Source organism: Malus domestica, chromosome 15, assembly GCF_042453785.1.
Source record: "Malus domestica chromosome 15, GDT2T_hap1".
Taxonomy (NCBI): Eukaryota; Viridiplantae; Streptophyta; class Magnoliopsida; order Rosales; family Rosaceae; genus Malus; species Malus domestica.
The window spans coordinates 37,138,838-37,210,926 of record NC_091675.1 but is presented as its reverse complement, the minus strand read 5'-3'; the positions used below and the strand labels follow the sequence as shown (position 1 = coordinate 37,210,926).

At 37.5% G+C, this 72,089-nt stretch overlaps 2 protein-coding genes and 1 non-coding gene across 3 annotated transcripts; 1 reads left to right on the top strand and 2 right to left on the bottom strand.

Annotated features, from left to right (window-relative positions):
• Window positions 1-27,445: 27,445 nt before the first annotated feature.
• Window positions 27,446-28,213, bottom strand: LOC139191896 (uncharacterized). Its single transcript, XM_070812927.1, has one exon. The coding sequence runs from the start codon at window positions 28,211-28,213 to the stop codon at window positions 27,446-27,448; it is 768 nt and encodes a 255-aa protein (XP_070669028.1).
• A 9,587-nt stretch (window positions 28,214-37,800) lies between these two features.
• On the bottom strand, window positions 37,801-39,675 carry LOC139191895 (uncharacterized). The gene has a single exon (XM_070812926.1). The coding sequence runs from the start codon at window positions 39,673-39,675 to the stop codon at window positions 37,801-37,803; it is 1,875 nt and encodes a 624-aa protein (XP_070669027.1).
• LOC114821867 (small nucleolar RNA R71) lies at window positions 39,181-39,288 on the top strand. Its single transcript, XR_003769704.2, has one exon. It is a non-coding gene; the product is annotated as a small nucleolar RNA R71 (small nucleolar RNA).
• Window positions 39,676-72,089: the final 32,414 nt, after the last annotated feature.

The window sequence follows — 72,089 nt, the reverse complement described above, 5'->3', positions numbered from 1 at the left end:
GTTCAAAGCACTTTCACGCTTATCAACTTAATAATGGTTTGGTTGAGGGTTTTAGGTCTCATCACATATAAGCATGCATTTTAATCTTATTAAAACAATTTGATCCTATTACAACTATTGGCCCATGTGATTGATTTAGTTGTACATGATACTCCCACTATGCTTGTAAAATGGTTTTTAAAGCAAGAGTATATGGTACTACTAACATAAGGTTTGCATTCATTGATGGACTATATAGTTGCCTTAGGGCCTTAGGATGACTATGAACCTTTGATTTGATCCAACACGAGCCTAGTGTTGAATCTCGGTCTAGGGATGGTGATTGATTTTAGTTACGCGTTTAATCACATTAAGGCATGTTTTTCCTATTGGGCCTACTCCAATTTCATGCATATCAAATAAAACAAGAAAGGAGTACTTAAAAGTAAAGAAGAGCTTATGCTCTTTTACAACATTTGATCAAAACAAATTACTTTAAAGTAAAGAAGAGTTTATGCTCTTTTACAACATTTGATCATATCAAATTACAACCAAAATCTAATCTACACATTCCCATGGTTCAAACAAATTTGAGACGGGCCTTTCACATAGCTCAATTATCATAGGCTTAGGTTCATAATCACCATTTCTTTAATTAATTAACGCTTTAACTAATTAAACTTGAATGCAACATTTTCATTTGGTTTTTGTTTCCATAGAATTGATTTAAATGGAGCTAAATGAAATGAAAATCCAATTCTCATTTAAAGATACAAAACTATTTTGTTCTCAACTAATTTGGGCCGAAAAGCAATAACCTCAACCATTGGGCTATTTTGCAAAACACAAACTTTTGAGGTCCCTTTGTAAAAACACAAAAGTCCATTACTTCATGTAATTACAACTAGAACCCAAAAATTTCAACAAATGCAAAAACTTCATTAAAGGAGCAAAACAATTTGTCCTTTAGTGATTTTGGGCCTTTACGTAAAAACGTAAACCTTCGGGTCAAAGTACAAATACAAAAAAGTATCAAAACTTTATGTAATTGCATAAAAGCCCCAAAAGTACCCTATTTAATAGGGTGACCTATTTTGGATGAGAGATGGTGTCATAAAACTTTTGAATTTTTCAACAAAAGTGAAAGGTGATGGGTAGGTTTGAAAAAGTGATTTCCATAAAACATGGTTCCTTGAAACAAGGAAAATGTGTAAGTGATTGATATGGTGTTGATTGAAAAAAGACAAATCATGTCATACCATTTATTACAATAAAGTCACACCAACCACCATAAACAAAACTTTATGAAAAACATCAAACACTTTGAATCAAAACACCAAACCTTTTTGTTCTTGGTTAGAACATAACAAGAACAATGAAGAACATCCATGAAAACCCATAAGAGCTTCATGAACATTTTTCACCAAAGACACCCCAAAAACTCTCAAACTTATGGGAAAAAACATATTACCATACTAGGGTACTTAGGGGTTCCTAATGTCACTTTAAAACACTTTTAACAAGACAAACATGAACCCAACAATCCACCCGTTGGATTTGGCCGAATTTCCCCAAAAACATGGCACCAAATTTTAGCTCCAAAATTCATGCTCATATGAACTACATCTACAACATTTGAGATGACAAATTTTTTAACAAAATTTACATTCAAAGAAGCAAGAATAAAGCTTGTAACAATTACAACATTCAAATCATAAACTATGAAAATACAAAACCCAAAAGGGTACCACTTGAAGGAAATTTTGTGAAAAACATGTTCATTTGAGCAACATCTATGATATGCAATTAACAATTAAAGGCGGAATCATGCTTGTATGCACTTAAAAACAAAACATTACCCATGAAATTCAAAGCCTAGTAGAAGGGTGAACCAAGACTCAACTCAAAACAAAGTGAGTTGAGAAACTTTATACCTTTGTTGATTCCTCTTTGCATAAGCAAATGCTAATCACCCAAGGAGAGGGCCTTCATTCTTGCTTCTTAGCTCCATGGATTTCTTGGATGAGGATGGTTGAAAGGATTCTCCAAGTTCCCAAAGTTGAGAACCTCTAAGTCTCCACACCAAGGTAGGACTTGAAGAAGAGATGAGTGACCTAGAGGAAGTAAGATTGCTAGCTAAAATCCTCTAGGTTGGCCGGCCTCTTAGAGAGAAAAATGGAGCTTGTGTTCTCCTCTTTTCTCTAAAAGAAACCCCAAGGATGAAATGTCTATAAAGTTGCCTTTATACCACCTCACAATGGAGTGGCAAACTTGCAATTAAGCCAAGTTCACTACCCCTCTCTATATGGCCGGTTTTCCCAAGCCTTTGGGCTGTTTTGGGCTTCTTGAATTTATTTTGTTAAGTTGTCATACAACTTAAGCTAATGGGCTTGACGATTCGAATCCCAATTTGGGCTTTAAGGCCCAAAACTAACTCAAGGTTTAAAACGAACTTATTCGTTTGATTAATTAACATATTAATTAATTCTTGCCATAAACAATTAAACCATTTAATTGTCCTTACTCATCTCCGTTGTTTCTTCAATCTCTACCTTACACGGTGTACGATCCATTAGGTTCCTTTTAGCGAGGCAGTAGGCGATTAGAACTCTTTCAAATCGATTATGAATTGAAACTTACTTTCAATTCTCCCTTTAGTGATTATACACATTTAGGGCTCCACAAACCATGAGTGACACCTAGCAGCATGTCATGGTTACCCAAGTTAATCAGAAGAGGTGGAGAACCTATTCAGTTTAGGATTACAATGCAATACGGTCTTTCTCTAATACAATACTCTTGACCACATTGTTTGGTTTAATAGTTTATTCATGTCTACTATCCAATGTGATTCTCTTACTTATATGATTACCTTGAATGTGATTTGGAACGACTTCCTAAATCTTATTCATACTCTGGCCAAAGATTCTTAATCATATCATAGAGTATTCTCCCTCAAACAGTTTAAAGGTTAGAGATCCCTTGTTGCGCATTCACTTGCCTCCATGGCTAAGTGGCTTAACCCCAACTATGTTATGGACACCCTCTGACGGAGTGACTTTGACATAGTCAAAGATCAAGGACCTAACCACAAGACAACTATGATGCCTTAGGTCAAAGGACTACTTTGCATTATCCCAACCATGAGTTCTCATGTGACATGAGTATTAAGAACTCCTTGTTTATCGTGTTCAGTGGACTCATTCGCTATTTAGCACCTACATGCTTTTCTTGGTGTCAATCACACCAATGACTCGAGACCAGTCACTCTTCCTAAGAGAAGACATAACACGTACTGATCTTAACGGACTGTCAATGCCCAATTGGTAATCCTATGATCAGGAATGTTTAGGATTTGTTTACGAAAGAGAATGGTCTCATGAATCTAACTTCTTTAGATCGCATTCTCCCAATTACATATTCCTTGGACTTATCGTTTAAGCGTATAACATTTATATGAGATTGCTTCAAACAATAATCTTTGCCCTTTAAATTAAACTATATTAGTTTAACATGTGAAATATCCATAAAGTATCATCATATGATTGGTTTTAGGGCACATTTCCAACAAGTCTTCCATTTCAAGCACGTAGAAGTCTGCCGGAAAGACTAGGTGATTCACCTGCACTAAAACATCATCCAAAACACCTTTTGGATATGCATTAGATCTATCGGCCAGTTGAATGATCACTCCATCATTTTTTAATTCTCCCAAGTTCATAGATGCATATATTGAATGAGGCATGACATTTATTGATGCATCTAGATCTAACATGGCAGATTCAAAGCGAGTATTTCCTATAACACAAGGAATTGTAAAACTGCCTGGATCTTTGCACTTAGGAGGTAATTTTCATTGCAACACAGCTGAGACATTCTCACTTACCCTTACCACCTCTTTGTTCGAAGCCCTCTTCCTTGTAGTGCACAACTGCTTCAGGAACTTAGCATACTTGGGGACTTGTTTAATTGCATCTAGAAGTGGAATGTTGACTTGCACCTTTCTGAATGTGTCAAGGATGTCTTTGTCACTCTCATCCTTCTTTGATTGCATAAACCTGCGAGGAAAGGGTGCATTGGTTGGAATGGAATTAGAAGTCATGGAATTTGAACCCAACTTACCTTTAATGGTCGAATTAGGGTGTGTAGGTGGCTATGGAAAAGATTGCTCAATCCTTGCCGAGGGTAGGCCTTGTTCCTTCTCCTCAGATTGCATCTTTTCGTCATCCTTTTGATTGGATTTAGATGGGCTGGGATCAGATCTAGCTTCTTTTCCATTTCGCAAGGTGATGGCTTTGGCAGATTCAAAGCCTCCCTTTGGATTCACATCCGTTGAACTAGGTAACTTACCTGGTTCTCTACTAAATTGCCCCATGAACTCAGCCATTTGTCCCATTTGTCTCTTCAATTCAGTCACCTCTCGAGCTTGATTTTGCACTTCCTTGGCGTAATTGTGCATATCTTTGGTTTGATTTTCTTAACCCTTCGCCAACGTAGTTAGTAGCTGAATAACTTGAGCATTATCAAAAGACGAACCTGAGTTATTTTGGGCAGGTTGTGTTTGGGGTTGTGCGGGTGCATACGGCCTTTGATAGAATCCCGGAGGTTGCTGTCTGAATGCACTTTGTTGTTGGGTTTGTTGGGGCTCCATCAATTTGAAATTTGGATGATCTCTCCAACCTGGATTGTATGTATTCGAGAATGGATCATTCCTTGATTGGTTTTGACTCCCAAAACCCACGGCGTTGGCAAATTCCCACCCTCCGTTCTCGATCAATTGAGGGCACTTATCCGTGAGATGTCCATTCATTAAGCACACGCCACAAGCAGCTACACTTTGTTCTTTTGGTTTTTCAATCATCTGTGAAAGAAGAGTAGTAAGATTGGCCATTTGATTTTGAAGTTTGGAAATAGCACTTACCTCATTAACTTGTTGCTGTCGTGGGTTGTCTCTTTGACCGACACCTTCATGGGCATTCAATGCTCGGTTAGCAATTAAGGTCTTGGTAACCATGGGTGTTTTGTCCACCAAAGCTCCTTCCGCTGAGGCGTCTAACATTTGGCGTTCAATTGGTAGAAGCCCTTCGTAGAAATATTGAAAAAGAAGCTCCTCCTTCATCTGATGATGTGGACATGAAGCAACAAGGGTTTTAAAACGCTCATAATAAGTGGGAAAGGATTCACCTTGGTTTTCCTGAATGCCACCAATCCTTTTGTGTAGTAGAATGACTTGAGAAGTTGGGAAAAACTTCTCCAAAAATGCCCGTTTCATACTCTCCCATGATGTGACAGTTCCTGGGGCTAGCTCATACAACCAATCTTTAGCCTTTTCCAAGAGAGAAAAGGGAAAAGCCTTCATTTTCAGAATGCTCCTATCAACATTCACAGGGGTCATGCTCGAACAAACAACCTCGAACTCCTTCAAATGTTTATTAGGATCTTCCATGGACAACCCATGGAACTGAGGAATATGATGCAATAAACTGGACTTTAATTCGAACTTGTCGGTCTTGTTTTGGGCCGCCCTTGGATATTGAATGCATAAAGGCAGAGCATTGTCCAATCCCGAAGCGGAAAGCTCCTTGATTGTTCGATTGTCTATTGCCATATCTTGGACTTCTTCAAAAATCCTTGCCGTGGCATCCTCTTGCTCTTCTAATTTGTCTTCTTCAAGATCTGGTGTAGGTTGAGATGGTTGGGGATCTTGTTGATTCCTTGCTAGTCTCAAAGTTCGTTCAAAATCGTCGTCAAAGTCAAAGATGTGCTTATGCAACAGGTTGAGAACTTCGAGTCATAAACCATCTAAAACAAGAAAACAAGTAAACTCATCAACTAGGAACAAAAACACATGAAAATAAACAAAAAGAAATAATAAGGGATTAGTAAAGTTGCTAATCCCCAGCAATGGCGCCAAAAACTTGATGCGAAAATTAACTTAACACACAAATTTAACCCTCTTTTGACAATTGTAGTACAAGTATAAGTAGGGATCGTTCTGGACCGGGGATTAGGAGGGCTTGCTAATAACCTCTAAACTGACTCAAAAACATAAAACTAAACTTAAAAACACTTAACAAGACTCACAAGACTCAAAGCAAACTTAAAATACTCAAAACAGCTTAAAATAACCAAATAAACTTAAACTAGACACTACGAATGACTTTGGACGAAAATTGACTTTTACTTGAATCAAAACACTTAAAAACACAAACTAAAACAGATTTGAAACACTTTGAAACAAGAAACTAAAAGGGGGGTTTTGATTTGGATGAAGTTGAAACAAACAAACAAGTATGAAAAATTAGACAGATTGTAAAACAAATTTGAGAAATAAGACGATGGATGGGATAGCTAAAGGCTTTTTCACCACACATGACATGTATGCAAATAACTTGATTTCCAGTTACTACTTCATTGAATTATGAATGGCAATGCTTCAAATTAACCGTGACATCACTAGTTAACTCTTAGATTTTCCTTGTTTTATTGGATTGGATGACATCATTCGACAACCCAAAACATTCTTCAAAAGTTCCTTACATGACATCATAATAAAGATACAATCAAAGATCATTATGTTTAATGAAAATCATAAGCATTGACAAAACACTTGCAACTATGACATCATGTCACTTATGCTAGGAATTGAACTTAACGCGATCGTTGATAAGCGACCTTCACTACATGTGAATATAAGTTTGTAACGATTATGTGAAACTTCCTTATATTCTAGCAACGGATTTATGCATGCCAATTAAGTGTCGACCCTGAATTAACAAATACAAATAAGTTATCAATCAAATAGTTAAGCCAATTGCATTCACGATTCAAGAGTTCATATTTGGAATTTGTCAAATCATAATACACACATAATCATGGCTTTGAAATCACCCCTAGCTAAGAGGGGTTTAGCCACTCATATTCATAACAAAACGAAAGAAAATGAATTTAAACATTGGAAACAAAAGAAAGAAAACACCTAAACGCTCCAATGATCCAAGTTGGACAGCAAGCACATCCAAGCACTTTCCTTCCTTCCTTTGCTATGGATCAAGGTGTTGGTGAGTGTTTGAAGGTTTGTTTGTATGGAGGAATGGGTGTGAAGATGAATGGATGTGTTTGGATGAAGGTTGTCTTGAAATGGGGATGAATGAACAAGCAAAAACTAAACTATATGGCTGCCACACACACTTCCTTTTATAGAGGAAGTGCAGGGCAATGGAGGGAATTTGGTGGTGTTTGCAATGATTCAAGGGTAAAAATGAAGTAATGATGCAAAGCATGGGGGGTAAAATGGAGTGGTGTTGCAGCAATGAGTGCATTGAGTGGTGTTTGAAATGATTCAAAGGTGAAAGTGAAGTGATGATGCAAAGCATGGGGGGTAAAATGGAGTGGTGTTGCAACTAGGGAACATGAATGATTGTGCACATGGTAGAGAAAGGAAATGGAGGTGGAATGGTGCAGAAATGAGTCAAAGGTGCAGCACGACTCATGATGCACGACATGGGATTCCAAATGTGATGGATGGTGCATTAATGAGTGCATGTAGTGGAGGTAAAAGTTGTATGAAATCTGATGGGTGAAGGGGACAAGAAATGTGCAGCAATTGAGTGCAATGATTCAATGTTTTGATGCATGAAATTAGAAATAATGAAGGAGACAAGGGTGGTGCACGACATGGGTGGATAATGAGTGTAATGGTGCATGAAATGAGTGCAAGAAATCTGGTGCATGAGGGGGACAAGGGTGATTATGCATGGCATGGGTGGAAAGGTGAGTAAGTGGTGAATCAATGAGTGCAAGGAGGTGAAAGGATATTGTGCACATGGTAGACAAAGGAAAGGAAGTGGAATGATGCAACAAATGAGTCAATGGAGGGAACATGGATGATGATGCACGGCATAGAAATCCAAAGGGAATGCAATGGTGGTGCACGGCAATGATGGAAAAGTGAATGGTGGAGTGACACCCCTTTGTGGCTGAGCTCTTTGTCCTTTTTACACTAATTCTTCTTTCTCTTTAACACATTCCTAGCCTCTTTAGCCTTCAATTTCGCCCATCCACCTTACTCCATGCATGTGCTATCAATTCCAAGCCCAAAACTGCTCCAAAATGCATCTTATTGCTTTATAAGGCCTATGGACCTACAAACACACGAAAATAGCTTAAAATACATAATTAACTAAGAAATAACAACATAAATGCATGAGAACAAGCTAACTCAGTCGCATAAATATGCTCCTATCACTACCTAAAGTAACTTTGTTGTGTTACAAGTGGGAAAGAAAGCGTAATGAGATGAATGAAATAGCGTGATGTAATGGACACCTTATAGCGCAAGGTTTCTCTTAAATGCCCTGTGAATGATTTCAGCATTATGAATGTGGTTAGCGTTTCTCCATAGGGATATTGATATAGAGATTTCATGTAAGTTCCCAAAGAATTACATGGACTGATTCGAATAGTTCTAGACCGCAAAACACCTTTTCAATTCAAATAAAGCGTTCTGTTTACGGATTGAAGCAATTGATTAGTCAGATATGTAAGACTAAACTATGCCCTTGAGTGTTAACCAAGAATTATTTCGAATTGCTAGAGTTGCAGTTAATGTTATGACATAAATCTCAGTAAGACTCTGAAAGAGCTTGAGAAAACTGCCTTGCACTTGAAAACGAAATTTGAGATGGAGGATCTTAGAAAAACTTGTTTATGCCTTAACGTGAAGTTCAAGCATTATTTTGATGATCTCTTGGTCCACCAGTCGAACTACACTCCGAATGTGTTACATTTTGAGTATACCTGTAATTATCTATTTGCTAGATGCAAATAAGTCCCTTGAAGAGGTTGAAGAACCTGAAGTTCTATATCTAAATTCAACTTTGCACTTTATTGTACTTAAGCTTTCTCGACAATGCCCAGTGAGTATTTCTAACTATGCATGTGTTTGACTCTGCATTCCTTTGAAATCTGATGAATGTGGACGAATGATGAATGTATGAATGTTGCTGAATGCATGATTTTGTCGAATGTGTTTGCTTAGTGGTTTTTAGGGATGAATCAACATTGTATGCAACCTGCAAACATCACAAAAATTAAAAACGAGTTAGATAAAGAATAAAGAAAGATGAACTGAAATTGTTATTTTTTGGTTTTTCAAATTTTCTAAAATTTTGTTGTTGTGTGATTTTGTGATTTTTTTTGTTTTGTTTTTTTATTTTTTATTTTATAAAAGCATGAAAGCAAATAAACAAAAAAAAAGAGTTAAAAAAGTTGGGTTGCCTCCCAATTAGGACCTTACTTAATGTATATAACTAGAGAAAGAGGTTGGTAATCACGTCAGTTGGTCTTTTAGAGTCAAACACTCCTTAGCAGCATCATGGGGCGACAGTAGGTACATAATAAGTCGATGTTTATCAAATGTGCATTTAAATTCAGTGGGTGAATATTTCATACCAACCCTTCTATGATAATGAATCTTTATAATCAAATAGGGTCGTTTCCAGCGAGGCTTATGTCTTCGTCGAATTGACTTCAATCTTGTATTTAATACCCACAACCTCTACACTAGCATAATTTCTTGATGAAGAATTTGGTTGCCATTAAGCTTTTTTCTTCTTTTTTCTTTTCTTTTTTTTCCATGTAGATCTTAGCCTGCTTGTAAGACCTACACCGAATTTCTTCAAGTATGATCGATTGTGCTAGTGCATTGTCCAATACAGCAACTATTTGCCATGTGTCCAAATCGTTCAGCTTGTTAAAGAGTTGACTATGTGACAGACTTGATGCTGAATTTGTGTGAACCTCCCCTAACACATTCACTTTCAAGCCTTCCTACCTTTTATGGGAAATGTTTGGTGGCACATAAACTTAAGTAGCCATATATTATGGGAGGATTTCATGATCAGCATGTGCCGTTTCCTCCCTTGGGCATGAATAGCTGGAAGATTGCTTCTCAATTCCTGCACCAATCTCATTTTGATCATCAGAGCTTTTCCCCCAGTTAATGCTTGAAAATGAAATCCTTCATTGGTTATTTCAATGTATAACTCAGTTGATTCCAACAATTTAGAGATTTTATCTTCCACCGAAAGCTCTAATGGCACAGTAGGCTGCTCAAAATACTGATGATTATTTGCCCACATAAATAAAGATGCTTTTTCAAACCTGGAGTGTAGAACTCTAAATAAGGATCATTCCAATGCCTTTTTGGGTTGTTTCTCACATTGATATGCTTTTGGACAAACTCTGGAAGATATTCCCTTTCGGGGCACTGCAAAATATCATGGGTCTTCAAACAGCAAGGGCATAAACTGTATGTTTAAATCCATAAAAACCCTTTTCTACTAATGAAACCTATAAAGGTAGTCTTTCTAGTGGTAGCTCCATCATTGAACTGCTTTCAAAATTAACAGATCATAACCTACACAAATAAAAATAAAATCAACAAGTAAATAAAAAGATATATAAAAAAATAATTAACTAAGAATATGATAAACATAAGTTATTTAAAACAATCCCTTGCAGTGGCACCAATTTCTTGATGGGATTTTTATCACCTGCAAAAGTAGGGATAAAAACACTTAAAAATACTTGCAAGAGTATAAGGTAATTGTAGTATAAACGGCTCAAGTAGGGTCGTTCGATTATTTAAAACAATTTATGTAAAACCAAATCTTAATTAATTATTTAAAACAAAGTTTGAGAAAAGGTTGATTTTGTGACTTAAAATATTACAAATGAATTTAAAATAAAAACAATTAAATAAATTGAAAAAGTAAGGAAAACAAAATAAAACAGTTTTTTAAAATCAATTTGTAAATGCACTAGGGTTCCATTGTTACCTTAACAATCCTATATAGTGCTCCCATTTACTTATGAATTACCCATGCATATTTTGAAGGTTAGGTTTTCCTAAAGTATGATCTGCTTGGATCTCCAACCTAGAACGTATATCAAACATGCAGCCCGTCTCTACTTCTGATCGAATGTGAATATGAAAGACTCATTAAGCTTTATGAAAAACCCTTTGAAAAACCATTGATAGGAGCATATTTATGCGACTTAGTTATCTTATTTCTTTGCATTTACTTCGTTAATTTCTATTTATTTTTGGTAATTTATGTTATTTTCGTATTATTGTAGGTCCAGTTGGTAAAGATGACAATAAATAGCAAAATGGAGCAATTTGGAGCAGTTTTGGACTTCTATTGGACAGCAGGCTTGGATAGCATATGGGCTGACGTTTTTGGTGTTTAAATGGTGATAGATATGTGCTAAAATCTGGTGAAATTAAAGTTGAGGCTTGGAAGACAAGGAATTACACAAGAAAGAGGAATCCTAGCTGGAAAGGAACCTTATCTTATCCTATCTTATCAAATCTTACCTTATCTTATCTCCAGCTGCAAGGAGGAATCCTAATCACATTCCAACACTTCCTATATGATTCAAGGAGTCCTAAAATAATTCAAACAACCTAATCTTTTTCCTCTTGGGATTTAGCTATGCCTTTACCCTATATATACATTATTGCCGCAAATTAGAGAGGGGAGGGAGTGTGTGGTAGCCTGCAATCATCCATTGAAGTCATTGGAGTTTTCTAGGTTCTTTCTATCTTTATTTTAAGTTTCAATGTTTATTTTAGATTATTTTTCAGTTATGATGAACATGTGCAACTAAGTTTCTTTTTAACTAGAGGTGAATTCGAAGCCATGATCTTATGTTTTATATAAATTGATTACATCCAGTTATTGTTTCATAAAACATGAATGCGATTTACTTATCTGCTTTGGAAACTATATGGGTTTTACAGCGAGAAGTTACTATGTTACAAAAGGCAAATGATTTAATTAATCCTTATTTTTTCCCTACTCACACTTTCTATTTTGTGTCCTTCCAGGATTTAGTAGCTAGATTTTGTGGCGAGCAGGACCTTTGGCTAATTTTGACATCCACTTCTAACAATGTAGGAAATTTATTTCTTGTTAGATATGTAATATCCATCCTACCCAAGATGAGAATATTCTTACTTTTACTGCAATTTTATCTGTGCTCTAACACTGCATGCATTTGTAATAAGAGTTCTTCCCACATTGAGCATTCTCATTCCTTGATTAAATTAGTTTTAGACAAGATTTTAATTTCCTCGTACTTTTTACACAACAATCGCATATTATAGCTTCGTCACATTCCAGTTATTGACCAACATGCCTCATCCAAAACCAATCAAATAGCTTATAAATACCATTGCTGAGGAAGGAAGACAACATACAATGCACACAATGCCATTTTTAAGTCCAAACAGACTCGTGTCGTCCAATTAAAGGTCTTAGAAGTTCTTTTATTTAAAAAAATATAGTTCTCCAAGCAACCCTAAACCTTCACAAAAATACAGCTTTTTATCAATTCTATTGATAAATTTTCTTTTTCTTTTTTGTTTAATTTCCAAGGTAATGTACATTTTCAACAATTCCTTTTGTGACAATTTCCAAACTAAGGTTCATTCTTCAGTCTTCATATTTTTCGTAGAAAAGAAAGCTGGCTTCTGCAGCAAGAACATCTTCCATTGAAACAGCACACACTTTGTGAATCTGAAATAGAAAACCAGCACAATGCAGCAGCGTCAAACTCAGATCCATCACTAGGTTCTTTGTCACATAAATCAGCTCTCACGCTTCTGTAAACGGTGTAGTGCCCACTTCCAGCTCTTCCAAAGTTCTTCACTACGGCAACATGGTACAGGCTAGTATTTGAAGGAACCACTTCGCAACTCTCAGTCAACTGCACTAGGTACGCGCACATCAATAATCAACCTAAAAGCTAGTTATTCATCAAGCACCATAAAAAATATTTTAAAAATGAAAAACAAATACAAGTTTTAAGATGCAAAAATTGTTCTTTTATGAGGAAAAGCAAAGGCTAAACAATTCTCAAGTCAACTGATATACAATAGCAGCAAATTTCAACTACCTGATCTTCTGAGTGCAAGTTCATGTCTGCATGCATGGATTTTGAAATCCCTGCAGCTTGGGAAAAGCTGGATTCTCCCGAAAAATCTTGTGCATTTGCAGTGAATCAAGATACATCTGAAGCTAATTCTTCTGGGTAGATACTTCCTCTCGTTGATCCATAGATATGATTCCGCTTTATCTGATCATGCTGCATATTGGATTGATTGCGGAAAGTTCCTGGGTTTCTACATTGTCGCTGAACTTCCCACTCTTTTCATGTTTTCTTCCCAACTCTTTATTCCGACCTCAGTTGTCCTGAATTGCAACAGATCCAAAACCAACGGAAAAGAAATATGGCCCTGCAATCATCAATACAAAACCCCACGCCATGACAAATATTTTAAACCATTTTATCCTGGAAATATGTTCTCATGAACTGAACAAAGTACAACAAGAAATTTCAAATACCTGAAGTTTTACTAGTTCCCCAAATATATTGACTGAAACACGTTTTAGATCAATGCATAGAATCTGCAAGACACGATCAGATCACTAGAAATTCGTAGAGATTTACATGTATACCTACTTCTCAGGAAAATCAAGATGTCAGAAAACGTTAATAAAATGCAGAAAGTCTGAAACAACTAGAGTGAAATACCCAAAATATGAGCGAAAAGTACAAGAAACCACTAGATTCTTTGCAAACAGATTTAGTGATGTTAGTAGTATAAAGGAAAGAAGACAACCAGAGATATAAATGAACGTGGCTTGTTGAACAATTTTTAGCTTTCTTCTGATTTGTACTTCACATAACCAACCATCAGTTCAATTCCCAGTTGGGGCTTATTTTTTCCAAAACAACCAAATCCACTCTAGAAATTGCATCTTTTGTCTAACTATTTTCAGTGGATATTTAAATATAATGGCAAATGATATCAAACAATAATAACTATAAATCACTTCTCCAGTTTTTCTCTTATGCTGGGTCACCAAGTAAATTGAGATTTCCTTGTTTTTCTACCATCGTTTTCCAAGTGAATATAATAAAGACAAACAATATAACAGAATAATGGATCCTGTTACAAGAACTGAAGAACCAAATAAACCAGTTAATCCACTTTGGGTGTATCCAAATTTGACAGTTAATTTTGCAGACTTCCCCAAAACTAACCTTTCTTGGTTAGGTTAGAAAATTTTTCCAAATACAACATGAAAATTGCCTTGACCGTAATTTGTTAGTTACGTTGGGCTTACTTTCGTATTATGGACATACCTACATCTCTTGTCCGTACAACGTTTTCCTTTGTTTACTTATAACCATAATAAGCAGGCTCCAAGAGCTTTTGAGATGCCTATTGCCACATATTCCCTTATTCATTCTTATATGATGCCAAAGCAGCTGAGGTACATGGGCTTCCACATGATAATCAAATAAACCCAAGTGTTCAAGAGCAAAATCGTGTCATGCCAAATAGTTCCAAAATCCCATTTATCTTTCTTCCTGTCGGTCTAGTTGACACCTGGAAGTACCTCAGGTTTTATGTAATAACAGAAGAAAAAAGGAACAAACCATTGGGCAACGAGCAATACTTATTTGTTTTAGAGTATATGAAAATCTATTTGACCACGGTAGCTTATGCAGATGAAAAAGGCTTCGACAGTCACAGGAATCTTGCTCAAGGCACCTCTTAATCTTTTCAATCTCTTCCTGAAAAACAATCACATTAAAGGAGCAAAAGGTATTATGTTTGCAGAAGTCAATAGCTCTTCTTGAAAGGAATAAGAACCTCGAGGGCCACAGAAGGAGAAATGTGACAATTTTTATTTGGCTTAAATGTCAAAATGGTCCATGTGTTCTAGTCATTGGGTCAATTTAGTCATCATGTTTTTTATTTGACTTAAATGTCAAAATGGTCCATGTGTTCTAATCATTGGGTCAATTTAGTCTTCGTGTTTTTAATTTGGCAAATTTGGTCCTTGTGTTTATCTTCGTCAGCCAATTGAGGACATTCCATCCAATCTATTTTAAAAATTCATAAATTAATATAAACGTATTTATAAAATTATCTATTTGGTTCAAAATATTTAAAAATGAAATAAAATTAAAAATTAAAAGAAAAATTACTTAAGTCACAACTCCCCAACCTCCTTCCAAACGTTCTCTCATCCCCAAATTTTCTTGCACCCTCCTCTCTTTTCTATGTTACAACCTTAACAATTTTTCAGATTGGAAGTTTTATCTTTTATATATCTTATTTCTCATTGATTTGCATTTTTCTGCAAATTTAAATTTAAATAAAGAGAAAGGGATATGGCTCTCTACGGTCAATTTCTCAATTACACAGTTAAGGATGAGGTGGTCAAGGTTAATTTTCTTGGGACTACCATGATGGAATTCGCGTGTTGACAGGTGGATGTAGAGACTCGTTCGTTGGGTTGCCTATGTATGTGGCTAGGGTTGGGGTTTGGATCAAGGACAAGGCGGATGGCAGGGTGGGTTTGTTTAATTTTTTTTTTCATTGGCAAGGTGGGTTTGTTAAAATATTTTTCATTTTTAAATTATATTTCTTTCTATTTTAATTGAAAAATATTTTTCTATAATAGGGTGTGATAATTTTATGATTTTTTATAGAGATTGAATGGAATGTCCTTAATTGGCTAACATAGATAAACACAAGGACTAAATTGGCTAAATTGGAACACAGGGACTAAGTTGACCAAATGGCTACAACACAGGGATCATTTTGACATTTAATGGCGTGAGTCAACCCTATTAATTAGGAGATTGTTTGTGAACAGGAATACAATTGTGTTTCTTAGTTTAGTTAGTAGTCCTTTAATATTCCTTGTATCACAAGATGTGTTTTATATATAATGCCTCTTATAGGGAGAAGAATACATAACAATTAAACCCTATGTCTTATAGTTTTATCTTGGCATCAGAACAAGTTTGGCCTGTCTCTTCCCCTAAACCCTAAGTTCACCCACTATGGACTTGAGGATTCCATTTTTGGATGCCGTCTGCAACCAGCAACCAGAATTCAATTTTAAAAGGTTTCAAAGCAAGAAACCTCACTTTATCCCAATCTAAAAGAGAAAAAAAAAAACCGCTAGATTCACAGGTTTCGAAGCAAGAAACCTTTCCGGCAATCCAAGTCCTAAACCCAGAATATCAAAACAGAAACCAACAACTTGCTGCTTTAATGACAGACAGCCAAGTCATGCTCTCCCATGTGGGATCAATGCCCGCCTCATACACGTCTGACAGGAGCTTTGTTGCACCGCATGGAGGAAAATTAGGAAGTGGGTTGTACTTGACTGACAATCCACCCATTACGCCGAATAGAGGAAATTCGGAAAATGGGCTGCTGAGTTTTGAAGCCAGAACAATTCAAATCCACCAGCAGGTGCTGGCGTTAGCAACATTGATGTAACCGGCTTGCTTGGCCCACTAGCAGGGACAACCCAGGTAAACAACTTTGACCTAGATAATCCGGACCGTCAGTTTTCCTTTTTAAATTTGATTGCTTCAAGAAAGCAATTTGACGACCCAGGTAACACAGGCATGTCTTAATTGCATCTGATGATCATGATATAGGTTGGATTATTGATTCTGAGGCCACTGATCATATGACTTACGATCATACTCTTTTTAACTCAATGACACCACCACCACAAGACAATATTATTACTGCCAATGGAGGTGTTGCCCCGGTTACTGGGGTGGGTTCAATAGCACTGACTCCTACCCTCTCTTTACATAACTGTTTACTTGTTCCCATACTTTCTAGCCACTTATTATTTGTGGGGCAAGTAACCGAGCAATTAGACCGTATAGTGCAAATGTTTCCATCTTTCTATCAACTTCAAGATATTTGGACTAGGCGATCATTGGATGTGGTACTAAGAGAAGGGGGTTGTACTATGTCGACGATGTTACACAAGGTCGGGTTCACCAAGTTCGAAGCCGTGATAGTGGAAAGGTGAAAGACTATTCAATTGTGGCACCGTCGCCTAGGTTATGCCTCCTTTGGTTACTTGTGGAAATTACTTCCATAATTATTTAATAATATTTCAAATTCTTCTCTAAAGTGTAATGTGTGCACATTAGCTAAAAGTCAAGCTTCGTATCCTCCGAGTTTTAATAGAAGAACAATTCCTTTTGAGTTGGTTTACTTTGATGTATGGGGGTCATCTCCAGTTACTACTCAGCATGGTGTGCATTGGTTTATAACGTTTGTTGATGACTACACTAGAACGACTTGGTTATATCTCATGAAACATAAGAGCGATTTAAGTGAAATTGTCAAAAAGTTTTGTCATCTGGTCCACACATAATATTCGTTTCCTGTTAAAGTACTTAGATCTGATAATAGTGGTGAATACATTAATTAGGACCTTTCTCAGTTTTTCGAAGACAAAATGGAATAGCCGAACAGAAAAATCGACACATACTTGAGATTACTAGTGCCCTTCTCATTTGCGCTTGCACGCCCAAGCTATACTAGGCTGATGTGGTGACCTACGCCATATACCTTATGCACCGAATGCCATCGCGTGTTCTCTTTTCGGAATCCATTAGCCAAACTTGGTGACCACGTCTTGCTTTCCTCAACGCTTCATCTCGAACCACGGATTTTTGATTGTGTGGCCTATGTCCATCTTCACAAAAACCAAAAGAAGCAAACTTGATCCATGTGCAATATGGTGCGCTTTCCTTGGATTTAGTCCTCAACAGAAAGGTTACCGGTCTTATCATCCACCTACCAGACATGTCTACGTCACCATGGACGTTACATTCTCCGAAGATGAATTATTTTTTCTTCCCAGCCATACTCCTCAAGGGGAGACAACCGTAGGTGAAGATTATGGCTGGTTCGATATACCTACTGGTTTAAGTGCTGACTACCCAAATAATGGGTCAAGTGAGCAAACACATCTGGAGGATAATGAAGGCCCAAGGCACAGGCTAATTGAGGAAAAGCATCTGGAGGATAATGAAGGCCCAAGGCACGAGCCAATTGAGCAAAATGAACACGGGCCTGCTGACAGCCTACAAGACTGTGATGGATGGACAACACCCAGTGGGCCACTTGCTGCTGACAGCCCACATGGGCCACCTCTTGCGCCAACTGACAATCAAAATAGGCTTAGACCTTCTCTTGCGTCTGCCAACAACCTAAATGGGTTTCCCGCTGCTCCATTTACTATCTGTCCAAGTAACAACTCCAGTAACAACCCCTCTCAAGCGCCTCCAATATTGGTCCATGATCCAACGAATACTCTCGAAGTAAGTACTCACTCAGAAATTACTAAACCATCATGTGTTGCCTCCTAGATAGAATCGAGGAAAGCAGCCAGACAGGTACTTTCCAGAAGGGAAGGTACGGTACTCTATTGCAAACTATGTCTCCACTCATCGATTCTTGCCAGGATATTGTGCACTTGTTCATCAAATGGACACTACCAAAATACCTACCAAAGTGGAAGAAGCCTTGAAAGACCCGAAATGGACAGAGGCGATGCAGATTGAGATGGAGGCGTTACAGAAAAATAATACATGGAACGTGGTTACACTTCCTAAAGGAAAAAAATCAATGGGATTCAAATGGGTGTTTACCAACAAACATAAGGTTGACGGAACAATCGATAGGTACAAGGCAAGGCTAGTAGCCAAAGGGTACACACAGACCTTTGGTATCGACTATCAGGAAACATTTGCTTCGGTTGCAAAAATGAATACCATCAGAGTTTTATTATCTTTTGCGACTAATCTTATTGGCCCTTGAGACAATTTGATGTGAAAAATGCATTCCTACATGGGGATTTAGAGAAGGTCTACCTGGATTTTCCACCAGGGTAAGACATTGAAAACTCCAGTGGGAAAATGAGTAGATTTCGAAAGGCATTGTATGGTTTCAAGCAGTCACCAAGAACATGATTTGAGATTCACTCAAGCTATGAAAAAGTACGGATACCGACAGGGGAACTCAAATAATACTTTATTCATCAAACGCATGGATGGTAAAATTACTTTGCTCATTATATATGTGGATGATATGATTGTCACAGGTGATGATACGAACGAAATTGAATGGTTACAAGGATACTTGGCCTCCGAGTTCGAGATGAAAGATCTAGGGGGACTAAAGTACTTTCTGGGTATTGAGGTTGCTAGGTCTCAAGAAAGGATCTACTTGTCACAACGTACATACGTGCTGGACTTGTTATCCGAGACCGGTATGTTGGCATGTAAACCGGTGGACACTCCAATGTGCAAATCATCATCTTGCAATCTATCAAGATCAAGTTCCAACAAATAAGGAGAGGTATCAAAGGTTAGTGGGAAGATTAATTTACTTGTCACTTACTAGACCATATATTGCTTATGCAGTAAGTGTAGTGAGTCAATTTATGCATGCACCAAGTGAAGGTCACATGACGGCCGTAATGAGGATTTTGAGCTATTTAAAGGGAGCTCCATGAAAAGGCCTAATGTACAAAAAGCATAGGCATATGGAGGTGACATGATATACTGATGCAAATTAGGATGGGAACATCACATATAGGCAGGCTACATCAGGTTACTTTACATTTGTGGCTGGTAATTTGGTGACCTAGAGAAGTAAGAAACAGAATGTGGTGGCTAGATCGTCAGCTGAAGCCGAATATAGGGGGATGGCACATGGTATTTGTGAACTTTTGTGGCTTCGAATACTTTTTACTGAGATAGGTTTTAAGCCAAAGGGGTATATGCTACTATGAGATAGGTTTTAAGCCAAAGGGGTATATGCTACTATACTGTGATAATCAAGCAGCTTGGGAAATAGCTAACAATCAGATGCAGGATGATCGGACAAACATGTTAAGGTGGATAGATACTTCATAAAGGAGAAGCTTGATGTTAGGCTTGTTGACATTCCATTTGTGAAAACAAAAGAACAGCCGGCAGATATTCTAACACATGCAGTATCTCCTGGGAGATTTTGGGACTCACTCTAGAGGTTGGCCTTAGGAGAAATCTACACACCAACTTGAGGGGGAGTGTTGCCGTGAGTCAACCGTATTAAGTAGGAGATTTTTTGTGATCAGGAATACAATTGTGTTTCCTAGTTTAGTTAGTAGTCCTTTAATATTCCTTGTATCACAAGATATGTTTTATATATAATGCCTCCTATGAGTAAGAATACATAACGATTAAATCCTATTTCTTCTAGTTCTATCTTTTAAACCTTTTTATTTTTTCGAATTGAATATCAAACTCCCTAAAAGAGCATCTGGTGACACATCCAAGCACAAGTGATTTAGTTTTAGTTTCCCGGTGATGCAAAGCATTTATGGAATTTAATAAACAGTCAATGAGTGTTTTTATTTTTCCATTTAGTAATAAGTTTATGCCTTATAAAAGATTATTAATGCATAGCCAAAATTCGTAAGTTTATTTAAGGAGGAGTATGAGTTAATAATCATGTATTCAATAAATGGGACACAACATTTTGTCTGCAGTAGCAAACCTGGTTCAATATAATTGGAGGTGATGTCAGTTTCTGAAGTACCCTACCAGCTTCCCTTTGTTTTTCTTTTAGGAATCTAGGATTTGGAAGGTGTTGGAGTATCATCATTTCTTCACTTAATGTGAAAGAGAACTGTCTTTCTTTTCCTCGTCGCATCAGACAAGAAAATAGAAGGAGAAACAGGAAGATGAAGGGGTAACAGGAACCTTATTCTGCTGCAGTCGTCATATGCAAAATAAGGCTATAAAGTTACATATTTTCATAATATGGGAATAAAGGATTTACCTCATTTACTCCTAGAGAAAATAAATACTTGACTGCTGATAGGATTTTTACCACCTACGCAAAAGGATTAAAAACACCTAAAATACTTGCAAGAGAAACAAGATTGTCGTAGTATAGTTGGCTCAAGCAAGGTTGTTCTCCACAAGGATTAATTTATATAGATTAACACCAAAACAATTCTCAACGAATTATTTAGAACAAAATTTTGGAAAAGGGTGATTTAATGACCTAAATTAAGAAAAACGAATTTAATTAAAAATATTACTTAACACTGTAATTTTAAAGAAAGAGAAAGAAACAATTTTTAGAATCAAAGTGACAAAGTACTAGGGTTCCGCCATCACCCTAACAATCCTATGTAACACTTCTAATTACTTATGAACCATGCATGCATAATTTGAAGGTTAGGTTTTCCTAAAATATATCCTACTTGGAACCTCCAACATAGAACGTATATCTAACATGCAACCCGTCCGTGGTGTCCAGATCGAATGTGAACATGCAAGACTCATTAAGTTTTATGAAAACCTTTTGAAAAACCATATAACCCTTAAAACGTGTCGTCCATCCTAAGAGATTACACATATTAATCACAAGAAGCCTTAGTCAATTTTAGGGACAGCCCTCCGCCAAAATTGCATCAAATTACTTTTCTAAATATCCTAATGGTCGCGAATCACTAAGACAAATAGATAGTTTAAATCGGTGATTAACAATTCAAAACTTGCTTGCATGAATTCATAAGCAAATTAAGAAGAAACTACATATTCTTGCTAAAGATCATGGCCTCACCCTAGCAAAAAAAATCAATTACGCATATTCATAATTAAAATCATAGAAAAATATTATTAAGAAAAGGAATGAAATCACCTTCAAGTAGAAAATCTCCAAAACCCTAGCAATTCTCTCTGTCTCCAAAATTGCATAATATAAAACGTTCTGAAAAATGGTAGATGGCCAAGCAATAAATCTGCTAAGGCCATCTCCAACCGAAGGCTGGCCAGAGGGCTCATTTGAGCCCTCTGGCCCTCCAAGATTCCCCAAGATATTAATATTTTAATGAACAGTACAGGGCCATATTTGCCTCCGTCTCCAACCGAGGGCCAGAGGGCCAAAGGGCTCGTTTTAGCCCTGTCACAAAAAACCGTCTCCAACCGAGGGCCAAAGGGCCATAGGGCCAAACATAATTTATTATTTAAATTTAAAAACTAAACAACTTAAATTTAAAAACAACAACTTATATTTAAACACTACAAATTAAATTTAAAAACAACATTAACTTAAATTTAAAAATTACAACGACTTAAATTTAATATCCATAATCAATATCATCTTCATCATCCGCCATTGTAGGAGTATAGTCAGAGGTAAACAATTGCCGCCGAGCCATAATTTCTTTTTTTTTTCCTATCAAAATAGGCCTTACTCATTGGAGTGTAATTCGAAGTGTTCCTTTCCATATTCTTATCATCCATCTCTTCTTGTATTTGTTTGGCTCGCTCTTCATGTCTACACTTCCTTTCTTCCGCCTCACGGGCATTTTGCTCCGCCAGTAATCGAAATGAGGCCGCCACTTCATGTTGAGCGGCGTAATCAGCATTTGCCTTGCCCTTTTCCCTCAACCTTCGGGCCTTGTTTCGTCCCATAGCCCTAGGTAAAGAAATTTCGGACGGAGTCGGATTTTCTACCCTTGTTTGTTGAATGGTAGGAGATCCATCTTCATTCATATCTACAGATGGGGATGCAGCTTCCAAAGAATCCACTCTATGTTGAGGTGGATCTTCAAATAACACCCACCCTTTACAAATTTCCCAACAACCGTGAAACTGAAAGGGTTTTGAGCTGCCCTCCATATACAATTCCTCCGCTTGGCGTACCTAGAAAATATAATTAAAAAAATTTTAGGAAATTAATTCACGAAATTAATGTAATATAATTAAACATTTAAAATAAATTGTAAAAACACTAACTTCGTCATAGTAATTGGCACCGCTTTCATGTCTACTTGCTGCTGCTAATAGTGCTTGATGCAATTTATTCAAACTTGGATGAAGATGTTTCTTCCATCTTGAAGAACAACTTCCGTGGTTTCGGGTATTCGGTGGAATGGTGCCTTCGTAGAACTCTAAGTATTTTTTGGACACACGAGTCCAAACACCTTCACTTGTTTAAGAAATCCCCCTCACACTATCTTCTGAGATCCATCTATAAGCCTTGCAAAGAGCTTCATCTTCTTTTCGGGTCCAAGCCCTACCTTTCATTGTAGATGAGGCCATTTTTTTTGAAAAAAAATGAAGGAAATATTGAAGGAAATATTGCAAATGAAATGAAGAAATATTGAAGGAAATATTGCAAATGAAATGAAGAAATATTATAGATGAAGGAAATATTGAAACAAATATTATAGATGAAGGAAATATTGGAAAATATATTGAAATAAATATTGAAAAATTGAAACAAATATTATAGATGAAGGAAATATTAGAAAATATATTGAAGGAAATATTGAAGGAAATATTGAGAAATATATTGAAGGAAATATTGAAAAATATTGAAGAAGGAAATATTGCAAATGAAGTGAAGAATTGAAAGAACTTCACCATATTTATAGAAGAAAAAAATGTTTAAAATAAATTTAAAAAAAAAAAAAACCAATGGCTAGTTGCAACGGCTAGCTGACTCAGCTAGCCGTTACATCCAAAACCATTTCAAACTATTAAAAAAAAAAAGCTCTTTAATGCTGTCGGTTTTAACCGACAGCAATAGGAAACATTAAAAAAAAAATAGCCAGCCAGCCAGCCCTCCAGCCCTCTCCGATCCCGTGGGGCCCTCGCAGATTCCAGAGCCCTCTGGCCTAGCCCTCGGTTGGAGACGGTTTTAGGGCTATTTTCAGCCCTCTGGCCCTCTGGACCCTTCGGTTGGAGATGGCCTAAGCCCCCCTCACACAAACCCTAGGAAACTAAAATTAATAAAAACCAATAAAATAGGAAACATAAGCCTAAATTAAATGGTAAAATTCGCCTAAAATCTGAACAGCCTGGTTTTGGACCCATAAGCTGCTCCAAAACTGGCCCAATATAGCTGGACTTAATGTTTGGAATATTCTGAACACTTCTCCAGAAGGCCACGAACCCATCCGAGGTCATATTGGGCTCCAAAAACGCAATTTAAGCTCATAAACGTCATTTTCCAGCACTGCGCATCGCTCCTTTATTTTATTGCCAGAAAATAACCGCTTGGTGGAAAAATCCCAAATTTTGATACGATCAAGCTAATTGACTCACGAACGTCGTCCAACTGGAATTACTCCAAAATTCGTCCATTTGGTCCTGTTTTGCTCCAGAGGAAGTCGAAAATCCTATATTGAAAATACAATTCAAAGTATCAAAATTCTTTCAAAATATTAACCAAAATATACTAAGATTAGGGTAAAATATATAATATAAAATCTACTCATCAAAATACTCCCAAACTTAGCTTTTTGCTTATCCTCAAGCAAAACAAGACTCGAACAAAAATAAAAACTTAACAAACTAGACAACTAGCTAAAACTTAACCAAGACAAAATTTCCATCTTCAAGTTGCAATCCATAGCAAATTTTAAAAACTAGAACAACTTTTCAAAAGTTCCAACCAATCCCACCACAAAGTCTAAGCCATTTAGAATCAATTAGAAAAGAATTCACAAACTTCCTTTGGTGTAAAGTGAACCAACATAGTTAAAGAGACTCGACTAAAACCCTTACCTCTCGTCCTTCTTTATTTCACACATACTAACTTTGAATATAGTTTTTTTCTTTTTCGTTTTAATTAATTTTTTTTTCTCTTTTTTTTTCTTTTCATATATAACAATTTTTTTTTTCAGTAACAGTAGTGGTCGTGCAATGTCGGTTCACTTAAGCTTTCGATCCAACCCATGTAGCGAGCTTTAGGTCAATGATTTCCAAACCACTAGGGCTTAAGGGCACTAGGTGTAGAACACCCCTAAGGACTTATTAACCCGAGCTGAAAAGGCTACAAAACCAACTAACCACCCTGCCCCATGCCAAAACTCTACCGTTTGACGCGAGAATCACTGCTGATTAGGCAGGACTGGCTCGGTTACTAGGCAAAACCTCGGGTGAGACAATTATTACTTTATTCACAATAATAACTGACTTTACTTAAAACAAAAATTAAAAATAAACTTAGACTAAAAGTAAGTGTTTCAATCTCACTCCCCACAAAACATGTTGGTGTGATGTGCAAAGTTCAAAGTATAATTCATGAATTAGTGTCTAAGCAACGATAAATAGAAAAGACTCTACTGTGGGATTAATCTTCACCATGTCTATTTGTTCTAATGTTTAAAATAATCTGTGGATATTAACTTAAGAAGAATGAAAATTTTAACCTGACACAAAAATTTAAAACCTAAAATGTTATTTCCCACCCCCAAACTTATTGCACACTTTGTCCTCAAGGTGTGGAAAATAGACTAAAAATAAATAAAAATAAACTAACACAACAAAATAAAAATAAATAACCTCCTTAAATAACTAGAGAAAGACGAAAAATAAAATGAGAAAATAAAACAAAAGACAAGCAAACAATAAAATGATACACTACAAAAAAAAAATGAAAGAAAAGGAAGTGGACACACCTAGAGTCGAACCTGTGACCTGGAATTGGCACTATATAGGCTGACTGAGCATCTTGGGTTGGTATGTGAAACCATTGGGCGTTGGAAAAACGTTGGGCAATGGAATGATGACACAAGGGCCCATGGAAAAACATGTGGGTGTAAACCCCATTGTGCAGGACAAACGTGATGGGCCATAAAAGAATACGAAAGGATTGGAGACACACGGAATGCATCCATACACCTTACACGCGTACCGGCATGTGAAAAACTTTGGATTCCCCTCCCATGCCTGCACTTATAAACTCGAGCATAGAACCAAACGGCTTGCTACTTTTCTCGAGCCCAGTGCTTACCATTTCGAAACTTCTCCTCTCTCTCATTTCTGATTATATTGAGGAATCATAAGCCTTTCTCTCTCTAGTAACTGAGAGAGGTCTTACATTTCTCTCAGCCTTCTTTTCTTTAAAACAATTCTCATTTCTCTACACTGGAAAACATTAGCCGCTCCTCCATATTCTCGAAATCCACAACAAATGAAATTGCAAATAGGCATCTCTCTCTAGGAACTGCGAAATATCTCCCATGTCTCTCGGTCCCAGTCAGAAAGTTCCTCACCATTGCTAGACTACAGTTGCGAAACTGAAATCCCCAAAGGTACAAATCTCTCCTTGCTGCCATTGAGTTATATTTCTGGTGCGTTTCATGGAAAAGCAAAAGAATTAACACATGCAACCATTTTTCCTGCGAGGGTTCTCGGATGCGACTGTGCTATTCTTGCATGTTGAAGATCTACTGGTTTACATGAATGATGACAGTCGGAGAGAAAATGTGTGTAGGATGCTCACGAATTCGTCATCTGTAGGGAGAAAAACAAAAGAAACCTCTCGGACCGCACAGATCCGAGCATGCAAAAGGTATAAACGCGTGTTTTGAAATGTTCTTACTACGTACCGCAAAGATAAGGTGAAATGTCAGTTCATATCTCAAATTTCTATCTCTCTGTGTGTAGATAGCTTGGATCCAGTTGATACCCGAGAGAAAAGAACACCCAAGTTGCAGATTCAGCGGCTCAAAATGGAAAAACAAGTGTCTAAGTGGCAGCGACTTCGGAGTTGAAAGGTAGAACCCTTATCTCTGCTAGCCTTCATGTTGAATGTGAAAACTTATGTAGATGAGTATAGCATGCATGTATTATCTATGAGATCCCCCCATACTGAATATAAGGAATAACTGGAGATTGTTGTTACTGGACAAAATAAATAACACTAAGATCTGAATAGGGACCGTGTATGCGGACCATTTGGACTGATAACACTGTTTCTCCCCCATAATATTTGGGAATGACAACCTGGATCACCCCTGAACATATGTACGAACCTTTTGGGCTTGACCCGTTCTGAGGATGGATAAAGAATTCACCCCCAAACTTAAATAACAAAACACTCGGCTTCTTCGAAACTAAAAGGTGTAGATCTGCATAAAAATAATGATAGCTCCTCATTATTTATCAACTTGATTTGTTTTGTTGCAGGAACATTGGATATCCACAAAAGCAGCTCAATGGCGTCTAAGGCTTGCATTGAAGAATGGCCGCATAGTAAAACAAAGGTATAATGTTCTATCCTTTTGTGGCTGGAACTGAGATTCTGTAAGAGCTTTGTAACTTCTGCATTATATGTCAGCATAGTCTAAGAATGTGGTTGATGGTAATGTAGACTTGCTGCTGGGTGCATGATTCCAGCCTAGAATAATCTCTGTACATAAATTCGTGGTTGCTTTGGTTGCTGTTTGCAAAAACCCACATTATGAAATTAGAGATAGAATATAGAAAATAGTAACTGTAAATTAAAAATTAAACAAGTAAAAACTTTTTTTTTAATTTTTAATTTTTTAATTTTTATTTCTTTTGTTTTGTTTTTTTTTGTTTTTTTTTATTATTGTTAAAACTAAATGACAGCCTAGGAATTTAGATGCATCTAGACTGAAAATAATGAAATAAAAGAGACAGAAAGTAGAGAAAGCGTTGGAAAATTGGGTTGCCTCCCAATAAGCGCTTTATTTAACGTCTGTAGCTAGATTGAACAGAAACCCGGTGGTTAAATCGCTGGATCCTTCAGAGTCACTGACTCGGTTGCATTATTGAATGGTGACTCCAAATATGGTTTCAGCCTGTGACCATTCACCTTGAATGTGTTGCCATTAAACTCGCTTGTTAGATCAACTGCTCCATGTGGATAAACCTTAGTAACCAAGTAGGGCCCATTCCAACGGGATTTCAATTTCCCTAGAAATAACTTTAATCTGGAACTGAATAATAACACTTTCTGCCCTGGCTGGAACTCTTTCCTAAGAATTTGTTTGTCATGGAATGCTTTTGTTTTGTCTTTGTATATGCATGCATTTTCATAAGCATCATGACGAATTTCATCAAGCTTATTGAGCTGTAACTTACGTTTTTTCCCTACTGAATCGTAAGCAAAATTTAACTCCTTAATAGCCCAAAACGCCTTATGTTCTAACTCCATAAGTAAATGACAAGCCTTGCCATACACAAGCCGAAACGGGGACATCCCAATCGGTGTTTTAAATGCTGTTCTGTATGCCCAAAGTGCATCATTTAATTTCAAACTCCAATCTTTATGAGTGAAGCCAACTGTTTTCTCCAAAATACGCTTTATTTCCCTGTTTGAAACCTCAACTTGTCCTGATGTTTGTGGATGGTAAGGAGTGGCAACACGATGAGTTATCCCATATTTTGCAAGTAATGTAGCAAACTGTTTATTAATAAAATGCTTTCCCCCATCACTAAGTATAACTCGCGGGATTCCAAACCGTGGAAAAATAACCCACTGGAGGAATTTCATCACCACTGATCCCTAATTAGTTGGTGCTGCAATCACCTCGACCCACTTAGAAACATACTCAACCGCCACCAAAATATAGTGATTGCCATGTGAAGATGGGAATGGTCCTATAAAATCAATACCCCAAACATCGAATAATTCAACAACTAAAATACCATGTTGTGGCATCTCATTCCGTTTGGACTGATTTCCCACTCTTTGACACCGATCACAAGATTTACACCAATTATTAGCATCCTTAAAAAGAGAAGGCCAAAACAGCCCACTTTGTAGAATTTTAGCTGCTGTCCTTTTAGGCCCAAAATGTCCACCACAAGCATAATAATGTGCAACAACAACAACAACAACAACAACAAAACCTTTTCCCACTAAGTGGGGTCGGCTATATGAATCCTAGAACGCCATTGCGCTCGGTTTTGTGTAAAATACAAAAAGCATAATAATGTGCAAACTTTAAAATACTGTTATGTTCCTCTTTTGGAATACATCTGCGAATAATCTGATCTGGACAATATTTGTACAGATACGGCTCATCCCAAAAATAAAATTTCGCATCTGCCAAAAATTTCTTTTTCTGTTGATAACTAAAATCTGGATGAAATACTCCCTTGGCCACATAATTCACCAAATCTGCAAACCATGGTGTTTTGTGCTGGACAGCCAACAATTGTTCATCAGGAAAATTTTCATTAAGAGGCAATGTGTCTTATTCTGCAGTAGCAGAATTTATTAATCTTGATAAATGATCAGCCACCAGATTTGCACTGCCTTTTTTGTCCCTAATTTCCAAATCAAACTCTTGAAGTAAAAGAATCCACCGAATAAGCCGAGGTTTAGCATCCTTTTTAGTAGGCCTGGCAAACGGATCGTGTCAGTCGTGTTCGTGTCGTTTTCGTGTAACACCTGTTATCTTAACGGGTCGTGTCGTGTCACACCCCTTGTCTTAACGGGTCCTTAACAGGTCGTGTCACTTTACCCAACGGGTAAAGTGACCCGACCCGTTATGACCCGTTAAGAAAAATATATTTTTTTCTTAAATTTGCACATACCACACATTGCCACATAAATATTACTTCGAAACATTAAAACACATTTGTCGTTTAAGTACTACATCTACACTCGAAAATAAGAGCCTAATAAAAAAATAATACATACACTACTAATCTATTACAAATTTTAAATGTGCAAGGATATGCAAAATGAAACAGTTTTTGTTTTCAAGGTTGTGAAATCTTTCTCAAAAGTTTAAACCTCAATTTACAAAATCCCCGATTTACATCGATCATCATGAAATTGCATTGGAACTTTGGCTTGATCTATTGCCTTCAAGAGTTATGTTGATGATGTTTTCAGTAAGGTTTTCCACGTCATAACTATCTTCTGCATAAACTAAGCATAGAAAAACCAAACATTAAAAATCATTCAAATTATGAGAAGTTTACCAAAATAATTATGAAAAAAAATAAAACAATAGTACTATACCATACTTTTATTAAGTATAAACATAAGATTTTGTGGTATCCACTAGTGTAAATATTTTAAATTGAAGATCGAATTCAATCATTGTATTCATATAAGGTCAAGGAGTGTAGTTGTAAAAAATCATCAAAATCGGAGTTAAATTAACCGTTAAATCATGATTTTTCGTTTATAACCGTCGAAACGTTTTGTCCCGTTATGTGCTCTCTGAATGTTTCTTTTTTGCAATTTTTGGCGTATGCGATCTCGAAATATATACAAACATGTTTGACGGTTGGATCATTGAAACTAGTTTCGTAGAATGAGTATCCCATCAAAACAATAGATTCACTAATACTTAAGAGTTTATTCATACTTTTATTAAGTATAACATAAGATTTTGTGGTTTCCACTAGTGTAAATATTTTAAATTGAAGATCGAATTTAATCATTGTATTCATATAGGGTCAAGGAGTGTAGTTGTAAAAAATCATCAAAATCGGAGTTAAAATGACCGTTAAATCGTGATTTTTCGTTTATAACCGTCGAAATGTTTTGTCCCGTTACTTGATCTCTGAATGTTTTTTTTTTTTTGCAATTTTTGGCGTATGCGATCTCGAAGTATATACAAACATGTTTGACGGTTGGATCTTTGAAACTAGTTTCGTAGAATGAGTATCCCATCAAAACAATAGATTCACTAATACTTAATAGTTTATTCATACTTTTATTAAGTATAATATAAGATTTTGTGGTATCTACTAGTGTAAATATTTTAAATTGAAGATCGAATTCAATCATTGTATTCATATAGGGTCAAGGAGTGTGGTTGTAAAAAAACATCAAAATCGGAGTTAAAATGACCGTTAAATCGTGATTTTTCGTTTATAACCGTCGAAAAGTTTTGTCCCGTTACTTGATCTCGGAATGTTTGTTTTTTGTAATTTTTGACGTATGCGATCTTGAAGTATATACAAACATGTTTGACGGTTGGATCTTTGAAACTAGTTTCGTAGAATGAGTATCCCATCAAAACAATAGATTCACTAATACTTAATAGTTTATTCATACTTTTATTAAGTATAACATAAGATTTTGTGGTATCCACTAGTGTAAATATTTTAAATTAAAGATCGAATTCAATCATTGTATTCATATAAGGTCAAGGAGTGTAGTTGTAAAAAATCATCAAAATTGGAGTTAAATTAACCGTTAAATCGTGATTTTTCGTTTATAACCGTCGAAAAGTTTTGTCCCATTACTTGCTCTCTGAATGTTTGTTTTTTGCAATTTTTGGCGTATGCAATCTCGAAGTATATACAAACATGTTTGACGGCTGGATCATGGAAACTAGTTTTGTAGAATGAGTATCCCATCAAAACAATAGATTCACTAATACTTAAGAGTTTATTCATACTTTTATTAAGTATAACATAAGATTTTGTGGTATCCACTAGTGTAAATATTTTAAATTGAAGATCGAATTCAATCATTGTATTCATATAGGGTCAAGGAGTGTAGTTGTAAAAAATCATCAAAATCGGAGTTAAAATGACCGTTAAATCGTGATTTTTCGTTTATAACCGTCGAAATGTTTTGTCCCGTTACTTGATCTCTGAATGTTTTTTTTTTTTGCAATTTTTGGCGTATGCGATCTCGAAGTATATACAAACATGTTTGACGGTTGGATCTTTGAAACTAGTTTCGTAGAATGAGTATCCCATCAAAACAATAGATTCACTAATACTTAATAGTTTATTCATACTTTTATTAAGTATAATATAAGATTTTGTGGTATCTACTAGTGTAAATATTTTAAATTGAAGATCGAATTCAATCATTGTATTCATATAAGGTCAATGTGTGTAGCTGCAAAAAATCATCAAAATCAGAGTTAAAATGACCGTTAAATCATGATTTTTCTTTTTATAACCGTCGAAAAGTTTTGTCCCGTTAATTGATCTCTGAATGTTTGTTTTTTGTAATCTTTGACGTATGCGATCTCGAAGTATATACAAACATGTTTGACGGTTGGATCTTTGAAACTAGTTTCGTAGAATGAGTATCCCATCAAAACAATAGATTCACTAATACTTAATAGTTTATTCATACTTTTATTAAGTATAACATAAGATTTTGTGGTATCTACTAGTGTAAATATTTTAAATTGAAGATCGAATTCATTACTTGTATTCATATAGGGTCAAGGAGTGTAATTGTAAAAAATCATCAAAATCGGAATTAAAATAACCGTTAAATCGTGATTTTTCGTTTATAACCGTCGAAAACTTTTGTCCCATTACTTGATCTCTGAATGTTTGTTTTTTGCAATTTTTGGCGTATGCGATCTCGAAGTATATACAAACATGTTTGACGGTTGGATCATGGAAACTAGTTTTGTAGAATGAGTATCCCATCAAAACAATAGATTCACTAATACTTAAGAGTTTATTCATACTTTTATTAAGTATAACATAAGATTTTGTGGTATCCACTAGTGTAAATATTTTAAATTGAAGATTGAATTCAATCATTGTATTCATATAGGGTCAAGGAGTGTGGTTGTAAAAAATCATCAAAATCGGAGTTAAAATGACCGTTAAATCGTGATTTTTCGTTTATAACCGTCAAAAAGTTTTGTCCCGTTACTTGCTCTCTGAATGTTTGTTTTTTGCAATTTTTGGCGTATGCGATCTCGAAGTATATACAAACATGTTTGACGGTTGGATCGTTGAAATTAGTTTCGTATAATTCGTATCCCATGAAGTTCAATGGTGTGTGTGTGTGTATATATATATATTTATTTATTAAGTAGATTTAAATCTATTTATTTTGTATGTATAATTATTATAGTTTTTAGGGGTATAAAATTTCATATATATATATATATATAATTATTATAGTTAATATTTTGGGTATAATTATTATAGTATATATAATTATTATAATTATTATAGTTAATTTAATATATATATATATATATAATTATTATAGTTTTTAGGGGTATAAAATTGTTAAATTAATATATATATAATTATTATAGTATTTTTTTAGGGTTATAAATTATTAAATTAATATTCTGCTTATCGTGTATCGTGTTACCCACGTGTATACCCGAACAAACCCGTTATCTTAACAGGTGCTTATCGGGTTACCCGATAATGACCCGTTTCGTTATCGTGGCGACCCGAACACCTGTTAATTTCGTGTCGTGTCGTGTCGGGTTATCGGGTCGTGTCAGGAATTGCCAGGCCTACTTTTTAGAGAATAAATACTTCAAAGCAGAACTCTCAATGATGCACAGTTGAACTATGCAACCACAGAGAAAGAATTGTCAACCAACCATTATGTTCTAAACATAATTACAAACTTTCAAGAGTTGTTCAAGGCAACTCTTATTTCTTCATACAACAATTTGTAAGTGAAGAATCATGGCACATAAAGTGTCCATGCCCTTGTGCTTACTTCTCAAGTTCTTTGTTCATATAACAAAGAAACAAGCACTAATGTTTGCATTAGCTAAAGGGTTGTTCAAAGCAACTCTTATTTCTTCATACAACAATTTGTAATTGAAGAATTATGACATTAAAAGTGTTGTCCTCCTTATGATAGACTTATCTAACATTTTCTTCCAATGGTACATTATCAATAGGAAGATTGTGAGGATGAGACTACTTAGGTACATATACAATCCATTTAAGACAATCTTTGGGATTTTTGTACCAAGTCCGGAAACTAAATCATTCGGCTTTTCTTTGTCAAGTGTTGGATAGCGTTTGCAAATATATTGGTAAACAAATACATAACGAATATAAATTGATTGATTTTAAGCCATTTGATCCGGGTCTTTAAATCAAATAGCACCACCCACTATTTTTGGCAAATTCCATATCCCTCATTGGAATTCGAGAGTTTTGGAGGAAACTCTTAGTAGGGTATGGGAGGCTCACTCTTACCAAGCCCACCTCAGAATTATATCATGTTGGCTAGCGTTAATAATAATGAGAGAGTACACTTACTCATTTGCATCTCTTGCAAGTACCCATCTAATTTGGCCTCTAGAGAATGATTGCCTCAGAATTATATCATGTTGGCGTCATTGCACTTAGTTAAGTCATTCCCACCATGCCTAGTTCGTGTAAGGGTTCAAGCATAGCCTCAGGATTATATCATGTTGGCTAAACTCGTTGCCTACCTCACTTCATCATGTATGTATATAGAACTCCTCCTGAGTGTAAGCATGCACTTTGTACTCCCCCATTATAGGGTGAAGCCGGTGTACAAGTCACAAACGATCGGAGCCTACCGCGGTGGAAGGCCATGAAAGAGTGTTCAAAGCACTCTCACGCTTATCAACTTAATAATGGTTTGGTTGAGGGTTTTTAGGTCTCATCACATATAAACATTCATTTTAATCTTTATTAAAACAATTTTGGTCCTATTACAACCATTGGTCCATTTGATTGTTTTTAGTTGTATATAATACTCCCACTATGCTTATAAAACGGTTTTTAAAGCAAGAGTATATGATACTACTAACATAAGGTTTGCATTCATTGATGGACTATATAGTTGCCTTAGGGCCTTAGGATGACTATGAACCTTTGTTTAGATTCAACACGAGCCTAGTGTTGAATCTCGGTCTAGGGATGGAGATTGATTTTAGTTACTCTTTTAATCACATTAAGGCGTGTTGTCTTAGGGGCGTTGGACCCAACTACTTCAATTTCATGCATATCAAATAAAACAAGAAAATGAGTACTTTAAAGTAAAGAAGAGCTTATGCTCTTTTACAACAATTGATCAAAATAAATTACTTTAAAGTAAAGAAGAGCTTATGCTCTTTTACAACATTTGATCAAATCAAATTACAACCAAAATCTAATCTACACATTCCCATGGTTCAAACAAATTTGAAACGGCCTTTCACATAGCTCAATTATATTAGGCTTAGGTTCATAATCACCCTTTAATTAATTAACACTTTAACTAATTAAATTGAATGCAACATTTTCATTTGGTTTTTGTATCCATAAAATTGATTTAAATGGAGCTAAACAAAATGAAAATCCAATTCTCATTTAAAGAGACAAAACAATTTTGTTCTCTATCTAATTTGGGCCAATATGCAATAACCACAACTTATTTGGGCTATCTTGCAATTAACCTCAACTTTTGGGCTATATTGCAAAAACAAAAACTTTTGGGGTCACTTTGTAAAATCACAAAAGTCCACTACTTCATGAAATTACACTAGAACCCAAACTTTTAATAATGTAAAAACTTCATTAAAGGAGCAAAACAATTTGTCCTTTAGCGTTTTTGGACCTAAACGTAAAAACGTAAACTTTTGGGCCAAAGTGAAAATACACAAAAGTATCAAAACTTTATGTAATTGCATAAAAGGCCCCAAAAGTACCCCCACTAGGGGGTGGCCGGTTTTGGAAGAAGAAAGGGAGTGATGTGTGTGTTGATTTGTGAGTTTTGACATAAAGCATGCAAGTGGTGCAAGTGGTATGTGTGAAAGGAAATTAATCCTTACACACCCACCATAATATCTCTTACACCAATTAAACAAATATCTAAAACAATTAAACATTTGAAAAAACATAAAACATAAACTTTATGATATAAATCAAAACTTTGAATCAAAACACAAAACTTTATGTTCTTGGCAAAAATGTCAAGAACAATGAAGAACACTCATGAAAAACCCAAAATTTTTCCATGAACATTTTTCACCCAAAAACATTCCAAAACCATTCAAACTTAAGGGAAATAACATCTAACCAAACTAGGGTACATAGGGGTTCCAAAAGTCACTTTAAAACACTTTTAACAAGTCAAACAAGAACCCAAAAAATCACCCTATGTATTTGGCCGAATTTTCCCAAAAGCATGGCACCAAATTTTAGCTCCAATATTCATGCTCATATGAACTACATCTACAACATTTGAGATGGCAAATTTTCAAACAAAATTTACATTCAAAGAAGCAAGAATAAAGCTTGTAACAATTACAACTTTTAAATCACAAACTATGAACTACAAAACCCAAAAGGATTCACCAACTACTAGACCTAGGCTCTGATACCACTTGAAGGATTATTTTGTGAAAACATGTTCATTTAAGCAACATCTATAAGCATGCAATTAACAATTAAAGGCGGAACCATGCTTGCATGCACTTAAAAACAAAACATTAACCATGAAATTCAAAGCCTAGTAGATTGGTGAACCAAGACTCAACTCAAATCAAAGTGAGTTGAGAAATATACCTTTGTAGATTCCTCTTTGCATAAGCAAAGGCTAATCACCCAAAGAGAGGGCAGGGCCTTCATTCCTTGCATCTAAAATCTATGGATTTGGATGGATGAAAAGGTTTCTCCAAGTTCCCAAAATTGAGAACCTCTAAGTATCTTCACCAATGTTAGATTGGAGAAGAAATGAGTGACCTTGGAGTAGTTAGTATGGCTAGATACACCCTCCAAGGGGCTGGCCTCTTTAGAGAGAAATGGAGAGACATGTTCTCTCCAATTTTCTCCAAAACAAACCCTAAATGAATTTTTGGCTATAAAGTCATATTTATACCTTAATTCATTGGAGTGGCAAACTTGTAAATAAGTCCAAAACCCACTCCAAAACTAAATGGCCGGCCATGGGATATTATTGGCCTAATTGGGCCTTTGTGAATCATTATTCATTAAGTTGTCATACAACTTAAGTCAATGGACTTGACGTTCGAAGCCCATTGGGCCTTGAGGTCCAAAACTATCCCGAGGTCTTTAACGAACTTTATTCGTTTGATTAATTAACATATTAATTAATCCTTGCCATAAATAATTAAACCATTTAATTATTCTTACTCATCTCCATTGTTTCTTCAATCTCCACCTTACACGGTGTACGATCCATTAGGTTCCTTTTAGCGAGGCAGTGGGCGATTAAAACCATTTTACATCGATTGTGAATTGAAACTTACTTTCAATTCTCCCTTTAGTGATTACACACGTTTAGGGCTTCCACAAACCATGAGTGACACCTAGCAGCATATCATGGTTACCCAAGCTAATCAGAAGAGGTGGAGAACCTATTCAGTTTAGGATTACAAATGCAATACGGTCTTTCTCTAATACAATACTCTTGACCACATTGTTTGGTTTGATAGTTTATTTATTCATGTCTACTATCCAATGTGATTCGTGTGCTTATATGATTACCTTGAATGTGATTTAGAACGACTTTTCTAAATCTCATTCATACTCTGGCCAGAGATTCTAAATCATATCATAGAGTATTCTCCCCCAACGGTTTGAAGGTTAGAGATCCCTTGTTGCGCATTCACTTGTCTCCATGACTAAGTGGCTTAACCCCAATGATGCCGTGGACACCCCGATGGGGTGACTTTGACATAATCAAATATCAAGTACTTAACCACAAGACAACTGTGATGCCTCAGGTCAAAAGACTACTTTGCATTATCCCAACCATGAGTTCTCATGTGACATGAATATGAGAACTCTTCGTTGATCGTGGTCAGTGAACTCATTCTCTATTGAGCACCTACGTACTTGACTTGATGTCACACACACCAATGACTCGAGACTAGTCACTCTCCTTGAGAGAAGACACAGTACGTACCGATCTTAACGGACTGTCAATGCCCAATTGACAATCCTATGATCAGGAACATTTAGGATGTGTCTACGAAAGAATGGTCTCATGAATCTAACTTCATTAGATCGCATTCTTCCAATCACATATTCCTTGGACTTTATCGTTTAAGCATATAACATTTATATGAGACGGCTCAAACAATAATCTTTGCCCTTTATAGTTAAACTAGATTAGTTTAACATGTGAAATGTCCGTAAAGTATCATCATATGATTGGCTTTAGGGCACATTTCCAACACCAACTTCCACATCTATCAAAGTTCTAGCAATTGCCATGAATGGGCGCCCCAAAATAATTGGTGTTTGCATATCTTCGTCCATATCCAAAACCACAAAATCTGCTGAAAGGTAGAGATTGTCCACTTTGATAATAAGGTCTTCAATAATACCCCTTGGATAAGCAACCGAACGGTCTGCTAACTGTAAAATAACTGATGTTGGTTTGATTTCTCCTTATCCCAGCTGCTGAAAAACAGAGAAAGGCATTAAATTAATACTAGCACCCAAATCAATTAAAGCGCGTTTAAAATCAGAATTTCCAATTGTGCATGAAATTGTAAAACTCTCTGGATCTTTTTTCTTTGGTGGCAGTTTTTGTAATAAAACTGCACTCCATTGTTCTGTGAGAATCACTTTTTCGAAATCCACAAGCTTCTTTTTCATTGTGCACACATCTTTAAAAAACTTGGCATATGAGGGAATGTTCTTGATTGCTTCAATTAATGGTAGATTAATCTGAACTTTAGCCAATGTCTTCATGAAATCTGTTAATTGTTGATCTTTTGCATGTGGCTTCAATCTTTCCGGATATGGCATAGGTGGCACATAAACTTGTTCGGACTTTTCTGTAGTTTCTGCAGCAGGTACTGCAGTATTTTCAGATCTGTCAAGTGGCTGTGCAGATTCTGCAAAAATTTCAGAACCTGTTTGTGGCTGCACAGGTGCTGCCCGTGTAGTTCTAGCACTGTTTTTTGTGTTTTCTGCATCACGGTTGTCATAACTTTTACCACAACGCAATATTATGACAGCATTACAATTTGCATTGCCACGTGGATTCGGGATAGTTTGGTTGTGAAAATTTTTCGGTTCTCTGCCCGAAAACTGGAGTGAAAGCTGCCCCATTTGTTGTTGTAGATCTTTCATTGTTGCTTGTATGTTCTGAATGTTTTGGTTGGTTTTCTGAATCTCTTGTTTTGTTGCATCAAAACTTGCCTTAGTGTGATCTGCCAATTTTTCAATTGCAACTTCCCAAGAAGGTTTAGCTTGAGCAGCAGGTTGCTGTATTTGTTGTTGAAATTGTGGTTTTACCTCTTGATCTCTATCCCACTTGAAATTTGGGTGATCTCTCCACCCCGGGTTATAAAAATTTGAATAGGGATCATTCCTAGGCCTTTGATAATTATTGAATGCATTAATCTGTTTTGTAACATGCTCCGGATATGCGTCCCTACGCGGGCAGCTTGTAAAATCATGTGTTGTGATGCCACAAATGGTACAAGCTGCTGCAGTAGGCTGCTGGACAGCAACCTGCTGCATAGGTGCTGCCATTCTTTGTAAAAGCATGTCAAATTTTGCCACAAAATTTTCTAACTTTTTCTCCATCTTTTCCATTTGTGCATATACATAAGGTGAGCCACTGGACATCTCAAAAACACCCCTGGTCTGAGGTATATCAATTGCCCATTGTTGAGATTCTGTCGCCATGTTCTCAAACAATTGATACGCTTGCAGTGCATTTTTGTCTGAATATGTTCCTCCACAAGAAGCATTAACAAGAGTCTTAGTAGTCAAATTCAACCCTCTGTAAAATAAATTCATCTGAGTGTCACCATTAATGCCTGAATGTGGACATTTCCTAAGCAAATCCTTATAACGTTCCCATGCTTCATGAATCGCTTCATTAGGTTTCTGAGCAAATGTTAAAATTTGAGTGCGCATATCAAGTGTTTTTGAAGCTGGGTAGTATTTGCTTAAAAACGCAGCACTGAGTTGGTTCCACGAAGTAATGCTTCCAAATGGAAGTGTAAGTAACCATTTTCTTGCACCATCCTTCAAAGTGTACGGAAAAATTTTGAGTTTGATAGATTCTGCTGAAAATCCTCTCACCAAAATATTTTTGCACCCCATCAGAAATTCAATTAGATGCATGTTAGGATCATCTGTTGACAAACCGTGAAAAGAGGGCAAAATCTCTAACATATGATGCCGTATCTCAAACGTAGACCCATCTTCAACTTCAGGATAGGTAATGCAGCTTGGCACCTCTGTAGCATGAGCTGCCAGGGATTCCCTTAGTTGTTGTCCCGCTGTTGGTAGAACAAATGCCATAACTTCTGTACTATCCAAAACCCCAGTAAATAGGTTATGCAAAATTGTTTCCTGCAGTGAAGATTTTCACTGCAGATTCTTCTCTCTACGTCTCTGTCTAGCTGTTCGTTCAGGTTCAGAATCAAAATCTGCAAGTTGCTGTTTTTGTGATCTGGTACAAACCATGAAATGCACAATCTGCAGAGAATTAAATAAAATAAAAAAATTAAATTAAATTTTTTTAAAATTATATATGGGAATAATTAATTGAGAATAGGATCAACAAAAATCTATATTAAATTAATCCCCGGCAACGGCGCAAATTTTTTGATAGGATTTTTACCACCTGCGCAAAAGGATTAAAAACACCTAAATTACTTGCAAGAGAAACAAGATTGTCGTAGTATAGTTGGCTCAAGCAAGGTCGTTCTCCATAAGGATTAATTTATATAGATTAACGCCAAAACAATTCTCAACGAATTATTTAGAACAAAATTTTGGAAAAGGGTGATTTAATGACCTAAATTAAGAAAAACGAATTTAATTAAAAATATTACTTAACACTGTAATTTTAAAGAAAGAGAAAGAAACAATTTTTAGAATCAAAGTGACAAAGTACAAGGGTTCCGCCGTCACTCTAACAATCCTGTGTAACACTTCTAATTACTTATGAACCATGCATGCATAATTTGAAGGTTAGGTTTTCCTAAAATATATCCTACTTGGAACCTCCAACATAGAACGTATATCTAACATGCAACCCGTCCGTGGTGTCCAGATCGAATGTGAACATGCAAGACTCATTAAGTTTTATGAAAACCTTTTGAAAAAACATATAACCCTTAAAACGTGTCGTCCATCCTAAGAGATTACACATATTAATCACAAGAAGCCTTAGTCAATTTTAGGGACAGGCCTCCGCCAAAATTGCATCAAATTACTTTTTTAAATATCCTAATGGTCGCGAATCACTAAGACAAATAGATAGTTTAAATCGGTGATTAACAATTCAAAACTTGCATGCATGAATTCATAAGCAAATTAAGAAGAAACTACATATTCTTGCTAAAGATCATGGCCTCACCCTAGCAAAAAAAATCAGTTACGCATATTCATAATTAAAATCATAGAAAAATATTATTAAGAAAAGGAATGAAAGCACCTTCAAGTAGAAAATCTCCAAAACCCAATTCTCTCTGTCTCCAAAATTGCATAATATAAAACGTTCTGAAAAATGGTTCTGCTAAGCCCCCCTCACACAAACCCTAGGAAACTAAAGTTAATAAAAACCAATAAAATAAGAAACATAAGCCTAAATTAAATGGTAAAATTCGCCTAAAATCTGAACAGCCACGTTTTGGACCCATAAGCTACTCCAAAACTGGCCCAATATGGCTGGATTTAATGTTTGGAATATTCTGAACACTTCTCCAGAAGGCCACGAACCCATCTGAGGTCTTCTTGGGCTCCAAGAATGCAATTTAAGCCCAGAAACGTCATTTTCCAGCATTGCACATCGCTCCTTTATTTTATCGCCAGAAAATAACCGCTTGGTGGAAAAATCCCAAATTTTGATACGATCAAGCTAATTGACTCACGAACGTCCTCTAACTGGAATTACTCCAAAATTCGTCCATTTGGTCCTGTTTTGCTCCAGAGGAAGTCGAAAATCATATATTGAAAATACAATTCAAATTATCAAAATATTAACCAAAATATACTAAGATTAGGGTAAAATATATAATATAAAATCTACTCATCAACTGCCGCAATGTGCTAACAATGGTTACAGTGGTAATTCTCAACCTGCTCAGCAGCAGTGAACTGCTCCAGGCAATCCTCTAAGGTGCATCCAACCATCTAACATTGTACAAAAACAGAATTGATTAAGAATAAAAAGGAAAGGTAAAAGAGGAGACGTTTTAGTTTAGAAGAAAGCAATCATAAGAGCAGAAGTCAAGTGATAGGCTCAACATACATAATATCAAAGAGTGAAAACTTCAGTACACACTACACATACAATTGTGCCACCACCATCAAGGACTGGTGAAAGAGGCAAGCTGTGAAAAGATTCGAAATTCAATGATATCTGCAAAATAAAGAGTCAAACTCTGAAATATCCACAATTAAATGATACCGTTTGTTTATACCATATTTAGGGCCTCGTATTTAGACCTCGTATAAATACTCGGGGGACTTAAATGTAATTATATAATAAAGAAAGGCGTAAATATGTAATTAGGGAAGGAGCCCTTATTCTATAAAAGGGTCTCCTCACCCTCATAAACCCTAAGTCTCTCCTATCTAGAGCAAAGCTCTCACACTTTCTCCCTCACAAATATTCTCAGATAAATACAATCAGTATGGATGTAGCCCAAACCTTGGGGTGAACCATGATACATCTTGTGTCATTTACATTTCATGCAGATTCACGGTCGGATTTACGTTGTTCCAAGACCTCCGGTTTTGTGCATCAACATTTGGCGCCGTCTGTGGGAATCGACACAAAAAACTATGTCGGTTCTCTTTCATTTTTTCACCTCCACCGTAAATCTACAAAATCTGCAAAAAAAAAAAACCCCAACAACTTAAAGTTTTCCCAGAAATCTAGACACCCGCAGAAACCTCTCTCTCTCTCTCTTTTTACAGAGACTGCAAACTCTTCAATTAAGTCTTAAAATTTCAGACTTTCAGAATCAGAAACAGAATGGTAGTGGCACTCTCAACAACTCCTCAACCTTCTGGGTCTTTCCGTTTTGGTAATAAGACCAATTATTGCTTCTTCTCTCTCTAAAAAAAATGCCTTATCTTCTCTCTCTCTCTCCTCACCCACGCAATCGGCAAAACAATTTTCCTTTTTCGGTTCAATCTCAACCGTCTCCGGGGTCTTCGGGGCATTTCTGATCAATGGAGCGTTGGGGAAATGGAGGACTCGTCGTCCTCGAACAGTGTGGAGAGCAACGGCGCTGGACCGGCAACGAGGAGGAAGATCTGTTGACGAAAATGGATACTTGCTTACGAAGGAGACGGAGATCTATTGCTGCAGCAGAGCAATCGAGAGAAGCTGAAAGCCACCGGAGCTGAGCCGTTGACTGACGGGCGACACCACGCCTCCGTCTCCTAGATCCATCCTCAACAACCCCAATACCCATGACGCCCTGCCTGAAAGGAAATTACTCATTAGAGTGAATTTCAAGTCTAATAAAAGTCAGATCTGCAAGCCTCCGACGATCTGCAAGCTTTCGACGCCCGGCTGGTGGTCTTTTTCCAATATTTCACAGCTGTGTTGATGATTTTGGACACTAGGGTCGTGGAGGAATGTTTGATGCACTGTCCAAGCTATCTGCAAGTATCCCTGATACGTATCAACGAGCTTCCGAATTTGGTGACCTGCATCTTGGTGATCTTCACCTTATAAGAGTTTATGAGGATTCAGATGAGCCTGAGATGGACTCGAATCGTCCTCAATGGGTGGCCTTGGCTATTGTGCAATCTTATAATCCTAGGCGTAAAGTACCCCGCGGCAAGATTTCTATCCCTAACTTGAAAGTTGCTTATCGAAAGCATCATTTTCAGCTGCTCAAAATTCTGCTTCAATCCACATGCCATGTATTGGGTATCAAAATGCATCAGATCGTGCAGAATGACCAACTTTCGCAACAAGAAAAAGAGGTCGCTGAGAAAGCAGAGCAGCCGCATGTCTGGGTATGATTATTAACAGCCCATCAGAAGGTAATTAGTTTTATTGGAACAATTGCAACCCCAAAACAATGGGTCCGCCAAGACGAAGCTAAGCTCACTGCCCAGGAAGCTGCCCTCAGTGTCCCAATCTCCCAGCTTTCCAATGATAACTTCACGCAGGAGAACATGTAGTGAACAGAGAGAAAGCAAAAGCGAAAAAAAGAAAAAGAAAAAAGAGGAGTGAGAATGGATAGGCACGACCAGGCTGTCCAAGAAAAGCAAGTGGATCTGCAAGCAAAGAGACCTTACAAAACAACATGGGTGGACAGAGAACGAGCGGGGAGATCAAGAAAAGCATAAAGAAAAGCAGAAAACAAAAGCAAAAGCAAGGAATAAACATCCCACTAGAATGATGTAATTTACTTTTGTTATTTCTGAATGATGTAATTTATTTTATCTTTCGGAGACATTTGTAAAAACCCCATCAGAGGGTAAAAAAAAAAAAACAAAAAACGGCAAAGCCCAAAATAAATGTGTTAGCATGTTGTGGAAAGCGAAGGCCCATAAGCCCAAAATAGCACCAACCAAGTCATCAAAAGTACGCCCAGTACCCCACAATTATTCGACAACCCGACGCTATTACCACCAACCAGGTGACCAAAAGTACGCCCAGTACTCCACAAGTATTCGGCAACCCACCGCTATTACCACCAACCAGGTGACCAAAAGTACGCCCGCCCAGTATTCCACAATTATTCGGCAACCCGCTGCTATTACCACCAACCAGGTGACCAAAAGCACGCCCAGTACTCTAAAATTATTCGGCAACCTGCCGCTATTACCACCAACCAGGTGATGAAATGCACAACCCGTACTCTAATATCATTTGGCAACTAGCCATTCATGCCACCAACCAGGTGATGAGATGTACAACCCATACTCTAATTTGGCAACTAGCCATTCATGTCACCAACCAGGTGATGAAATGTACAACCTGTACTCTCCTTCATGCCACCAACCAGGTGATCAAAAGTACGCCCAGTACTCCAAATTATACATGAGCATTGTCATGCATACATAAACATTCATGAGCATTACTCATGACAATCATACATAAACATTCATGACCATCATTCATATCAACATTCATGAGCATCACTCATGTTAACATTCATGAGCATCACTCATGACAACATCCATGAGCATCACTCATGTCAATAAACATAAACATTCATGAGCATCACTCATGTCAAACAGCTTCAAAAGCTTCATTTACAGAGCTCTAGCTTCAAAAACTTCATTTACAAAGCTCTAGCTTCAAAAGCTTCATTTACAGAGCTCTAGCTTCAAAAGCTTCATTTACAAAAGCTCCAGCTTCGAAAACTTCATTTACAGAGCTCTAGCTTTAAAGCTTCACTTGCAAAGCTTCACCTACAAAGCTTCAGTGCAGGGTATACAAATACCGCCTCCAAACAACCGCCACTTCGGCCCATACATAGATTCAATTTGAAGTCTCCAGCCAACAGACTCTATTGACCGAAGACTTGGGGGACTACATTATGTACCATATATTGGGCCTCAACTGGGCCTCATGAAAAATACTCGGGGGACTTAGCCCATTACTTATGTATTGAGAAGCGAACCCTTATTCTATAAAAGGGACTCCCTCACTTTCATTAGAGAGTACCCATTATTCATGTACTGAGGAGCGAACCCTTATTTTATAAAAGGGACTCCCTCACCATCATTAGAGAGCAACGCCGCCAGCTGAGCAACTGCCTCGCCGCGAGCATCACTCCTAACTCATCACTTATGTATTGAGGAACGAGCCCTTATTCTATGAAAGGGACTCCCTCACCACCATTAGAGAGCATCGCCACCTATTGAGCAACTGCCTCGCCGCGAACATCAACTCTAGCCCATCATTTATGTATTGAGGAACGAGCCCTTATTCTATAAAAGGGACTCCCTCACCATCATTAGAGAGCATCAACTCTAGCCCATCATTCATGTATTGAGGAGCGAGCTCTTATTCTATAAAAGGGACTCCCTCACCTTCAAACGCCGCAAGCCGAGCCAACCAAGGCAACATAAGCCACGAGTCGAGCAGCCGCGCAACGTGTGCTACTTCTAGTTAAGCGTTATTTCAGATTGAGCATTGCCTCATATCGAGCATCAGTTCAAGACATCATTTTGTTACTTCAGCCCACACATGGACTGAATTTCAAGTCTTCAGCCAAAAGACTCTCTTGACTGAAGACTTGGGGGACTACTGTTTATACCATATTTAGGGCCTCGTATTTAGACCTCGTATAAATACTTGAGGGACTTAACTGTAATTATGTAATAAAGGAAGGTAAATATGTAACCTGTGATGAGCATACACGAGATCAAGTATCACTCAAATTAGTGCATGATTGTGTTCCTTCAGAAATTCATGTGAACCTGTGATGAGCAACTTTGGCACGTGAGGATGCTACCGAGAATTCCATCAAATGGCCCAAGGTAGTGTTGCTGTCACCTTGCCTGCTCACTCTGGTTCTCCAGACTCTTTGGAGTAATAATCCTACAATTAGATGCACAGAGTTCTGCCAAAGAACATTGATTTGGAAGATAGCAATCTGAAAATTCTTCTCTTAAAGAGGACAGAAGATGAAGAAATGCTTCTGCTGCATCCTACGTGTACATATTACATATTAGATATTTAATTTTGATTACTCAAGTTGTTATGGTATTTAGAAGGCAGAGTAGCACCTGCTGGCTTGTTAGATCGAAATTCTGAATGTAATCTGCCATTGCAAGCATCACTTTCCGGACTTAATACAACTCTTCCTCCACCAACTACGCGCAGGTCTACAGAAATATTATAAATTAGTTTGGAATAGCTAAAAGAAAAGCCAGAAAGTTATATATTCTTAAGACATGATGACATATGATGTCTTATTGAACCAAGTTTTATATTTAAAAAGCATTCCAGTATACATTTTAACTCCAACAAACGGCAAGCGATTCCAATAGGCTTAATACTAACATTCTAACGAAGTAGCCAAAGCTATCGCAAGAGGGAAGCCATCGACGCGATTGCCAGCTGCTGAGAACTCATATTCCTTTAAAACCTTCTAGGGAAAGGGTTGAAAGTATGAACAGCTAGCAAGAGCCCGAAGATTAAAACATCCAACAATAAATCACATAAAATCATTCTAATTCATGAAACACTTAACGTAATTGATTTCTAAACAGAACATACATATAATGTAATCGACTTCCATCTTCAAACACTTATAGGTGAACAAACACGACCATGCGGACACACACAAACAAGCACACATATAATGTTCTCCTAGTATTTCCAAACATGATTTCACCTGATCTTGTGAGCGAATGTGAATCTCGTTCTACCCCGATCAATGGTCTTAATCAAGAACATATAATATAATGGATTTCAATTTCTAATCAATATATAAATCAACAAAAGAAATCAAACAAGAGTATAAGTACAGAAACTAAATTTAAAAAATTAAAAAAAAAAAATGGAAACAAGTGGGAATACCTGTAAAAAGGCAGCCACTCCAAGTGTAAGGTGTTTAGCATGCCGAATTTCGAGCCTCTGAGAGCAAGAACAAAGAGACCAGCAACACCCAGAAGAGCAGCCACCGATGAAATCAAGCTTGAACCAGATAAAGTCATAAACCCTTGTTGGAATTGCCCAATCAAACACTTCAAATTTACCTCCCTTTCAAACTTCATCCTATTTCTATCTTACCCAATAATCCAATACCCAATACCCACACAGATAGACAGACTCCAGAGACTACTAGGAAGGATCAATGGGATTTCAAAACCGTTAAAACCCTGCAACAATAACAATTGAAGGAACACCGGAAACACTGTTCTTTATGCAATCTGAAATAAATAAACTTTAATAGGGCAGTCTGAAAACTAGGCAAACGTCCAAAACGTTTTCATAGCTCTGCACTCTTTATGCAATCACACCCAACTCCTACATATGCGGTGAGCTTCAGTATGTAGTGAGCTTCGGTTGATGTTAGATAGGGAGTTTGGAAAAAAAAAAAAAATTCCTGTTTTTTAGCGGCCTAATTAAACTTTAACCCACCCTTATTGCATTCAAAATTCATGTTTACTTGACATAACTGGAATTATTTTGATTTTTGACTTTGTTGCTTTACTAAAATATGGGTAATAAAATTATTTTACTTCTATACTTCCCTCTGTGTTTACTTATACGTAAAAAAATAAAAAAAGTGTAAGTTTTCTCCCAAAACTCGTAATCAAATATGTAAAAATCAGGAATTAGATCAACAAGGGAATCTAGTTGATCTTAGACCCGGCAGTTTCTTACACGACACGGTAACACGATACAAAAACGACACCAAAATAACGGGTTTTGGGTCAACACGATAACTAATCAGGTCATTATCGGGTGACCCGTTAATAACGGGTTCTTAACAGGTATATATTCGGGTAACACGTGAGTAGCCCGTTTCGACCCGTTAAGAAAAATAAATTATAATTTTAAAGCTTAATTACTAAAAATTTATTATAAAATACAATAGCCGTAATGTATATATTGGTATATTCTATATTAAATATATATTTTTGTATTATTATTCTATATAAGTTAAAAAAAATAAGTTTTATTCATTTATTTATTTATTTGTCCAAAATTAAAATCAATTAGTATAGTATTAGTATAGGCAATAAGAAATCCCTACAAGTATGAAAAATGTGAAAGAATATATAAACACTCGTGATTCATCATTCCTCCACAAGTAGACAATGGTTACACCTACATTATTGTTTAGATTTTTAAAACCCTCCAAACCGTCATGAATAGTATTTTTTTATTTGAGTGTAAAAGTAATAAAATTAATAATAAATATTGTAGAAGTGTAAGAAATGTAATATATATATATGTGTATATATATATATACACAATCACTCGTAGTGACAAGCTTTACAACTTTCGTGAAGAGGTCAACTTCGAAATCCGACACTATAATCCATAAACCTTAAATTTGTATTTAACCGTCGATTGTCGTTTAGGCTTTATTCTTTATATTGAATTTCATTTTTAAAATTTTCTTTTTTTGAAAACATGATCTTCTGGGGGATGTAGGAAGATGTACGGTTCGGATCTTTAATATCACATCCCGATATTTACGGTTATTTGAAATATAAGTCGATGTTATATAGTTTGTAGAGACTTTATAAACACCAAGCAATATTTTCACTAACAGTAAAACTCTGAACATAATATCAATGATCTGAATCGTTCATCTTCTTATATCCTCTAATAGATCATGTTTTCAAAAAAGAAAATCTGAAAAAAGGAAATTTGGTGAGAAAAATGAAGCATAAATGTAAGCAACAATCGACAATTAAATTTTGATCTATGATTTATATGATTATAATGGCACATTTCAAAGTTAAGCCTTTCACGAAAGTTGTAAAACTTGTCATTACGAGCGTTTATATATTTTTTCTATATTTTCACACTTCTACATTAATTAAAAAACTATTAAAGACTTTACTTAAACAATAGGCATAGGATAAATCAGAAGAGAATGCTAATATAGAAAGCCTCACTGAAAATATCATCAATATAACTCTTGAAGACAATATATCAAGCCAAAGTTCCAATACCGTTTCCCATGGTGATTGATGAAAATTGAAGGGTTTGATTGTAAGAAAATGTGCAAATCTTTTGTAATGTGAACATTTGATATTTTGTAATGTTCTAATGTTTTTTTTTAAATTTTTTATTCTGCTCTTATTTTGAGTATGTAAATATGTAATACTTGAAAGATAAATGCGTTTTTATGTTTTGAATGTGATAATATGGTATGTATATACTTATTTAGTATTATGTTGTTCATTTGATTATTTATTGGTTTAAAATATATTTTCCTTAACGGGTAACAGGTCTGGTCATATTACCTGTTAATATTATCGGGTCAATTTCGGGTCGGGTCATTTTACCCGTTTATTTTAACGGGTGTTACACGACACAACTCGTTAAGATATTGGGTATGACACGAAAACGACATGAACACGGGAAACACGATACGAATGCCAGGTCTAGTTGATCTAATTCGATTTTCTCACCTCTTATACTTCTAAGCTCTCCAGTATCATTTTTTTCCATTTTTGTTAAGTAAACATGCTCCTAGTTTCTATTTCTCATCAACAATAATAACTTGAGCCCGTTTGAGGTGCTTATAGGGCCTATCTTTATTTTTGTTTTTAAATCACCTAAATCGAAAAGCATATGATCATTGAATTAAATAGTTATCTCCTCCCAGAATTTATTATTTATTTATTTTTAGTTTTAGGAAACGTTTTCAAGGATGTTTTGGTCATTTTACATTTCAATTTGGTGTTTCGAGGTGAACAAATAGATAGAGGTTAATTCCACTAGCACATAGGCTCAAACAGTGCCTAATTCGGAATTAGAACGAAGAAGTTAGAAGTGTTTAAGTTGGAGGGCATTTTTGTTACTTAGACCAAAGTTACTATAAATGGAAAGAGTCTGACCTATGGAAGTAAGAAAACCAGGTCTCCAAAAACGAAACCCTTCAGCTCTGCTAGACCAGGATCAGGAATCAACGAGGTTGGTAGGGTTAAATTATCGTTAAGCCCAGTTGAAACCCCATGTCATTTTCACACGAGTACCATTGTAGATGATAAAATTCAGCTTGAAAGTCTTGGACACCCTAAAACCCTTGGTTATGTACTCGTCATTTTCAGGCAACGAACATGGTGGTGTACAACCTGGGTTTTGTAGCCCGTCCTCTAAGGGTAAAACTCGACCAAAATCATTGTCATTGGACCTCCAACAACGACATGGCGAGCCTTGGAAGTTTCGGCATCGTGGCTTTCCTGGGGGTTTTGGCCATCTTTCGTTACCTTTTGGACTTCGTGACATGTAAAAAAGTTGTTCCTTGTGTTGAGCTTTACATGCTTGTAAAATTTTGTGAAATTTGGAGTTAGCGGGAAACTGAGTTTCCGTTTGCCAGAAACCACCGTGCACAGTGGCGTGTGTGGTAGGGCGTGGGAAAACTCAGTGACATGGCTTTTGGACATAGAGATGTTCTTAAAGCTTGAGTCCATATTCAAGGTTCGATTGTTGAAATTTGATGCGATGGTTCGATCATTAAATTTTTGAGATAATTGTACAGCCGTTTGATTTTCATGATTGACGATAATCCGACTGTTGGATTGTCATGCAATTTTTAGCATGTTATTTGTTGATTGTCTGACCTTTGAGGAATTGTGGAACGAAAACGTGACGTTTGAGTTTTACAGATTGGAGAATCTTGGTTGTTAACCCTAATGGAGCCACTTTGATGATAACTGACTTTTTGGTCAACGTGCCCTGATTTATTCTGGTAACTCATTTATTTTAGGATTCTAAGATAATATGTGTATTTTTATAGGCGTTCATCGTGTCTGAGTGCTCCGATCTTCATTCTAGGATTGCTGATAGTCGAGATTTCTGGTAAGTGATTGTAATATAGTGTGAAAATATATTGCATATTCCCTTGTTACTTACTTGTGTATAGCATGGATTTATAAAATGTGTTTATCGCTAGTCATCAGCTTGTTGTTTGAAATGATACATCTATATTTACTTGAAATGATTGCAAACTGAAAGGGCTAGTAGAAGGTCGATACCTTGTATACTTAACTTCTCGTTTCATGCATGGCTATGAAATCCTAGTGTGTTTCTTTCTGATTCCATGAGTAATTCTGAAATCCAATTTTCTTAAGAGGTTCTGGAACGCTACTCTATTTGATTCCATGCAAAGTTCTAAATCTCTACATCATGTATGATTCCATGAGAGGTTCTAGAATCCTACAGTAGTCCTAGAGAGGTTTAGAAACCACGTGCATAGTTTCTATTTGGTTTCATAAAAGGTTATAGAACTCAGTGGTTTGCTCTGGCATGGGTCTGCTAGCAGACACGTGATGCACTACAAGCAGAGCCACTAGACGCTGCATTAATGGGCCAAAGCCCACATGAGCTAAGGTTTATAAATCAATGGGCTTAAGACAAGCCATAAGATTATTTGCATGGATCGTTCGTGGAGGCTGATACCATTTGGTGATGACCAGCCGAGCTGGTGGCTGCAACTCTATAAAAGCATGCCAAACTGGAGATGGCTATTCGAAGGGGAACGACTGAACCTGATGAGGCCTTGCATGTGGTTGTTGTTGCAACTGTTGTTGTTATTGTTGTTGTCACCACTACTACTGTTGTTGTGGTGTTGCAACCACAATGTCCTACCGCGGTACTAATGCGGCAATTGAGGTGATTTGGGGTCGTGATGAAGTCGTGGCAATCCTGTTTTTCGACGAAAGCAGCTATAATCCTCAAATAAAAGGTCTGGCAGAGACTGTGATCGACTAAAACTTTGAATTCATATTCTAAGGCCTCAGAGACTCCATGGAAATCCTAGATTGCGAGGATTGGCCATTGTTGTTCTTGCTCGCTGTTCTTTGTGTATCCACCATAGTTGTTCCATGTGAACAAGATCCAAGAACAATGAAGAAAGCCTTTTAGACCATCCCTAAAGGAGATGTCAAATCCTAAGTGGAATGTCATGTAATCAAATTTGAAAGTAGGAGCAAGCTCCAACCAATATGTTAATCCTATGTGTATTGACATATGAGTTTTCATATGTCAAATTTGACATATGAGAAAAGATGATGTCAAATAATTTTTAATTATTTTATTATGTGAATCTCATTAATGCACCAATGATAGATCTTGAAAAATTATTTTAATTGATTTATTTTTAAAATAGGTCCTGCAAATATCATTTATAACAAAAAAACATACCGGTTGGAAAAAGAAAAAAAAAATGACATTACTACGTTAGCCATCAAATTAACATTTGACATTTATCTTTTGACATCTCCATTGGAGATGCTCTTAGGGCTTATTTTCTTCACTCTGATCTCCAAGCACACATTGAGTTGTAACTCAATTTTTCTCTCAATGAAAACACCAATTTGTGGATGCAAATTTCATTCACAACTAATTTGATGAAATTTCACCTACAAGAGAACAAACACCGTTAGCTTAATTGACGAACACCCAAAAAAAAAGGAGGGTTTATCCGCCAAAGAGCATCTAATGCCTAAGTTAGAAAAATAATAGAGAAGAAATTTGTACTTGAGAGTATTCTGATTAGTACGTGGCGATTACCCTTTTATTTGATTGACTTGGCTATTTATGGGAAAAAAAAACCTTAGCAGGCAGTTAGGAAGGGAGGTTGCATAGTATACTAGGTAGTCCTTAATGATGTAGGAAAGTCTACGTAGTCCTCTAAAAGTCCATGTTAGTAAGAGCGCAGGTGTAGTGGACACCCAAATGGGGACTCTGAAGAGTCAATGCCTTGTCACCATTGGACCGGGTATGGGTTGATGAAATGACTTGTTATGGGCAGCCTAGAGAGCCCCTAATATATATCATGGGCAACCTAAAGTACCCATGGTCAGTTAGTAACATAAAAGCCCAATTATAGGACAAACTGCATCTTATTCCCTTAAGGGAATTTTATCATCAACTCACGACGTTAAGGGCAAAACTATTATATTGGACATATATTCCACGTGTCATTTTCCTATTAGATGTGATTAATTTATGTTTCGACAAGTTCTCATAATTTTGGTGATTGTTGATAGATTTACAAAGTATGTATGCTCACTTCATTCCTTTGTTCTTACATAGCTAAGCAGGTGGTTGAAGTTTTCGTGAAATAGGTGTTTCATCTTAATTAAATGCCACAATCTATCATTTCTGATAGAAGTCAATCTTTCGTAGCAATTTTTAAGAATTTTTTTTTTTTTTTTTTGGAAATTGGGGAATTCATTACCCAGGCAAAGATGCCAAACATAATAGGGAGAGCCTACAACGAGGCAAGCAAACAACAATGCAAAAGAAAACATCAAGCAGTAGAGGGAGTTACAAGGAAGACGCATTAGCTAACCTATCGCGTCACCCCCTCCATTACCCCCGTTACATTAAGGAGGACAGGGTAAACCATCATTTTGAGCACATGAACTAACGAAGATGGGGGTTTGTTGACCCAGGAAACATCGCACATCTCCTAACACTGTTGCAACTCCAACGAATCCACCGCCATGTTGGCTGATCTTGGAGTCCAAGACCAGCGACAGTCCTGGAAAGACTCCCCTAGGCTTTTAGCTTTCATTAAAGAAGGGTAAGCCTCCCATTTACCATTTTTAAGTGAATCTGAAAGAGAGCAAATGGATTCATAGGAATCAGATTCAATTATAACCATTCGAATCCCCAATGCCATACCAAATTCACAACCTTTGAGGAGGGCCACGACTTCAGTAACTCCAATAGAAGGAGCCCGAATGGCATGTCTAATCGTTGCCACAAAAGACCCCAAACATCTCGCAACACAATCCCCACAAAACCGGATCGCGTCGTCACCGACTAACTAGCATCAACATTAATTTTTGTATACCGCGTAGCGGGGAGGCCATCTAGGTCGACTGATTAGCCACAGTCAGGGTGGGGGCAGGTGGCATCTGATTTTCACGGACATCTTCAAAATACACTCTAGCCGAGTTTGTAATTGCACATAGGATTTGTCTGGGTTGATTGGTCTTTGATTATACAAAAGGTTGCACCAAGCTTTCCATATATGCCAGCACGTGAAGGCTATATACTATAGTAAGTACATTCAGTCCCCACTTTCATCGACATGCAGGTTTGAGAATGAGTATAACCATTCCATCCAATTCAAGACTTCATTCCTACCAATCTTGAGATTAAGAACCCCTCCAAACCAGATGGTCTCCAACCATAGGCATAATAAAAGTAAATGTTCAATTGACTTCTTTTGGTTGTGGCATATCGGGCATGTCGGGTTTAGGGTAGAACACTGTTTATATAATTCTTCCATCGTGGCCAATGCTCTATGGAGGGTTTTCCACATGAAATTACAGATCTTTGCTGGTTTGAAGCTTCCATATGAACTTCCAAACCCGAGCCAGGGTAACTCGGGATGAAGAATGATGTTGCGGCGCTTGGGGGCTAGCTCGAGACTAAACCCAGTGGTACCCGAATTTCACCGAGTACAATCTATTCTTGGTAGCCGACCATATGAACCTATCCTTATGCATTGAGTCACCAATATGCGTATCACTAATGGGGTTGAGCTTCTCCATAGATAAGAAGGGTTGAAGGGAGTTGAGTTCCCAAGTTTTAGAACTTGGACATATAAGAGTCTCCACCCGAGTATCCTTAGTGACATGAAGGGAGGGATGGGAGCACCTGTCTACCCAAATCCGCACATTATGCCCATTCATTACTTGCGAATCCGCACACTTCAACAAAATATCTAATCCCACTAGTAAGCTGGTCCAAGCCCATGATGCTCGGCTTCCATGTTGGGCATTAAGAAAAGAACAATGTGGGAAGTACCTGGCCTTGAGTACCAAAGCCCATAAAGAATTTGGCTACGTAATCAACCTCCAACATTGCTTGGCAAGGAGAGCATCATTGAAGGTTTTAAAGTTCCTAAAACTCATTCCCCCTTTATGCTTCGGAAGACCGAACAAGTTTTTTTATACCTAATGAATTTTTCGCTCCCCATTTTTTTGCCCCCACCAAAACCCAGAAATCATGGAGTCCAGCTCGTTGCAAATTGCATCCAAAAACTTAAATAAATTCATTAGGTACACATGAATAGCTTGAGCGACGACCTTAATCATAACCTCTTTGCCGGCTTATGATAAAGTGCATTGTTTCCACCGTTAGATTTTCTCCCTCATTCTACCTTTCACATAAGTGAGTCCACGGCTCTTAGAACAACCTTATATTGCAGGAACCCCCAGGTAGGTCCTCGGATCGGAAACCATCGGTATACCGAGAATGTTCCCTAGCTTCTCCACAACTACCATGGGGGTATTGGCACTAAAAAATACGCACAATTTCTGAAGATTCACTGCCTGGCTCGAAGCCGAGCAATAGGCCTCAATTAGTCAGCCCAAGTTAATGCAGTTCATTCTGTCTGTCACGCTCTAAAAACGAGCATGTAACAGTGTCACACTCTATTTGTAACGCAATACTATAGTGTTAAAATCCAACACTATAGCATTAAATTCCTAATAGAACGTAAGACTATTTGAGGGGAATAAAATAATTTATTTTTAAGTAGTACGGAAGCAGAAATCATTTTGGTAAAACAAAGAGTAAAAAGGCAATTGAATTTGGATAAAAATTTTACATAGGAAAAGAACTTCACAATCTACAACAAAATCAAAGAGTTTAAGGTAATTATCATACTAAACCAACTCTTTAGTACGATTTGGAAAGTACAAAGAACTGAGTTTGGCTACAAAAGATTCCTTCAAGACGATGAGGCAATGAACGACCGAGAGTTTGACAAGCAACAAACAATGCTAGTCTCGACTTTAGTCCAGTTTGTCTATCTGTAGGTGCATTGGTCCTGTAATAAAGTAGGGGTGAGCATCACGAACGTTCATCGCTCCCCCTTAGGGAATCCACCCCAGCTAGTTTTGAAAATAACATACGACATTATGTATACTATAGGAAAATGATCGATGCACAACAAAAGCTTTGTTTAGTTTCGAAAATAGACTGTATGCTCACACAATTTCCTTTTAAAAAGAAAATAGGGATCCCAATAAATCGCTACATGCCTGATGACCAGTCTAATTATCAACTTCCCCCTTACCTGGACCAACTTCAAATGAACATACTTATGGTAAGGTGTAGCAAGAGTGTCCTTTAATGATCTATCCTTAGATATCCAAGTACCTCTCCTAGAAAGGTAGCGGTACTAATCCCTTCGTAGTAGCCCATCTGGAAGTTTAGGGGATCGAAACCCAAGGCGGTCGCTATGCCCCCTTTATTCTCAAGTCATCACTTTAATTTGTAACATAAAACAACATGCATATCATGATATAAAACAAAACCATTTTTCCTCATGGTTCTATCACAATAAAATATATGCAGCTTTAAAAGGCATTTGTATATTTACATATACATACATGCACAAAATTCCATTACTAGGGTAAGTGAGGATCCCCTTACCTGGTCTTCAAGCCAAGCAAGCAATATTCCTCACCAATGCCTTGATTCCAAAGCTAAAACGAAGATCCATGTCACTACTGAAATAGCTAAGCTCCATGTACTTGAGCAAGTTCCTTGATCACTTTTATTGCCATGTATTTCTTCCACTCTATTTTCTTTTTTAATCTCTTTCTAAACATATATAATATTTATATACACGCATGTACATACATACATATACATACATACATACATATATATATATATATATATATATCTTATATTGCATGGCTTCCTCATGAATTGTATAACCAATGCACTCGGATTTTGGAAATAAGAAATGCATGTCCCTATTTATAGTAATGCTATGCCGACTCACCCTATGCTCTAATTGGAACAAATGGACAACGCATCTAATATGTTTGGCTCTTGGATAAACTAAGCCATTAATAGGACAACTCCTCCTATAAAACTATGAGTCACAAACACGTGTTGATTGCATTCAAATTTATTGACACCTCTAGCTTAGTGCATGTAAACTCAATCTAATCATTTACTTCCCATGTGGTTAAATTGCCACTAACCGATCAGACCAGCCCCCTGCTGTCTAGCTCCAGCAGTTGTCACTTGGCAAGCTAGCTACTTAATGGATGCCACGTGTCATTTACTCATTGGTCTAATATGTAAATCACCTTAAAAATTCATCTTAGCTCTAAAAGGTAATCCGAAAAATGCTACGAACTCTTAATGACGTCCACTTTCATATTTTTACCTCAAAATAATGTTTGAACTCAAGTAAAATTATCACCCATTTAAAATGAACTATAAATCGTAAAATTCGAAAACACTCCAAAATTCATAACCACACTTTCTAAGTACTTTAAAATTTCAGGGTCTCACACTGTCAGCCTTCAAGAAGATTAGGGTGTCATCAACAAAGAAAACATGAGATATGGAGAGGCCATGAGGGCTCATCCGAACCCCCTGCAGCTGCTTAGTATCAGTGGCTCTACTAATCATCTTTGACAAAACTTCACTAACCATCATAAACAAATACGGAGATAGCGGGTCTCCTTGCCTTAATCCTCATGAATGAGTAAATTTATTACCCAGTTGACCATTGAGGATCACAACAAAATTAATTGAACTCACACACCCCATGATAAGCCTCTACTAGCAAGGGTGAAACCCCATCTTCTCCATTAGCGCATCCAGAAAATCCCATTCCACAAGGTCATAGGCTTTGTGCATATCAAGCTTGATGTTGAGTTCGAAGTTACACTTCGGTTTCCTGAGCTTGAGGAAGTGGAGTAGCTAATGCGTAATCCCAATATTGTCCTGAATTTGTCATCCCCCAACAAACGCATTCTGCATGGGAGAAATAAGACTCGGGAGTAAAGGCTTTAGTCTATTAGTTAAAACCTTAAACAATACCTTGTAGGAAAAATTCACATTGAGTTAATAGGGACAATTATCTCCATTCGTCAAAAACATGACAAACTCATTAACTTCCTTTACAATACTATCCTAAAATGAATGGTAAAAAATTCCTTGAAAACCATCCGGTCCCGGGGCTTTTAGGCTGCCCATTTACCGAGCAACATCTTTGATTTCCTCATCCGTTATCAACATCAGCAATGATTGATTCATACCATCAGTGACCGACGGGGTGATGCACTTCAGTACCTGCCCCTAATCCTTTTGCCTCGACGATGTAAAAAGCTTAATATAGTAGTCATCAATCAACTGATGCACCCAGCTTAGGCTCTCCTCCCATACTCCGTATTCCCTCTTGATCTTCTCCACTGTGTTCATCTTTCGCCTTTGCAATGTGGATTGATGAAAGAACACAGTGTTGGCATCACCTTCATGAAACCATTTTACCCGAGACCGTTGTTGCCAAAAGCTTTTGTCTTGTTCCCAAAGCTTGTCAACCTTTATGGTATTCTCCTGGATTTTAATCGCATTTGGCCCCCAATTCATTTGAAGCTCCCCGAGCTAACCCATCAGTTCTTCTATTTCTCTAACTCGCATCTTGAACTTTCTACCACCTAGTTATAACGTCCCCATTGCATGGGCAGTTCCAACAAACTTCGACTAACTTTCTGCATTCCTCATCTTTGGCCCAAAAGGCTTCCAAACGGAATTGTTTTTTGCCTTTTCCCAGACTTGATTCACGATGGATAACGATTGGGCAATGGTTAGATCCCACAATCATAATGTGGGTAACAAAGGTGTTTGGCCAAGTAGCCTACCATAGTTGATTACTAAGCCCCCGGTCAATCCGGTCCTTCACAAGCTCCTCGTTTCTGTTCCTGCGCCATGTGAATGGTGGCTCATTAAAGTCGAGGTCAATTAGCTATGTAGCCTCCATAAAGTTTTCCAAGTATCGGGCCTGGTTATAAAGAACCGCACCCCCTCCGAATTTTTTAGACTCCTAGATAACTTCATTAAAGTCACCCCCACATAACCAAGGAATATCAGAAGGCACAAAGTGAGAGTTCATCCAACCCCAAAACTCTTCCTTTTCCCCTCCCAATAGGATAAGCCATAGACTCCAATCACCCTCCACCTAGTGTCTCCCACACTCTAAACTCAAGCATCAATGATATGTTTTGATGAAAAAGTGACATCAACCTCCATCAAATCATCCCACCACAGACTTAGACCACTAGCCTTGCCAATAAGAGATACATTGAACCCACAAAAAAAATCCCATTCTTCTACTTACCCCGTTAATTTTATGATCATTCATCTTAGTTTCTGAAAGAAAGATCATAAAGGGTCTGTATTTTCAAATAAGCCCATGTAGGGCCCGAACGACTGTGTCCGACTCATGACCACGACAGTTCCAAAATAAATGTCTCATGGCGATCGTGCCGCTGTTTCAGGCTAGCCGTCATCACCTTGGGAACTTGTCCCCTTTCTTCTCGCCATGAGTTCATACCTCTCTACCTTCTAGACCTCCTTCATATACTCTCACATCTATTGGTATTCTTTTGGGATCTCCAATAGTTCCTCTTCAGTGTATAAGGCTCTGTCCATATTCAGACACCCCTCCCTGATGCTCATACTCCTCAACCTAACTACCATTATTTTCTTCATTTCTTCTCTGCTCTCGATATTTTTAATTCTCTTCTGAGGCGATTGACTGATTTCCATGTCACATAGCGCAGCCCTACGCTTCAATAGACTACCTTCAGTCACCCCACAAATATTGAGCACATCTCCCCTATTATAGGCATCCTTCTCCCCAATCTCTTCTATAACAACCGAAGACGTGCCTTCGTGTTTTGGTTGAATAGCTCTAGAATTTGTTTGTAGGGGACAATCGGGATGACGACCCAAAGCTGCATGCCGAGTCAAATAATAGTGGCCCTTAGAAATCATCCAATCAGGGTGGCAAACTCAAAATCATCCATATGTTTGTTATGAAGGAAATTTTGTGAAAAACATGTTCATTTGAATAACATCTATAGCATGCAATTAACAATTAAAAGGCGGAATCATGCTTGTATGCACTAAAAAACAAAACATTACCCATGAAATTCAAAGCCTAGTAGATTGGTGAACCTTGACTCAACTTAAAACAACATTTGTTAGTTGAGAAATTATACCTTTGTAGATTCCTCTTTGCATAAGCAAAGGCTAATCACCCAAAGAGAGGGCCTTCATTCCTTGCATCTTAGATCTATGGATTTGGATGGATGAAATGGTTCTCCAAGTTCCCAAAATTGAGAACCTCTAAGTCTCTACACCAAGGTTAGATTGGAGAAGAAATGAGTGACCTTGGAGTAATAGGATTGCTAGCTAAACCCTCCAAGGAGGCCGGCCACTTTAGAGAGAAATGAGAGCTTATGTTCTCATCCTTTCCCCAAAAGAAAACCCTAAATGAATTTTGGCTACAAAGTTATATTTATACCTTTATTCATTGGAGTGGCAAACTTGTAATTAAGTCCAAAACCCACTCCTTTAACAAAATGGCCGGCCATAGGGTTTCATTGGGCTTTTAAGGCCTTTGTGAATTATTTGTCATTAAGTTGTCATACAACTTAAGTCAATGGGCTTGACGTTCGAAGCCCATTGTGCCTTGAGGCCCAAAACTATCCCGAGGTCTTTAACAAACTTATTCATTTGATTAATTAACATATTAATTAATCCTTGCCATAAATAATTAAACCATTTAATTATTCTTACTCATCTCCATTGTTTCTTCAATCTCCATCTTACACGGTGTACGATCCATTAGGTTCCTTTTAGCGAGGCAGTGGGCGTTTAAAACCATTTCAAATCGATTGTGAATTGAAACTTACTTTCAATACTCCCTTTAGTGATTATACACATTTAGGGCTTCCACAAACCATGAGTGACACCTAACAGCATATCATGGTTACCCAAGCTAATCAGAAGAGGTGGAGAACCTATTCAGTTTAGGATTACAAATGGAATACGGTCTTTCTCTAATACAATACTCTTGACCACATTGTTTGGTTTGATAGTTTATTCATGTCTACTATCCAATGTGATTCGTGTGCTTATATGATTACCTTAAATGTGATTTGGAACGACTTCCTAAATCTCATTCATACTCTGGCCAGAGATTCTTAATCATATCATAGAGTATTCTCCCCCAAACGGTTTGAAGGTTAGAGATCCCTTGTTGCACATTCACTTGCCTCCATGGCTAAGTGGCTTAACCCCGACGATGTCGTGGACACCCGCGGATGGGGTGACTTTGACATAATCAAAGATCAAGGACCTAACCACAAGACAACTATGATGCCTCAGGTCAAAGGACTACTTTACATTATCCCAACCATGAGTTCTCATGTGACATGAGTATGAGAACTCTTCGTTGATCGTGTTCAGTAGACTCATTCGCTATTGAGCACCTACATGCTTGTCTTGGTGTCAATCACACCAATGACTCGAGACCAGTCACTCTCCATGAGAGAAGACACAGCACGTACTGATCTTAACGGACTGTCAATGCCCAATTGGCAATCCTATGATCAGGAACCTTTAGGATATGTATACGAAAGAATGGTCTCATGAATCTAACTTCTTTAGATCGCATTCTCCGAATCACATATTCCTTGGACTTATCGTTTAAGCGTATAACATTTATATGAGATGGCTCAAACAATAATCTTTGCCCTTGATATTAAACTAAATTAGTTTACCATGTGAAATGTCCGTAAAGTATCATCATATGATTGGTTTTAGGGCACATTTCCAACAATCTCCCACTTGCACTAGAGCCAATCAGCTTGGTCATCAGTGATGATACCTTTTCTGTAGTCATTTCATAAATGGCTGAGTAGTAGGCGTAGACAATGGATATCTATATGTTATCCATAGAAGCAACCTTGAGAATAACGACGCCACCATTATACATGATTCTTAATCATGTGGTTCAGTCTCTCATTTGAGTTCGGATCGTGATGAGACCTTGATTCCCTGGCTTAAGCTATCGCCCCATTAGTGTCGTAGTGTCGGTACACTAGAGACACTTTCTAGTTGGAACCGAATAGAGAGTTCATAAATGAACTTTCCCATCCAAACAACATTGTTGTAAGCTTCTATATGGCAATATATTTTGCATTCATAATGGAACACACTAAAGTCATTACTTTTAATGTTTCCATCCAAATATCTCATTAGTCATAATAAAGAGATATCTGATTATCTCTTCATTCATAATGAACAAACATCCAATGATGGATTAGATTCATAATCTAATACATTTACGTTTCCTTTACGTTACTCTAATTCTTCCTCATTCTTTGAGGAATCTATCCTTTAGCATTTCTTAAATACTTAAGGACTCACTTGACAGTTGCCATGGTTCTGATCCTGGGCTTGCATTGATATTGTCTTGTACCGTTCTAGGTACAACTCATATCAATGTTTTTCATACAATATGAAATACATAAATCACCTTTCTGCGTATGCATAAAGGATTCTATTTACGCATTATTTCTTTGGGAGTCAAAAGGTACGTTCCCTTTGAGAATGGCAACTTGCTAGTCTCACTAGAGTCGTCCTTCTAATTGAAGTTTATCATTATATGAGAAACTTCCTAGCATCTCTTGTCTATTATTAGGGATTGATATAATCGAATTATATCTTGAAATATATCATTATAGATTTCTATCCCATGTATTTAGACTATATCTCCCATATACATTCTATCGTTATAGAATGTTTAAAGTCATAACTTTAACGAAGAAGTATTCTTTTCATTTCCAAAATTAATATATCATATATATATTCAAATTTAGGAATTTGATTAACTCCCACTAATCTTTTGTAAACCTAGTAAACAAAAGATTCATTCACATCTTTATGAGAAATCAAACGATTTGATCTTTCTCTCATAAGACGCTTATAGCTCCCACTAGCTTGCTAAGATCCATGATGGATGGATCTCTACAACTTACATGTCTTGTGATTCATAGTTTTAGACATATATATTATCAAGACTATCTTAATAATGGTTTCGAAAACCCATATAATGTCCAAACATTGAATCACCATTTAGTTGTAGCTAGCAATCTTCGAATTAATTGAAACTAAGACTACGTCAAAGATGGTTTCTTCAAAGTCAACCATTCTCTTTGATTGTAGTCACCTTAAGCTACCAATTAGCTATAAAGGTTTCATTATTTCGGGTCAAATGGTACTTTACCATTTCCTTGAGTATATGTCGTATATACACTCAATGTAGTCATAAGGATTTTCATTCTTATTTCTTTCGAATTAAGAGGTACAACTCTATGACATAGTCATAAAGTTCAAACCATTCAACTGAGACAGTTTATAAATCCTTCTCGACTACCTTGTAGCTTGTGGTGTAGAAACTAGGTTGTTATATTTGTTGATTATCATCTTGTCTCTCAAAGAACCCATTCTTTGAGTTCTATCTCTTGTTCATTTGCGCTATCTTAGGCAAATCCTAGTGTAGGATTACAATGAACTACCCAACAAACAACATTTGTTAGTTGGTTTATAGAAGTGATATCCAAATGTTAATTTAAGGATACCCACAAGATAATTTTAAGCAAATATTGCTTATTAGCACACAACCCCAAATCTTAACATGATTAAGATTTGTCTTTCTTTCCAACTACATCTTATGGAGTCATGAAAATTTTGAAAGACCTTCTAATTGACAATCATATTGTCTTAGAAGCATATATCCTATATATGGGTAATTGATAACATCCAACGAACTAAATCTTATTCAAGTTCGTTCTTCTCCTAATGGAGAAATCCATTATCTTTTGATGCTTCTTTCCTTGATATTTTTCAAGGAAACTGTTCTAAAGTGTTATCTTTCCTTGGATCAAATCTAAGGAGGCAAATACTTTAGACGTCTTACTCATCATCTTACATTTCTTGAATTCTTTGAAACCTTTTGCAAAGTATTCGGACTTCTGTTTATTCAAGATAAACTATAGTCCAACCGAGAGCGATCTTCGGTGAATGTCATACAACATGAGTAGTATTATGTTGTGGACAAGTGCCACTAACATCTAAGTGAATTAACCTCAACAACTTTGTGATTCTTTCTTCTTTCCAAAAGAATAAAGATTCGAACATTTCGCCTCTATACAATTTTAATAAGAAGGTATTGGATCCGGATCTAACGATCCAAAGCATCCATCTATGACAAACTCGTATTTTATGTTTTTGAGGTATCACAACTCAGTTGGGATTAGTCACTACCTTGCAACCTTTTGGGTTTTAAGCATCGTTATATTCTAAACAGTTAACACTACCATATCATCTCTACTATAGAGACAATCAATTAGATTACAATAATCTAATCATTCATTAATAAAGAACAATGTTTTGTCAAACAAAACATTCATCCATCCCTTATAGTGATGGAATTAAGTTCCTTAAAATTGGAATGTAAAGACAATCTTTGGTTTTTCAAATTTCTTTGGTAGTTCATATGAGGAAGTAAGTACTATCTGCTTTCGTAGAGATCTTTATTTTATTCACGTTCCGAATGTGAAGCACCTTTTTCTTCTCTCATATATCTTCTACTTCTTATTAGTCACACTTTTACAACGATTGTAAAACATAGTTACTAATACGGAATCAAGCATTCAAGTATAAGAACCAACTGTTTTGAACTATTCAAGAACAATTTTCATCACCTTCGAAAGGTGTGTTCTTGACACTTGCAAGACATTTCTTGCAAATTCCCCTTCCAATGTCCATCCTTTCATAAAGAAAGTTTGTTCCCTTGGAGTTTATTTTGCTTTCTTCATTTGACTTCTCCTTTGACTACAATAGTCATGGTCCCTAAACTCCCACTATCTCTCTTGAAACTTATTTCAATTGTGTTATACACATCAAACGATTTGGAGAGAGTGTGTGGTTATTGTTCACTATATAGTTTACAATAAACTTAGTGAACCATTTGGATAGGGACACAAAGGTGAAGTCCTTGCCTAGTTTCCGTTTCTAGAAGTGGTTTAACACTTCAACACTCAATGATTCAAAATCATCATAAGTCCATGTTGATGGACTATTTTTGTCAACTAACCATTATGTTCTAAACATAATTACAAACTTTCAAGAGTTGTTCAAGACAACTCTCATTTCTTCATACAACAATTTGTAAGTGAAGAATCATGGCACATAAAGTGTCCATGCCCTTGTGCTTTCTTCTTAAGTTCTTTGTTCATTTAACAAAGAAACAAGCACTAGTGTTTGCATTAGCTAAGGGTTGTTCAAAGCAACTCTTATTTCTTCATACAACGATTTGTAAGTGAAGAACTATGACATTAAAAGTGTTGTCCTCTTTATGATAGACTTATCTAACATGTTCTTCCAATGATACATTATCAATAGGAAGATTGTGAGGATTAGACTACTTAGGTACATATGCAATCCATTTAAGACAATCTTTGGGATTGTTGTACCAAGTCCGGAAACTAAAGCATTTGGCTTTTCTTAGTCAAGTTTTGGATAGCGTTTGCAAATATATTGGTAAACAAATACATAACGTATATAAATTGATTGATTTTAAGCCATTTGATTCGGGTCTTTAAATCAAATAGCACCACCCACTATTTTTGGCAAATTCCATATCCCTCATCGGAATTCGAGAGTTTTGGAGGAAACTCTTAGTAGGGTATGGGAGGCTCACTATTACCAAGCCCACCTCAAAATTATATTATGTTGGCTAGCGTTAATAATAATGAGAGAGTACGCTTACTCATTTGCATCTCTTGCAAGTACCCATCTAATTTGGCCTCTAGAGAATGATGCCTCAGAATTATATCATGTTGGCGTCATTGTACTTAGTTAAGTCATTCCCACCATGCCTAGTTGGTGTAGGGGTTCAAGCATAGCCTCAGAATTATATCATGTTGGCTAAACTCGTTGCCTACCTCACTTCATCATGTATGTATATAGAACTCCTCCTGAGTGTAAGCACGCACTTTGTACTCCCCCATTATAGGGTGAAGTCGGTGTACGAGTCACAAATGATTGGAGCCTACCACGGTGGAAGGCCACGAAAGAGTGTTCAAAGCACTCTCACGCTTATCAACTTAATAATGGTTTGGTTGAGGGTTTTTAGGTCTCATCACATATAAATATTCATTTTAATCTTTATTAAAACAATTTTGGTCCTATTACAACTATTGGTCCATTTGATTGATTTAGTAGTATATAATACTCCCACTAAGCTTGTAAAATGGTTTTTAAAGCAAGAGTATATGGTACTACTAATATAAGGTTTGCATTCATTGATGGACTATATAGTTGCCTTAGGGCCTTAGGATGACTATGAACCTTTGATTAGATCCAACACGAGCCTAGTGTTGAATCTCGGTCTAGGGATGGTGATTGATTTTAGTTACGCGTTTAATCACATTAAGGCGTGTTGTCTTAGGGGCGTTGGACCTTCTACTCCATTTTCATGCATATCAAATAATACAAGAAAGGAGTACTTCAAAGCTTATGCTCTTTACAACATTTGAATAAAACAAATTACTTTAAAGTAAAGAAGAGCTTATGCTCTTTTACAACATTTGATCAAATCAAATTACAAGCAAAATCTAATCTACACATTCCCATGGTTCAAACAAATTTGAAACGGCCTTTCACATAGCTCAATTATCGTAGGCTTAGGTTCATAATCACCCTTTAATTAATCAACACTTTAACTAATTAAATTGAATGCAACATTTTCATTTGGTTTTTGTATCCTTAAAATTGATTTAAATGGAGCTAAATGAAATGAAAATCCAATTCTCATTTAAAGAGACAAAACAATTTTGTTCTCAACTTAATTTGGGCCAAAATGCAATAACCTCAACTTTTGGGCTATATTGCAAAAACATAAACTTTTAGGGTCAGTTTGTAAAAACACAAAAGTCCACTACTTCATGTAATTACAACTAGAACCCAAAAATTTCAACAAATGCAAAAACTTCATTAAAGGAGCAAAACAATTTGTCCTTTAGCGTTTTTGGACCTAAACGTAAAAACGTAAACTTTTGGGCCAAAGTGCAAATACACAAAAGTATCAAAACTTTATGTAATTGCATAAAAGCCCCAAAAGTACTCCCATTGAGGGAGTGGCCGGTTTTGGAGAGGTGAAAGGAGTGATGTGTGTGTTAATTGGTAAGTTTGACATAAAGCATACAAGTGGTGCAAGTGGTGTGTGTGAAAGGGAATTAATCCTTACACACCCACCAATATTTCTTACACCTTTCTAAACAAATATCTAATACATTTAAACATATGAAAAACATAAAACATAAACTTTATGAAATAAATCAAAACTTTGAATCAAAATACCAAACTTTTTGTTCTTCGCAAAAATGTCAAGAACGAACAATGAAGAACACTCATGAAAAACTCAAAAAAATTCCATGAACATTTTTCACCCAAAAACATCCCAAAACCATTCAAACTTAAGGGAAATAACATATAACCAAACTAGGGTACTGTTTGGGCCCAAAATAACAGTTTGGGCCGAGTGTAAGGTCATTCTCGGCCCGGGAGGCCTTGCGGCAAGAATACCACGGATCGTTCAGTACGTGGGCCTCCAAACCTAGGTCGGCTAGGTCATAACGCAAGAGGTTGAATCCTAGTGCAATAAGGAGTCTCGGCAGGACCCGGAAGCGGATCCGGCTCAGGTAAAGGACTAGGTTCACAGTCCTAGTGAAGGTAGGACTGGTCGAGTTAATGCTGATCAGGGAAAGGAAACCTAGTCCGAGTAGGTTTTTAACTCGACCTTGGGGGGAGCCATTGCTATAAATAGAAGAGGTTGCACATCATCCCAAAGCCCTTGCAAAATCAATACAAAATTGCCCTGCGCAAATTCTCACAACTTGTGATTTTTCTTTTTCTTTTTTCGCTGACACATCTTCCGTTGGCATCAACAGCACTGTGGAAGCAACCGGTGATATCTTAAGTCGGCATAGATAGCTCTGTCACCGTAGAATCAATCGGTCTCGCAGTATCTTCTGTTGGCATCAACAGCACTGCGGCGAGAACGGTTGATTACCTATCCAAGTCTCGGTCGGGAAGGGTTTTTAACCCTTATTGGTCGAGGTCATCTCATCAGCCTTCTCGGCGAAGTGAGGTGTTACACGTTATTACGTTCGGCACATTGAAAGCCGAATTTGATATTGAACTTCGTAAGAATAGTAACCTTGTCTTCAGGTTCGAGAGCCCAAGAGGCCGAGACGTGTTCCTTTCTCGGCCGCAGTCGCAAGACGCAGAAGTCAGCCGCGCACCCAACGCAACATCAACAAATTTACCCCTCGGCCGAGCTCGGCCGACGAGTTGGCACGCCCCGCATTCACCGAAGGACGTAGTTAGCTTATTAATTTCTCAGCCTGCGCGCCACGTAGGCTTTGTAGTTTCTAGGGTCAACATTTTGGCACGCCCAGTGGGACCCAGTGCTAAACTACGAAGTTCATGCCAATTGAAACACGATCGGTAAAAAAGAAAACAGCTATGGGAAAGTCGACAGCCGATTTGCCGATTCAGAGCATAGGACAGAGTGTGCCACAGGCGCAGAATCCCCTTAGCGCTGCGACACCTGAGTCCACGAGCGCGACTCGCCGAGAGAGAGAAGTTAATCTCGGCGGTCAACTCCGTGGCTTAGAGATCCCTAACAGAAACACATGCGTTCTCAATGAAGGGATAATAGAGGAGTGTGCCGAGGATGGTGGTGAAGGATCTGACCCACCAACGAGGTCGTTTCTCCGAAAGCGACTGGACGAGCAGTCTCGGTCAGTCGAGCAGACGTTCAGTCGAGGCATTGACAAGCTGCATGACACGATACTCAGTGCCAATGATCGACAAACCAAGCTGCTCGAAATGCTGGTTAGTAAAGTTGGTGGCAGTAGGCCTTTCGAGCTTCTCCAACATTGTCCACCAGGAAACAATCCGGTACCGATTGTACCGGTCGAGCCTATTCCTGCCCAACTCAAACCAATCAACTTGGAAAAAGGAGGAGGGTCGAATAGTAGGTCAGACGGAACCGACCAGAGGATCGAAGCAACACCTGTTGATATGACCGAAGTTCAGCGGATGATCGACTCGGCCATGAAGAAAGGGCCGAAGTTTCCTAAGTTTATTCATCCGTACCCAGCTTACGTGGAAACGTTTGGGTACCCGAAGGGTTTTAAGATCCCAGATTTTAGTCTTTTTGCCGGTGAATCGTCCTTATCTTCGTTGGAGCACGTGGCTCGTTTCACCGCGCAATGCGGAGATGTCAATAGTGACTTTCATAAGTTACGGCTGTTCAACTTCTCATTGATCGGCTCAGCATTTGCTTGGTACATTAATCTACCCCCAAATTCTGTCCAGAATTGGGAAGAGTTGGTCGAGAAATTCCACGAGCAGTTTTATCGACCAGGGATGGAGATGTCAGTTTCTTCGTTAGCAAGGATGGCTCAGGCATCTGATGAATCACCAATGGATTATCTTACTAGGTTCAAATCAGCCAGGAATTGGTGCCGAGTGCCTTTACCCGAAGTCGAATTTGTCAGGCTTGCTTTGAACGGCCTCGACGTCGAATATAAAAAGAAATTCCTGGGGGCAAATTTTCGTGATATGTACGAATTAGCCCAACATGTCGAGCAGTACGATTATTTGCTCCGTGAGGAAAAGATTTCGAAGACTCCAACTCGGGGGACGATTTACAAGAATCCTACTGTTAATTATGCATCAACCGAGGATGAATGCGTTAGTGTGGATGCGGCTGAGATAGTGATAGATAAGCCATACGTTTGCAAGGCATTGACTCAGGTTGATTCTAGAGAAGCCAAAAGTCGCTCGGCCACTGAAGGAACATTGAAACCGTCAAAGGTTTATACTTTTGATATTACCAAGGCTGACGCAATTTTTGACCAACTGTTATCAGCAAGAATCATCAAGCTTCGGCCTGGTCATAACATTCCTAAGGCCGAAGAACTTAAAGGAAAGGTGTATTGCAAATACCACAATTCGAGCAAACATACGACAAACAATTGCGTTGTATTTCGCGATAACGTCCAAAGCTGGATTGATAATGGCAAACTGAAGTTTCCTGAGAAGAAGATGAGTGTTGATACTGATCCGTTCCCCACGGCAACAGTAAATATGGTCGACATGTACCTACCCAAGGACAAAGGGAAAGGCAAGGCCGAAGTGGTTGAGACGCAACGCCCGCAGAGTCAGAATTGTCGGCCACGGTTCATGGCCGATTTTCGTTCAAACAAGCCACCTACGGCTTTAACGGGGCCTGCTATTGTCAAACCTATGATGGATTATAGCACCGGTAAAGATAGTGGGGCGGCGGTTTTGTGCGGGAAATGTAGAGCGAAGGTCGACAGTGAACCAGAGGAGAAGCCCTCTTCGCAACTTGTGGCCACAACTCGGCCAAAGGTAGCCAATGAAGGCCAACATCATGGAGTTTTTGAGAGGCTCGGTCCTAAAGTACGGATGGAAGAGACACCCCCGGTCAGGCGGCGCCTCGATTTTGATGCTTCATTCTATGACGATGATTACTATAAGCGTAATTCTAGCAGTTCAGAATCATCGCGGAGCCAAAAGACCTTCAAGCCTCCCGAGCCTAGAGATCAACGTTGGTATACATACCATTCTTCGAAGGGCGTCTACACTGTGTTGTCCAAATCTCAGAAACGCCGGCATCAACGGATAGATTGCATGGCTCGCCGACGAGCAGCCCAGGAAACTTCGGCCCCTAAGTGGCGGCCAAAGGACACAGCTGCCACTGATGATGAGCGACCACCTCCAGTAATTATGACAGAGTTGGCTCAGGGGAAACAGCTGGTCGATCAAGATGTCGAGACCATGTTTGAAGAAGCTGATAAACGGATCAAACTTCTCATTCGACCAGGGGAGATGAAGGCACGCCTTGAACATTTCAGGCAAGAGGCCGAAAGCAAATTATATCCACTGGCTATACCAGAACCTTTGGTCAAAATTCGACGGAATTTGCATCCCCCGTTCCTTGGGGAGTCTTTGGAGTATATGCGAGAATTTCATAAGAAACATTCGGCCAACGATCTGTATGGTTTGCCGAAGGCATGCCAGGACACCATTGATCTGGTCCTGACTTGTCCGGATGCTGAGCGGATCATCCAGAAGACCTCAGATCCAGGATTGAAAGCAAGGTTCCAGCACATCCGAGAAGCTCGTGTCCTTGGATTGGAAGTCGACCCATACACTGATATCAATACAGCCGACCTTCCTTTCTCGCTGGAGGACCTTCAATATTTGCGATATCACTTTGAAGTATTTTCAGCAGTTTCTCTCTTCGGCCTTACGACCGATGAAATCGCACGTATTGCCCGTCTGGATGCTTATCTCGACACTAGGGATGCTCGGCTACACTACCAGGAGCAGGTTCAGGTCTTGATCCCAAGTACATTGTCAATCTCACCTGAGGCGGTCACGCAGAACCAACCTGTCGCCAAAGCAGCTCCGCCGGTTGACGTCGTTGAAGAAGGGATAGAAGAGTCTCGTTGTCCGACTTTGACAACAACTGAATCCGTAGTCGTCGACTAACCAAATGAGGAGGGTCTTGACCAGTTGGGCCCGTCAGTCCTGGATAATATGGAAATCAGTATGGTCCATGTGTTACCTGCCGATTTTCAATCAAGCACGGCTCAACCAAATTTCCTCGATGGAGATGTGGTTGCCGAAGAACCCGGCCATATTGATTTTGTGTCGATTGCTGAAGGTGAGTCAGCAACGAAAGATGATGGTTTAAAGGCTGCCTTGGCCGAATTGTTCCCTCGTTCATCGTCGACCAAGCTTCACCATTTAAAGCCATTGTATGTGACGGCCCACATTGAGGGATATCCAGTTTCTAAAGTTTTTGTCGACTGTGGGGCTACCGTCAATATCATGCCTTTGAACATCATGAAGGCCTTACGCCATTCGAATGACGAGCTTATTCCGTTAGGAATCACAATGAGTAGTTTCGTCGGCGACAAATCCCAAACCAAAGGTGTACTTCCGTTAACTGTGAATATTGCTGGTCGCACCCACATGACCGCCTTTTTCGTGGTTGATTCCAAAACCAAGTATAATGCATTGCTCGGCCATGATTGGATCCATCAAACTAGTTGTATTCCTTCGTCGTTGTATCAAGTGCTTG

Bases quoted from the DNA above. Each gene is read 5' to 3' on its own strand.
- LOC139191896 (XM_070812927.1), bottom strand. From the start codon at position 28,213: ATGAAATTCCTCCAGTGGGTTATTTTTCCACGGTTTGGAATCCCGCGA.
- LOC139191895 (XM_070812926.1), bottom strand. From the start codon at position 39,675: ATGGCATTTGTTCTACCAACAGCGGGACAACAACTAAGGGAATCCCTG.